This window comes from Nelumbo lutea, chromosome 5 (genome assembly GCF_056320005.1).
Source record: "Nelumbo lutea isolate HS-2025 chromosome 5, American lotus-T2T, whole genome shotgun sequence".
NCBI lineage: Eukaryota > Viridiplantae > Streptophyta > Magnoliopsida > Proteales > Nelumbonaceae > Nelumbo > Nelumbo lutea.
In genome coordinates this window covers 60,056,855-60,128,943 of record NC_142688.1, presented here as the reverse complement: position 1 = coordinate 60,128,943, position 72,089 = coordinate 60,056,855, and the positions used below count along the sequence as shown (strand labels likewise).

At 37.6% G+C, this 72,089-nt stretch overlaps 1 protein-coding gene and 1 long non-coding RNA gene across 12 annotated transcripts; one reads left to right on the top strand and one right to left on the bottom strand.

The window, feature by feature from the left end:
• Positions 1-15,278: 15,278 nt before the first annotated feature.
• Positions 15,279-17,811, top strand: LOC148852655 (uncharacterized). The gene is made up of 2 exons (XR_016098629.1): positions 15,279-17,360; positions 17,451-17,811. It is a non-coding gene; the product is annotated as an uncharacterized LOC148852655 (long non-coding RNA).
• Positions 17,812-23,714: 5,903 nt separating this feature from the next.
• LOC148852654 (uncharacterized) lies at positions 23,715-50,577 on the bottom strand. 11 transcript variants are annotated; one of them, XM_088942377.1, is made up of 6 exons: positions 50,161-50,295; positions 50,011-50,091; positions 42,219-42,324; positions 38,718-38,858; positions 31,889-32,151; positions 24,263-26,519 (listed from the first exon to the last, which is right to left on the bottom strand). In XM_088942377.1, the coding sequence occupies exons 4-6, from the start codon at positions 38,743-38,745 to the stop codon at positions 24,684-24,686; spliced, it is 2,127 nt and encodes a 708-aa protein (XP_088798503.1). In that variant the 5' UTR covers positions 38,746-38,858; positions 42,219-42,324; positions 50,011-50,091; positions 50,161-50,295; the 3' UTR covers positions 24,263-24,683. The 11 variants fall into 11 exon arrangements, 10 of the variants coding, with proteins under 10 accessions (XP_088798503.1, XP_088798505.1, XP_088798498.1 ...); XM_088942379.1 differs by having other exon boundaries at positions 50,011-50,047; positions 50,161-50,289; XR_016098604.1 differs by lacking the exon at positions 42,219-42,324 and adding an exon at positions 23,715-24,116 and having other exon boundaries at positions 24,566-26,519; positions 50,011-50,572.
• Between the last annotated feature and the right edge of the window lie 21,512 nt (positions 50,578-72,089).

Here is a 72,089-nt window from a genome sequence, read left to right as displayed (position 1 = left end):
AGTGCTCGCTTAGTCCTTCGGAGCACAAAAAACACTAAACGAATACCATATAGATGCTTGTGATTGGCCTGTAGTTCATCGATCACCTACGACGAACTTATAATATATCGCACACTCACAATGAACATACGGATCACCGCATGATTGCAATGAATTTGTGCTTGGTACGAGCCTAAAACAAGTTTTAGTTAAACCTGTGATGAATGTTATACATGTGTAATCATGCGATGAACCTTGGTTACGCGCGACCCTGCGATAAACCTCAGATACATGCAGTTCTGCGACAAACCCTAGAGAAACACGGTCTTACGATAAACCCTGAATAGTTGTGGAACCGCGGTTCACCAAAACTAGGCCCAAATACCAGTTGCACATGTAATTTCAAGTTACATTCGTGATCGGGTGCCACGTAGGTTTAGTAAAAGGCTACCCACTAAGTAATGACGTCACTAATGCCACATCGGTTAAATGAGATGCAAAAGGTGATAATACACATGGATTATGAGGATCCTCGGGTAAAAGGAAAGTCAACTTTCGAGAGATCCCATAAGAACACATGGCAAAACCCTAGCAATGCTCCTTAATGGTCGATAGAAAATCTAATATTCACTTTCCTAGTAGAAAACAAACACTTTTAGCTCCTTCCTTTCGAGATCTTAGGATCCTTCCCTATAAATAGGGATCCCCTCATAATGAAATTCATTCATTCAACCATTGATTAACCCCATCATCGGATTCTTTGCTCAAGCCATCTCATCACTCGCTCTACCCTAACCCTTCGGTTGATTCCCTCCCGGTCTTCCTCTGTCCTTCAAGGAAACCATCCCCCTAGCCTAACCACCTCCTACTTATAGCAACCAAACTACTTTACCCTATGCCCAAGGAAGAAATAGTAAGGAATTTTATCAAGACTTTGAAAGATCCATACCATACTTTTCTAATTGCATAATCACTTAAAGACTTCAATGAAGTAGTGTCACAATTGAAGAATCTATTAGACATGATTGGATTAACTTGTTGATGATTGGAGTAGAAACATCTACCCTTGGACTAAAGAAGTTTGTGCTTAAATACTAAGGAAAAGTGAAGTGCAATCCATTTCCAATCACCTAGCTAGTTTAATAACCACAACTTCATCTAATACATTTCCTAGGATACCTACTTCTATGCAACAATAGTCATACCAATAGTAGTAGACCTCTAATGTACAACAAATTTCCTAAAGGTAAAGAAAGAAATTTACCCCTCTACCTAGTTCATACTCCCTGTTGTTGCTTGCCTTGTTTAAAAATGGATATCTATATTTACCCAACATAAAAACCCTGTCGGAGTATAAACTAAAACACTATGATGAAAATGCCTATGCCTATTGTGGTTATCATCGGAACCTAGGACAAACCACTGACAATAGCCATCAACTCAAGATTGTTGTTTAGAAGTTGATTGATTAGGACCTTATTACATTCCAAGAGCCTCAAGAACCATCTTTTAAATAGGACAACAATTACGATTGTTAAGGAAACCCTTAGAGTGTGACATTAAGGAGTCATTAGATGGTCATGCATGGGGAACCAATGTAGTTGTCTCCTCCACAGCTATGAATGTCTATTTATCAATTTTTTATGCCAACTTCAATATCGAACCACCTACATGGATTTGAATGTAGTCCTTGAGTTAGGGATTAATGCTCTCTAATCTAACTCTTACCATTGAGAGTGCCTTTTTTGTAGTTTGCTATCCACTTTTTCATGTCATTCCAAGACATTTCAAACAACATATAAGCTTGATCCCTTTCAATTTGGTACATAGAGTAGTTTGTCTCATGCATGGGTCTAGCCCCTTCCATCAATAAAATATTATTTTTCTCCATTCCTTTCCCTCTTGATGAAGATGCTTACTTATAAAATAGCAATTAGCTTATTCAAGTCCAGCTACCCTTAAAAGAAAGCTGAATTTGTTGCCCTCTTAAAATAGCCACATTCAACTAAGAACTCAGTGAAAGTCCTAAGGGGATGCCTTTATAAAATGTTAGTTGTTGATCAAGGACTCTATAATCAAAAATCCTTTTCAAGAAGAGATGTTTCTTTTAACCACCCTAAATAAAGAATCCACCCTTAGGACTAAATAACCACCCTTGACCCCTAACCCTTAAAAAATTCACCCTTAGGGGTGTTTTATAGCGTAGATGAGAAATTGGGTAGAAAACACACCACACCCCAACAGGGTAGTTGTTCTGCAATGTGGACAAAAATGTGTGGACCAATCCAAACCACACATCTATGAGCGTTCTACAAGGTGTGGTGCATTTCAATCCACACATTGTGTTTGATTCCATGCATCTCAACAACAACATTTAAGATAACCTACGCCATTAATCATTGAAAAACAATATATTATTTTTTAGTAATATACACAATATAATAATAATAGTAAATTGCTAACAATTTAATAATTAATAAAATTAATATTAATAATAATCAATAATATTAAATAACACATAATAATATTAATATTAATAATAAATGAATAGTAACATTAATGATATTTGATAATATTAACAACAATGTTAATAACATTTAATAATAAGTAATAATATCAATAACAATTAATATTAATAAAAGTAATATCAAAACTTAATAATTATAAAATAATATTAACATTAATTAATAATATTTAATAATAATTAATATTTTTAATAATAATTAAAAACAATTATTATATTCAAAGATTAATAATTAATAAAATAATAACAATAATAATTAATAAAATAAAATAATATTTGAAACTTAATTATTAATAAAAATAAGGTGATTGAAGAAGCAACGGCAACTGGAGAAGCAATTTGGCGGTGCTCTGTGAGATACTGCAACGATAAAGAATAGGGTTAGATAGGATAAATATCATATGCAAAACACATGATCAATGCTCAAAAAATAATCAAGGGTTGCGTGGTTTAATCCATGAGAAAAACCCATGAACGAGATTTTGGCCCTTGGTGTGGACCAATCCATGAGATAGCATGGACTGATCCACACCACAGGCGAACCAAATATCTACTTAGATGTTGTGTGTTCCCAAACGGAATATCTCATAGACATTCCATGATGTCGAACACCACCTTAGTGTCCCAAACTAGGGCAACATTGAAACCATCAAAGCATTGCAAATTCCTTGTGAATGTAATTCTTGAGTTAGCAAAAAACAAATGCACCATTTTAATGCTATGAATTTTTGTTTGCTAAATAATGCTATGAATTTCAAAAAGTCACTAATTATCTAGTTGATCAAATGCACTAGAAATTTTTCCTTTGGCAAGCCTGCCACATCCATGGGATGCACCTTTAAGGGATATTAAAGGGTTAAAAAAGAGAATGAGAGAGAAAAGATAAAAAAAAATGAGAAAAAGAGAAAGAGAGGGAGATAGAGAATAATAAGAGTAACAAGGGAATTTACTTTTACCAAAAAGAACCCTAACTATAGTAAGAATGAGAAAATTTTCAACTAACCACATATTGTACTCAACATGTACTTATTCACTATGCACAATGCACTTGATAATGAAATGAAAGGAGGATATTCTTAGCCATTTGTTTTGAGTGTCAAAAAGTAGCTCACTTGGGCAGATTTGGAATCGCCACACATCAATTAAGTGAAATGAAGGTGATGATCCCTTCAAGAATTACATCGAAAATAATTTTTTGGTCTATTAGTGACTCCAAGACCCAAAGCACATGCTGAACCAATCTGGCTAAGACTCAGATGGGAGAGGGAAGGGATTAGACACCCCTCTCTTGAGTCCAATAAGTGGGTCCCACATGGAATATCAAAGAAATACTAATGTTAAGCAATGCCCCTCTCCTGAGTTCATTGTTTTTATTTATTTATTTTTTGCAAATTTTTCTTCTTTTATTTTATTATATATCTTCATCTATTTGTACATTTCTTTATTTTTGTTATTTTCATTATTGTTTTTATTTCCATTTTATTATTTTCGATTTTCAATTTTTATTTTTATTTTCATTTTTATTTTTTTTTATGTTTTTACTATTTATCTATTTTTCTACTTTTCCACATTTTCTACCACATCATTGCCATTTTAATACCATTTTTGTCAATTCATTCATTTTTGTTTTTCTCTTTGAATGCACATATAATTGTCCACTTTATTCTCTTACTTGTAAATACATGTCATCTTATTCTTATACTATTTTTATCATTATTATCATTTATTTTTATTATCACTACTATTGCATAAATGTATTGTGGTACTGCTTTTATCCATTTATTTCAAGAGAGATGAGGATTGAGATTAAGCCTCTACATGAAATAGGAACAACTACACATCGAATTAAACCTATTGACAATGAACTTGATTTGTTTAACCATGTTTTACTAAAATTTTTCTTCCTAACAAATTTTTCTCACATATATTTATACACATATGAATCCTTTCTATTCTCTCAAAACACAAATGGATCAGTTTCATTTCAACCTATAACACTACCATAATAAAAATACACCATATAACAATAAAATTGATAAAAACAAAAAAGAGAAACTAAAACAAAACCAGGTCTCGCCTGACTAGAGATTTATGTCATCCATTTTATATTGTTATTATCATTTAGATTATCCAGATCATAACTGAAAAGCTAAAACAAACTGAAAGAAAAACCAAAGAATTATAAAATATGAAGATCGGCTCATCGTGAATCAATATGCAAATACCAAACTCGAAAATCACTAGAAAGATACCAGCTGATACCAACAGTTGTATAAAATAGATCTCTAAACCAGTAAATCGGCTTTGAAAAACCTCAATCAATTGAAAATGATCCTCGAACTAAAATCTCTTGATACTAATATTGCTCATTGATGTAGCCTATTCAATCTATGGTGAGAAATGTAGTCTAATGTTACTATTTTTGCTCTTTATTCCAAACTAGATGATAGTCAATAGAGGGCTAGGAGAAATTAAATTAGAAGTAGTGGCTGGGTGGTATTCAATTCTAATTAGAATCAGATGAAGACAAGTCTAGTTAATAGATGTTTGTTGATAGTCCTATGCTATGGCAGACAAGGGAGTCAGGAGGTGAAGGAAGGAAATAAAGAGAGAGAGAGAGAGAGAGAGAGAGAGAAAATGAGAAGGAGAGAGAAAAAGATAGAGCTAGGTGAGGGAGAATAAGAAGACAAAAATAGGAGGAAGAATGCCACCATCATTCTCGGTGGTGTCTAGAAACAAGGGAAGTTAAGAAGAAAAGAAAGAGATGGGGAAAGGAAAGGAAGGAGAGAGAGAGAGAGAGAGAGAGAGAGAGAGAGAGAGAGAAAGAAAGATAGTGTGTTTGTAAGAAAGAGAGAGAGAGAAAAAAAAAAGAAAGAGATTGAGTAAGAGATGGAAAGAATAAGATTGAGTATTCAGAGAAGGGGAGATTTCAGTTCAGTCGTTGTAATGTCGAGAGAAAGAAGGTGTTGAATAGTAAATTTAGGCCATTAGTTCGAATGGAAAGAAAGGTTAAAATTTATATTAGGGTATAAGGGTGGTTAAGTAAATTTTGGATCTTTTGGGGGTCAAACTAAAATTCTGATCTAATGGAGAGGATTTTGTGTAAAAAAATGGAGGGTGGACATGGGTTTGAGTATACATACTGGTTTTATATGTACAGGCCAATGAGATTGGCTGAAATGGAATATTTTTAGTCAAAGGGGTAAAATAGGGTATTTTCTGTTGAAATTTTGTAGGGTGGACTTTTTGAGCACTCCAGATCAGTTCATGGGGTCAGATTGGCCCAACTAGGCGCGTATCAAGCAAATCTGGAGGGAGAGTGAAATCTAAAATTTCGAGATCGATCTTACACTAAACTGAATCAAATTTTAAACCAAATTAAAAACTGATCATCCCTAATACGTAGTCTACATTATGCAACTCCTAGAGTGGTAGTTCACACCCAATATCAATCCTAAAATTGGCCTCCAATTGAATATGGCATAGTGTGTATCTGAAGATGATTCAACAACACCATTTTAGCAAAAACTGGTCTCCAATTTGCTTATATCGAAGTGGGTAGGTGAACCTGATATCAATTTGATGTTTTTTCTTGCAAAAACATGGTAAATGACTAATGGAAATTATCCAATTTTCTATAATTGTTCATGTCCTAAGTTATTGCATGCCCACTTTGGACCTGAACATTGTATGGCGTAGAACCCACAAAGGTCTCTCACAAGTCCATAGGGGTTTAGGCCCACCTCTAGTAGAGGTTAAGCCAAATTCATTGCTTAGGGCAATGAACCCTTGACCCAAACAACTTGGGCTCAATTTGGATCCAACATTTACATATAAATGATGCTTAGATTCAGCCACCTTCTGAATACCCAAGAATAATGGATTTATGCAAAAGAAAGCTCATTAGGTAAGCAACCCTATAATGGTCTCTTACACCTAACCTCTTGGACCATAATCATCAAAACATTGCCCATAGGGAAGGACCTCTTCCCTAACTATGAAATACAATATCATAGTCTCTAATTAGATGGATCCTAGGATTAAGCTTTTTGCAAACTTTTTTTCATAAAATAATAATATAATATATAAATATACTTTGCAAATTAGATTTCAAATATAGTTGAAATCCACTACTAATATTTTAGGTTTTCATCAAAGAGAATGTAAGCCCTGATATTCACTTTTTCTGACAAAGGGGATGGTCCTATCACTATGATCACCCACTCTGGTGATTTTCCAAACTACCCAACATGCTTAGGTATTTGATCCTTGATGGATCTCATTGGTTGGCATATCAAAGCAATCCAGTCCAAAACTTAGTGTAATATCATAATCAAGTTTTGGGTTAAGGGAAACTTTCTAAACACTTATTGGTTGTGCTTGGGGTCTAACCCTAACAGTTGAGACAAACTACTTCACCAATTCAACAATTCACTAGTGTCACCCTTGTTAGGATAAACTCCCCAAATTTATTCAATGACTAAGAACATTCTAAACTAGCACAAGTCTTATAAGTGTCAAATTTATGAAATAATTCATATAAAAATACCCATATGAACATGAAACAATAATGTAATTTATTCACTTGTCGATAAATGTTTATATACATCAATCTGATTGGAACTAAGGGCATACACTATCTAATAGTTCCCACTAACACTTAGGTCCAATTGGGTATTAGCCTCAGTTGCATACTATCCACGTGTCCTTCAAACTCTTTCTATATTAATGGCTTAGTTAATGGGTCAGTCATATTTTTTGTTGATTGGGTTCTTGTTTCTTTAGCCTGAGCAATGGCTCCAATGTTGTCACACAACAATGGAATGGATGATGTGCTAAATGGTATGACTTCTAATTCCTAGATGAATTTTTCATCCATATTGCTTCCTTAGCATCCTCACTTGCAACAATGTACTCAACCTCAGTTGTAGAGTTTATTAAGAACCCCTGTTTGTCACTTCTCCAACTAACTATACAAGATCCCAACATAAAAATGTATCTAGGTGTAAACTTTCTGTCATCTAGGTCAAACTAAAAGTCGGCATCTATATAACTAATCATCTATAGTGAACTACCATTATTTTTCATAGGTATTTTAGAATGTTCTTCGCAATTGTCCAGTGCTCTTATCCTGTGAACTAATCATCTATATAACATTAATCTCCATAGGTATTTTAGAATGTTCTTCGCAATTGTCCAATGCTCTTGTCCTGTGTTGGATTGATATCTATTCACAACACTAACGGCCTGAACAATGTTAGGTCAAGTGAACAACATATCATGTTTGATTCTCCCTAAAGGCAAAGGGAACATTTCTCATGTCCTCTATTTCCTCAGGGATCTTAGGTGACATGCATTTGGAGAGAGTGACTCTATGTTTGAAAGGAATGAATCCTTTCTTGGAATCCTACATGTTGAATCTTTTAACAATATTGTCAATGCAAAATCCAATTAACCTCTTTGATCAATCTCTATAGAGTAAAAGTTCCCAAATATAAGAAGCTTTTCTAAGATATTTCAAGGAGAATTATTGCAAAAGCCATACCTTCACCAATGAACAATATGTCATCTACATATAGAATTAAGAATTCAAACCGTGTCTATCACTATCTTTCTGTAAACACAGGGTTCATATAGATTTTCTCAAAATCAAACTGTTTGACTATTGATCCAAAATGGATTTTACTACAACTAGAAGCTTGCTTTGATCCATATATGAATCTATTGAACTTAAAAACCATGTGTTTTTTACCCTTGGCAACAAAGTCTTCCAGTTGTTGCATATATCTTTAGTAAGATCTCCAATCAAGGATATAATTTTAACATCCATTAGCCAATAGTATCCTAATGGACTTGAGCATGGCCAAGAGCAAAAAGGTTTCCTCACAATCAATTCCTTTCTAAGTGTAACCTTTCATCACAAATCAAGCTTTGTAGATCCCAACATTTCCATCAGGGCTCTTCTTCCTCCTATAAATCCACTTGCAACTAATCACTTTCACCCCATGGGACAATTCTACCAAAGTCATGACTTTGTTCTTATTCGTTGAGTCCACCTGGGCTTCCATGTTATCTACCCACTTCAAGGAGTTTGTGTCTAACATAGCTTTTGTATAAGTCAAGAGTTGTTTCTCATCATCCATGATTTTCATCAAGTAACTTTCTTGATCATTATCAAAATGCACAGGAGATTTAGACACCCGAGGAAAGTTTCTTGTTTGGGTAATGATATTTAGAACATGCGGGTTATCTCCTCTTCTATGAAGTAGGCATTTCAACTAACAAAGACCTTTTATTCTCTTGGGTATAGAAGAGATACACAACGGAGTCCTTATGGTAGCTTACAAATTAGCAATGACTAGTTTTGGATTACATTTTGTCTACACTTGTCTTTTTGACATATGCTAGAAAACCCCATGCTTTATCTCCCCAACTATTTCTCAACTTCATGTCTAAATTCTTTGAACGTCTCAAAGGAATTAGACTTATGTATTATTACGTACACGTAGCTACACCAAAAATAGTCATTGGTAAATGTTATAAAATATGAATGTTGGTTACGTGTCCTAATAATCAAGGGACCACATACATCTATATGTATAAAATCAAGTGTGTTTGTACTTATTTCAAGCTTACCTATAAATGTCATCTTTATCATCTTTTCTTGAAGGCAAAGTTCACAAATTGGTAAAACTTTTATTGTGAGAAAATCTAGAGGACCATCATTCACTAATCTTGTGATTCATTCTATGTTTATGTGGCCAAGTCAGTAATGTCACAACCATATGGGACTAACAACTTCTCATGTTCTTTTCATGATGATGTATTTCGATGTTATTTCGGTCACATTTGTTTCTAGATAAGGGTGGAATACATAGACACCATTCTTAAGTTCTTCAAAAGTAAGAAATTTGTTATTCAACTTAATTGTAATATTATTACTAAATAAAATAGAATAATCATCCTTAAATAACTTAGAAACTAAAATCAAATTTCTCCTAAGTTGCAAAAAAAAGACAATCTTTTAGGGTAAGGTAATATTCCCTTCTCCAAAAACTAAATCTACTAATCCTATAGTAGCAATTGCAACAATTGCAGATGTACCCATGTAAAATACGATCTCATCATCACTCAACCTTCTACTTTCCTTAAACCCTTGCAAAGTGTTACATGCATGAGTAAAAACCTCGAACTCATTACACTAGGAGGTAGAAGTTGTCAACATATTGATCTCTATGACATGAGTTTCAAAAATACATTCTTTCTTCTTCTTAAAGGATTCTAGATATTTAGGATAGTTCATCTTCCAGTGCTCGGTCTGTTTGTAGAAGTGACACTCATCCATTGACTTATCTCTTTTCTGCTTTTTTTGTTTGTCATCATTCTTCAAAGATTTCTTCTTTCTCTTATGTTTCTTTTTACCAAATTTTTCTCCTTAAACAAGCATGGCTACTGGCTTGTCCTTTATGATTAGTTCATCGGTCCTTTGCAACATATTGTTGAGCTCTTGCAAAAATGCTTTTAACTTGTTCATATTATAGTGTTGTCAAATAAGGTGATAATGTGACAACAGACAAAAGAGTTCTTCTCTTCCCATTCCTGATATTCCTTTTTTCTTGCCTTAGAAGCTCTTTCACCAGGATGTTTTGGTGCCTTCTCCTTGGGAATTTTGTCCACTTTCTTAGACGCGAGCACTTGGTTAAAGTTGCAAATCCAATCTACATAGTTAGGTCCTTTAAGTTTGTTATCATCCAACAACTTAGAGAATGGTTTGTGTGCCATTTCTAACAAATTACATGAATAATTAGTTCATGACCTAGTTATTGTTTCATGTTATGCATCGTAGAATGGATTTTTATTTACATTCCATTTCTATTTGTTCATCTCTGTGATTTTCCTCTATCTCAAGGATGAAGACACTATTCATTTCTCTAGAAATGTGGGAACCATATAGGAGCATGGGGCCAACTGTTTTAGCTGCAGAACTCCACTTTCTGTAAAAGATCATGAATCTACCCATGTTTCATGAGCTTCCCCTTTGGCTTTCTTTATACAAGGTTCATAGCCATTTTAGATTAAACCTTTTCAATCGGTAAGTACCGACCCGTTATATCGGGAGCCCCAATTTAGTCCATTTTCATGGTGAATCTCTGTTCACCAATTCAGTCAATTTTCATGCTAATGACAGAAGGTCTTAAGAGATATCATCTTATTATGCTCCCTATCATCTAACACTTATATCATTGGTAAGGGAACAATTATATTAGTCCCTAAGTTGGTTTTAGATCCTATACAGTAGTGGTTCCCATTAACTTTCATAAAGTCATATTTAAGTGGGCCCTGAAAGAAAACAAGAGAATGGCCCATTAGGTGAGAAATTATTCAATGATCCATGGATATCATGGAAATGATGTGCATTCAGCCGTGAGGGATGCAAAGAGCCACATAATTGTTCAATAATCAACTTAAATATTGTAAAAACCCAGATCCATTTTGACTAATATACTATCAACCCATTATTGGACCCATTTATCCAATAAAATTTTACTTTGTATATGAGCCCATTCGCAAAAAGCAGTTTGACCCATATAGCAGTCCGTGCTAAAGTAAGCTTATCTTAATTTAATCTAAACCTAACTAGGTTTCACAAGTGTGGGCCAAATTGGTCCATGAAATGGCCCTTCGAACCCCTAATCTAGATCCAAAATTGATCACTTAATAAGTGATCTAAGGGGTTGTTAACGGTCCCCAAAGAACCTAGTTTCGGACCATGTAAGGTGAACCAAAACTAGGTTAAATCAACCTAGGGTTTAGTGCCCAAAGCAAGCATCAACTCATAAAGATTGTGATCTAAACATTCTCAGGTATGATTTACAATCAGAAATATAATAGAACGAAATAACAATGGTTGATGGTGTAATGTTTTGAATCTTATCTAGACAATCTACAAGAATCCATCGATCTGCTATCTCTACATCGATCCCATTCTCCATCATTCTCCATCTCTAGTGTGTTCTCCAATGTAAACAAACATAGAAAACCCTAATTTATAATTCTTACATCAGGAAAATCCCTAATACATCTTGTCTAAAAAAATAAAAATATTAATTAATTACACACCAATAATATCAATATGCATAGTGTGCATTAAACTTGCCACCAATAAAATATTCGATCTCCATCACACTTTCTGCCCAAGAATTCAAGAATTCACCATAGAACTATTCCAAATAATATAAAAAAATATAAAGATTAAATTTCAGATCATTGGCCCCAATGTATTAATGATGTCAAATCAGCTAGACTAGTTCATGTCGATTTGATGTTTGTTTCAAATCCGATTTAGTTTAGTTCAAGAATTGAACCTAGTGCTCTTACACCACTGTTCAATGGGTTAGAAATTAGATTAAACATGGCCAAACCAAATTTACTTGCTGGTCAAATTTTTAAAACTTTTCTAACTCCACTCGTGAACTGATTTCTTAGTAATTTTGAAATCTAAAATTTCATTATCGATCATACACTAAATCGGATCATATTTGAAAATAAATTAAAAATGATTATATCTAATATGGAGTCCACAATATGCATCTCCCAGAGTGCAGTTCATGCCCATTATCAATACTAAAATCAGCCTCCAACTGAAGATGGCATAGTATATACATGAAGTTGATTTAGCAACACTATTTCAGAAAAAACTAATCTCCAACTTGTTTGGATAAGTGGGTATGGGAACCTGATATCCTCTGATATTTTTCTTGCAAAAACGTAATAGAGGACTTTTGGAAATCAACCCCTATCATAAGTGGGTTGAATTTGAGATTTTGGAGGCAAAGGGAGAAGATGAAAGAGCAAGATAGTAGAGAGAATTGGTAAATTTCCCCTTCCCCTCTTAGTCCTTTATATAGAGCACTCTCCTAACCTAACTAAGCTTATCCAAATCAAATTTGGATTAGAACTTTATCTTTAATTAATAAGCATTATCTTCTTAAGAGAATGGGTGCTCAATACCTAAACTCATGCCCATTTTCAACCCAAATCACATGATAACTTAAGTTGTCATGTGATATCTTAACTAATCATATTAGTAATGAGCCTTAGGCCCATTTTCCTTAATAGCTCTTATCCCAAGGTGTTGCATGGCCACTTTGGGAAATGTGGTGAAAGGCTTACCTCTCGTATGTTGCCTTGTTACTGAGATCCCTGCAGCTGAACTGAACGAAGAGAAGGTTTGAATGAGCTTGGAAGAGCTTTTAGATAGTTGGAAGTTTGGATATATTGTGCAAGTTTTAGATCTAAAACGTGATAAGTGGATTCAAAATTTCAAGTTCAAATGCTTGGAGATTTTCTTACGAATGGGTTACCTGTAGGAGTTGGGCATGCTCCTTTGGCTCTTTCTTTTGTCTTTCTTCTCTCTAGATCCCCCTCTCCCAAGTCCTCTCGAAATCCCCCTTCAACTCCTCTTGAGCTCGAGTTGGGTTAGTATTTATAGAGAAAGGAAGTGGGAGAGTTCTGAAATTCGTTCAATTGAAGGGCTTGGGCTTCAAGAGAGCTTTTGCAAGAAAAAGGGCAAGGATTTTTCAAAGAAAAAGGTGTTCATTTAAGCTTTCCTCCTTGATGAAATATTTTCTTTGATTTTGGATGGTTTTTATAGGTTTTGTGCATCTAGTGGGAGATTGGGGCGTGCTTATCATGGAAGTCTCATATTTGGGGCTACCAGTGACAGAAAATATAAATTTGACCCACTTACAAAAGTTATTTTGTTTTTTCTTAGTTTTAAGTGGGGGTATCTTTGGGTCTATTAGGCTCAGTTTCATTGGTCCAGGTATTTGATCATGTCAAGAATGAGTTTGAGATCAGCCATGACCCTTTTGAGGTTTCAGCTTGAGACAAATAAGGTGGGGATTCGATCTGGCACATCAAAATGGCATCTTCCTAGTTTAATGGTTAAAGGGGATATTAGGTCATGAAATTTGACGTGCTAGGGTTTTTTGGGTCTCTGAACACAGTGGTGAGGTACGATTGGTCTAATGAAATTTGGTGGGTAGAACCCTTGCTTAATGAAATTTGGTGGGTAACCACTTTTGAATGTCCTGAATTTGATGGAGGTGATGGATCTTTAATGTAGATTGATTGATTTAGTTTGGGTCTAGGTTTTAGCCAATAGTTTATCAATTAACGAGAAGGTTTAAAATGGAACCACTTTCTTAATGGTCTAATGAAGGAGTTTAGTAATGAAATTTTATGCTAGGGTTTTTAGGGTTTTCAAATACAATGGTGAGTTTTGATTGGACAAATGAAGTTAGGGTGATAGATGATAAGATTTAATCAATGCAATTTGTTGAAATAGGATCTAGGCTTGATGGTGAGTCAAATGAGGGAATTTTGGGATGAAATTTGGTGAGTAGGAACGAATTAAGGTGAAGAGTCAATTGGATGGTTCTAATCTAAAAAGGAAATGGTTAATCTAGGTTCTCTAATTTTAGTTGTGCAGGGCCGTTAAAATGGGACATTGGTGTTTTTATGGTTAATTGTCATAGATTCACGGTGAGATTTGTTAGTTAATTGTATCCTAGTGATCTTAAGGCAATGGATGCATTGGATCAGGTTGTTAGAAAAAAAGGAGTTGGCATGATGAATGCTGGATGTGTAACTAATTTATAGTTTTCCAAACTATGGGTCATACCCAATTGGATGTCAATGTTGATCTCAAGGTTTTCATTTTCCTATGGATTATGTCAAAAGAGGGAATTTTAGCTTTGGAAAGTCTTAATTTGATCCTGTTTTGTTTCATAATTTCGGGTTCTAAAAAGAAGGTATGGAGAGTTGAAGTGAAGGGACCAAGCAAAAATTGGGTGCTGATGGTCTTATAGCTTGGTGTCAACACCCGATTTTTGCTCAATATGCCTCTTGAACCCCAAATTCCTAATCAGACCCTTTCAATCCTTCTAAAACACTAAAAAACCCAAGAAACCCGGATTTTACCCAAATAGCCCTCAAATCCATTGCTAAACCTACCTAATACCAATCCAATGGCCTCGATCAATCCCGTATACACTTTTTATCAAACACCACCATCAAACTTGAGACCTCTCAAAATACCTACCCATAAAATTTCATCTCAAGATTCCTTTGTTACCCCTTTATTAAGCAAAGGTTCCTTTCTGATGTCTGCCCAAATTCCCTTGATCTTAACACATTTGAAATGATCAAACCATACCATTAAACTCTGGATACATCAAAATACCTACCCATAATGTTTCAACCCCAAATTCCCCTATTTTCCCTTCCATCAAACCAAGATTTCATTATAGAACATCCTATTGACCCAAATTCCTATAATCTTGATCCTCCAAGACTAATCAGACATCACCATTTGATCCCGAACACTTTCAAATACCCACCTGTAAAATTTTAACCCAAAACACCTTTGTTTACCCCTTCGCCGCACCTAAATTCCGTTTCGAAACTTCAATTTGACCAGATTCCAAATCCTTCCGATCCTGGCTTAGCTGGCCCAATATGACCTTACTAATCACCTCAAACTATCCAAAAGCCCTACCCTATGAAAATTTACCCAAAACTACCTTTATTTCCTCTTCATCACACCAAGATTTCGTCTTAATGTTCTACATTGACGGAATCAAGCCCTTTCCAGATTTGCCTATCTAAACCCATTTGGCCCAATTTGAACCCCACCGGTCAATCTTGAACGTCCAAAAACCCCACCCTATCAAATGTCAGCCAAAAATACCCTAATTTACCTCTTCATCCGAAAAGATAACATTTCAATTAATCTCGTGGGTCCACGTATGCAAAACCATTCTCTTCTCCTTTCTTCTTCTTCGTCTTGGCTGCTCTATCACCACTGAACCAAAGATGAAGAGAGTGCCGGCGACGAACCTGTAGTAATCTCCTCCACTTCGGCCAATCCATCTCTCTCCCTCTCTTCTTTCCTTTCTTCCATTTCTCTCCTGATTCTCACCCCTTCATCCTCTCTTTCTCTCTCCTTTAGATTTAACACCACCACTGCAACGAGTTACAGTGGAAGATCTGAACCAAGCGGCGGCAACCTCCACGAAACCTTTCTTTCTCTCTGTTTCTCCACCTGTTTTAACCTCTCTCTAGGTTATCCCCGATTGCCACCGAAGGCCATTTTTATCTGAGACGGAGGGCTAGAATCCCTTGTTTTCATTTTCTCTGTCAATTAAATAGGAACGATGACTGATCTGTCCTCGTCAGTTTCAATCAAAACCCGCGCCTAGGTTGTCGAATCTCTTCTTCTAGTTTTCGGTTGAAGCCCCCAACTGCCATTGTCGATCGAAGAAAGGAACTCAGGGGTACATCTCGGACTCAGCCAATTCCCAATCCTTTGTTATTTCCGTTGTTAAATGAAAAGTTTACAAAGGCTGCTACTGTGACCGTGTTCATTCAAGCTTCCATCACCAACCAAATGCTAAAGCTCGCTGTCTACTAAGATCTCCCTTCATTCGAGTGCTCATTCTCAAATATCAATGGACTCAACTTCCCTATTTAGATCGTCCCTAGATCGAGCGTTTCTTCTCATCACCCTCCCGTTCACAGCATTCAATCTTGATATCAGGCCACATTCCAACTAGCGCCCATACTGCTTTCTCTGCATCTGATTTTATTTCTTTTCTTGTTTTGTTCGGCTTTCTCTATATCTATAGCTGGAAGGAGAGAGACATAGCTGATTCAGCTCTTATAAACTCTCGACACCAACCCAGATTAACTAGTCCTTTTTTTTTTGTAGGATTTAGATGGTTATGTATACTTTTTAGAAACTAAACCGGTTCTATTTTTTGAATGTTTCAGTTTTCTTTCCAGCTAAATGAGATGACGTTATTAATAATGTTAATTCTCCTCTTTATTTTCTCTAGGGATTGAAGCTTAGATTTCTCTGTGATAGGGTGTTCATTGAAAGCTTGAAATCATGATATATCGGTTTATTCTTCTCTCTTGCTCTAATAATTGGATTTGATTTGATTCTGAAATTGAAATTGTTTTATTGTGATATATGTTCATGCCTTCTATTGGATGTCTATATGATTCTGATGTCGTTTATGACCATGAGATAGAATAGTAGATGATTGAGTAGTGTGAGATTTTCAATTTCTGCAGCTTAGAGAAAACTAAAATAATAAATAATAAACATAAATAATGATAAGTAGTTAGGGAGGATTTATTTTTATGCTGATTTATTCTTGTATTTTGTTCTCATTTATGCTTGTTTGTTTGAGACACCATATGGGCCTCACCTCTCCCATCCGAGTTTTAGGTGTAGCCAATGCCTCGTACTTTGGAGTCATTATAAATGTAAAACAATTTTTATGCCATTCTTGAAAGTCTTATCATCTCCATTTGTGGCGATTCCAAATCCAGTCCAAGTGAGCCTTTCCCGATGCTCACACTTAGACAGCAGGAATTAGCTCGATCGATGAAAGTAATGTTGTTGGACGAAAAAAAAAGGTTAAGTCTTAAGTTGTGTTTCAATTCTGTGAAACTATAACTATCTTCATCCATGGCATATGGGTTGTACGTACTCTTCCAGGGGTTATATCTATTCGCATATACGATTGGCAGGAGTCTTAGTCATTAGTGTATTGCTTTAAATTCTAAGGCATCTATGAGAGAAACCCCAAGATCAAGAGATGCATGGCAGCTGTCAAATCGGAGTGAGATCTAGGTCGTTGGTGATAAGCTACTCTGAATCATTAAGGATCCCAAGGGACCAGGACTTTATCGGTTTCTTTTGGATATTGGGGAGATTAAAGCAAAGCTAGGTCATTCTCAGCTCGGTAAGTTCAACCCAATGTTCGATGTCATTCTCAGCTCGGTAAGTTCCTTTTGCTCTTTTTTATTATGTCCTTGTCTAGTAGTTCTAATTCAAACTCTAGTTATTCTAGTAATCGGCTGAGCTTTCCAGTTTGCAAGTAATCACCTTACATCAGTTGAGGAGAGCATTATGGTCGAGGTTAAGGAGACTAAGGCCTATGGACTTTGGGTCAAGAATGAGTCCATTCTTGGAATCGAGATCGAAGAGGAGGTAAGGTATGAGCTTCCCAAGGATAGTATTGGCAAGACATAAGGGTGATACCAAGATGACCATGGCCCCAATACTGAGGAGGCATAATATGTTTCTTTCCTTTCCTGTGTATATGTTCTGGGCCTTTGTTCCTTTGCATTTTTATTCCTTTTTCTCTTTTATTTGTATTGTAAACTTTGTGCGACTCAGGAAGCCAAGGCCTTTAAATGACACGTAATGAAATTTGGTTTTAAGAACAGAACTATTATTCCTTCAATTTTCCTTTTAAGTTTGTTTGCTAGTCCATACTCAAGTTAGCTTATCCAAGGCCTTTGTAAGAATTAGGGCAGGTCGATAAATGTTGTGATGTGACCGAAGCTTATGTCAAGTTAGGGCAAGTCAGTAGCCATGGTGGAATGGCCAAGGTTTGCATGGAGTTGGTGTGGGTATGTTTTTGTAATGAATTGACCAAGGCCTAAGTGTAGAATTTAGTCGTTCATTTCCTCAACAGAGCCATCCAGTATGTGGATGAACTACCCTTCTAGTGGTGGCCTAAGTTGTGGGAAGTTAGTGCAACAACTGGGTCGGCACAACCAAGGGAGAAAACCCAATTGTTTGGTTGTATGGCTTAAGTCTTTCAACCATTTAATTCCTCATGTGAACCTTCTAGCCTTCTTTACGAGCTAGACTTATACTAGTGATCAGGTTTTGGCCAATCAGCATGACCAGTGAATCGAAAAAAGTCCAGCTCAGTAGCTTAACTACTCAGTCATCGTTCCTTGTTGAGCCTATTTAAGCAGGCCACGCTTGATGCTACCTCGATCGATGTGATAGCTCAGTTGGCACGACCAAGAATGATATCCCTATTATTCCATCAAGTGGATTGTATGAGCCTTTTTATTCATTCAATTCCTCAACTAAACCTTCTATCTGGCTGAGTTGGGTTTGTACTGGTGACCGGGCCTTGGCTCATCGGTGCGACCAATGTATCAGCATAGTTCGGCTCGGTGGATCAACTACTTGGCCTGTTGGCCACCATTCCCTAGTGAGCCTATCTTGGTTATGTCCTTAAGTCAGCCACGCTTGGTGGTGGTTCAATTGGTGTACAACTAGGGGCAATAACCCTATTGTTCCATCAAGTGTCCGTATGAGGTTCAGTCATTTAATTCCGTGGCTAAACCTCCCAGCCCTTCTGGATAAGTTGGGCTCATACTAGTGACTGGGCCTTGACTTGTCAATATAGCTAATAATTCAATTGTTGGGTCATCATTCCCTACTAAGCCTAACTCAATTAGGTCTTTAGGGATTGGGGCCCCATTGCCTTTCTTTCCTGTAGAAGTAGATATGATATTTGGAACAAAAACCAAATTCTATTAGAACTCAAATTGTAAGGTACAAAAGGTTTTCTAGAACTGGTCAACATTTTGTTATAAGTACTATCGAGCCAAGGCTTCTTCAAGTTTTCGAGATGTAAACTCCAATGCTCATTGTTGGTCGGTCGTCTTGTTCATATTCTCACTTTCTAGACCTACCTTGTGTCGTTTACGGGAGATGCAACTTCTGAAGTACCCTCGCCAAAATGAGGTATTCAATTGTGTTCTTGAGTTTTCAATAGTCATCAATGTCATGCCCACAACCTCAGTGGAATCTGCAATATCTATTCTTATCTTCTCGATCGGATTTAAGCTTGTCACACCTGAGGAAGGGATTATCTCAAACTCGAAGAAAGATCTTCTTTCGCAAAATGTTCAAGGGAGTGTAATAGTTATAGTTTGGAACCTTCGAGATCTGGACAAGGTCATTGTCACGGGATCTTCTATGGCCACAGAATTTATTATTGATTGCGTTATGATTTTGAGTGATGGGCTCGGTTACTTGAGGCTTAAGGATTATGGTTATTCTAGGGAGATCGTCTTGGTTGGATTTTAAGGTAGGTAGTCTAAGAGGTCAAGTAGTTAGGGTCCCGACCCTATTGCTTGCTCTGCTAGTTCAGGTAGTGTGCCTGGTTTTCTTTGGACCAATGAGGGTTATTCTTGGAAGGTTGTTCGGTTCGACTATCAATATGATTGCATTAAATTTGTTCGGTTATCGACCCAATGTTGGAGATTCTTAATTTGTTCTAGTGTGGCAGGTTGGACCTCTCGAGCTGGTTGTTGAGGATTTGATGGGAGAAGTTGGTTTTCAAGTCAGTTCACTACGGCTATGGAGACCTATTAAGAGGGACTGATTCCCTAATGGTGTTGGTGCATGTTTTTAGAGGCATGGTTGTACAACTTCTTGGTCGGTTCCCATAAACGGCACCGATTTGTTGTAGTCTAAATCCAATAACAAATATAGAGGAAAGAGGACGGACCTAGGTGAGCCAATGAACCAAGTTACTTTCTAAGACCTGCAAAAGGGTAGAGAGTCCTAATGTGTGTCTCCGAGGTGAATTCTCCAATGCTTAAGTCAGTAAGTGAGCAAGAGATCTGAGACCAAGCAAAAAATGTTAGTCGGCAAGGAAAGCAAAAAAGGAAAGAGGTTGGAGGGTGTTGCATTTTGTATACCTTTTCCTAGAGATACCATACCTAGTCTTGCTAGGAGACAACTACTGGACCTAAAGTCATTAACAGCTGATCCTTTCTAAGCATGCCTTGTGCATTGTATGAAACTGACTAATCGAATCGACGCTTAACCAATTTGGATCATCGGAGGGCTCTTTAATTCGTTCTAGGACACATGGCGGCACGGATCCGGGCCACGCATATTGGCCTCATCAAGTAGAACATAAATCTAAACATAAAGTATATATAAGCATATACATTTAATTCTATTTTTTATTCACTTATAAATGAATTGAATTCCAATTTGGATAAACCAATACTATTTACAACCCTATAAGCAAAGCCTTTTGCAAGGACCATTAGGTGCTCATATAGGGAGGGTATGGGGAAAAACTTCAGCTATTTGGAAGAAAACAATCTCGTCGATTTTTCAGCTTGTAGCATGACATAAGACTTTTTGACTAAAAGCATATTGATGGTAAATATCTTTTTGCTGAAGCTCATGATAATGTATTGGGCTCCCAAAATAGTCTGGCTGTTTTCTCTGGACAGCAAAAGGTTTCCCGGGTATGAGTGTGGGGCTAAAAGGGCCCTTTGTCCATGTGTCCCGGGCACATGGTGTGAAGTTTCTTATACATGGAATGGCATCTTTCAGGCTCTAGCTGTAGGGCAACATAGGTCAAAGTGGAGACACATGCACATGACTTGGATTACATTTCTGCCCTTTTGTACTCTCAGGCTATGTAACCAAGAAAGAAACAAACACGAAAAGTTTTCAAGAAATTTTACAAATATTCTTAAGGCTGCACTTGAAAACAATGCAAATAAGTGTGAATGCAAATATGTAGTGTAAAACAGTTCATATAATTGCAAAGTTGGGTTAGTTTTGCACTAACAAATTTACTTTATACCAGACAGACTTCTAGCTGTAATGGATGTAAACATAGATTTCAATAAAGTATATGCTTTTTCTTTTATAAAAAATCTACTTGAATGTAAATTTACTTCTTTTTTATTGATGTACTTTTACATCTTATTATCAATGTCAATATGCATTGGCCTGTCATTTGTCAATGCATAAATGTAACGTTGCCAAATACATGTAAAAGTGAATCAAAGTGCAAATTTACCCTGAACCAGTTTACACTCCATTTGCATCGTTTCCAAACGCAACCTAATTTTTGAGTGGGTCATAGGTAGGTTGGGACCTCTTTGTTATTCATGGTTGCGTGAGAAATGCTAGGACAAATAGCTTACATCGTGCCCATTCCAATGGATGTCTGGTAGTTTGTAGGCTAATTGTGACTTGTCAGTTAGGGCACAATTCGGGTTAGTCCGAATTAACATTTTGGGGGTGTTCTTTTTTTGGATTTTGAGAGGAAAAGTTGGTAGGATTTTGGTTCCCATTGACCAAGAATCCCACGTTCTTTTTTCAGTTTTATGTGGGGACTAAGTAAAATTTATTTTCCTAGGTATCATTTACCCAGGAAAGTGATACCCATCTTCTAGGTGGGTAAGTAACTTCCCCACATAAGGGGAAAATTACCAACACTTGAATGGGACAAAAATATCCCTTTTAATAATGAATTTCTTTGGTTAAAATGGTCATTGCCTTATTTACTTGGGAAATAAATAACATGGGCAAATGCACTTACTCGAGTAAATGTTTCCCGGGAAAAACTTACTCAGATAATTTCATTTACCCGGATAATTAATTTACCAAAAAGCGAATAGGGCCTTTACGCTACTTTATGCTTAGACTTTTGGCCCAAGATCATTCAAATTTTAATAAAAGCTCAAATCGAACCTGCCCAAGTTGCACCCTTACTTCTGAGGCCTTCAATTGAGTTGTAACCTAAAACATTATTCTTTCTCAATTTAGGATCGCATGGTCCAAGTAAAAACATTTGTGGCACATCTTGGGTTAGCATTGATTTCGATACAAGCTAGGTGATGTCTTTTAAGTGTCCGGGTTCTGTATGTAGCTTTGGAATTCAGATTAGCTGAATGTGATGGCTATTCAATGGGTTGTGGAACAAATGATTATTGGAAGGGATTGGTTTGGGTTAGGGGTGTTAATGGACCTGTTTTTGGTAGGACCCCACCCAAATCAAAATCAATTTGGACGGATTGGATGGACCAATAAAACATATTGAATTGGACCAATCCAGACTTAATGGTCCAAAGTATTTATTGGATTGGAATGAACCCGGTCCATCCATAATGGATTTATAATGGATTGGGTCGGATTGAACCAATATCTGATCCATTGATAGAAGATAAGAATACAGGTATACAAATGGACCAGGTTTGGGTTTGAAACTTGGAACCAATTTGAATAGATTGGACGGTCCAGAAAATTGACCCAAAGTATACATTTGATTAGAGGACCTGGTCCATTGGATTCCTATTACACTGGATTGGATTGGACCAAATCTGGTCCAACTAAAACCCCTAGTTTGGACTATTCTGAACCAAACCAACCGGTTCTGTACATTTGCTCATTCGATCAGGACTGGGTCTACCCTGACCTGGACTAGACCCAACCAATCGATAACTACTGGACCCAGTTGCCGCCTGTATAGATTCAATAGGATAGTCATTCTTAACACCTATTTGCAAACATGTACCATCCACTAGGATGGGGATAACTTTGATTGTTAGGGGCTAACAGCCTATACTGTTGAGAGAGTTTCTGGGCTAGACATGTTAAACCCATTCATGTCCATCCTTTTTGTCATAAGAAAATAGGAGCAATTTCTATTTTACCCCATTCTCGTGGTAACGTGGCATTACCAAAAATGCTCTCAACAGCATAGGCCGCTGGCCCCCAACAACCAAAGTTATCCCCATGCGCAAAAACTTTGGCTGTAATAGGCCAATAACCTATGCTATTGAGAACATTAATGGAAATGTCATGTTACCATGAGAGTAGGGTAAACTACTAATTGCCCCTATTTTCTTTTGCCCAAAAAGATAAACATGGGCATGAATGGGTTAACCAAAAAACGGTGTTGGCCCCCAACAGCCAAAGTTTTTGCTCATGGACATCAGATTCAGAATCTGGCTTATGTTTGACTGGTAAGATGATAAAAGTGGATTTGTGGACATGAATATGGAACAGTACATGTTTATAAATACATTGAATACATGTACTTGATAAATCCATCCTTGTCATCTCAAGCCAAACTTTGTTTTAATTCATCTAATCAGCTCATGCTGGATTAGGCGCAGCAGTTCTTCCATTTAGCATTATGGTAATATTTGTATTAATTATTAAAAGGGTAAATTAGCGAAACCTCTCCTAAAGTTTTTGACCATTGTATTAATTATAATCACCTCCCATAAACTTTTTGATACAGTTGCAACTTGCAAGTAGACCCCCTGTTGGAATCCTATAACAAGAGGCAATGAAATCCAAAATACCTATGTAACAATTGACTATTGAGGCTAGTTTCCACCAAAAAAAAATAATAATAATAATTCAAACTTTATAGACAAAAGAATGAATGTTTAAGTAATAAAATATGAAGGGCAAATTTGGAATAAGCACTTCAAAGGAGATTGGAAAGGTTGAGATAGCGATTGATATGAAGAGAAAATTTAGAAAATAAACATTTCGGTCAAAAGTAACTGCATGAGTATTTTGAACATTTTTCATGCTTATTAAAAGTTTCTAACAAAGAGAATCCACTTGCAACTGTGTCAAAAAGTTCAGGGAATATGATTACAATTATTAAACTTTTGGGAATGTTTCAGCAACCATTAAAAACTTTAGGAGGTTTCAGCAATTTACCCTTATTATAAAACAAGTAATGGTCATCTCGTCGCCAACTTAACCAAGTATTCTTTTACCAGCTCCAGTTCTTTCAGAACTTTTTCATTGAACCAATTTTTATCACTTCTGGAATTCAATAATTTACCAATCCAGTAATCAATCACAGGATAAAAAAGGTTTCCCACAGTGACTGGCTGAGGACTGACGGGCTTTTTAGGAGTTAGGTTCCTACCTCCATGGCTCCACCTGCAATTACAAGCGAAGGATTATAAATGGAATTTATAGACTGGAAGACTTTACACTAGTATCCTGAGGGCCCACATTCATCAGTATATATGGTGCCCCCGTATCTTGACCAATACAAATTCAAATTCCAATTTTGAGTCCCAAAATTATACCCAAGGAAAAGCCTCAGTAGATGGGCGGCCAGTAGAAAAAGAGGATTAGATTTAACATTATTCATCAACAATATCATTGCACCTTAAAGACACATAGGACATGGGTTAGAGAGGTGTATGATTTGCAATTAAAGAAAAAAAAAAAACACTATCCACCACTAGGTCCACGCTGTGTTCAGTGGACTACTCCTTTTGGAATGAAAACATATGAAGATTCTGGATATAAATACTGCTTTACTGCACCCATTACTCCATTAGTAGTTTGAGGCTATCTGGAGAACCCCATGTGACACCAACCTTTTAAATGGATAATCTAATTATCTATGCCGTGGCCAAATCAGCCTTCTCTTCCAGTACAGTGAAAATTCCATCTCAGCTGATGTGCATCTGAATTGAGAGGACTGAACCGCTAATTCTACTCTTTGTGCTCACACTGGACTACTTTTGCTCCATTTGAAACTAAATGATCCTCCAAGGAAATTCTAACATCAGAATTTCCTTGCTCATTTTGGCACAAATTCAGATCCACTGTCTGACCCTCTTGAGAATTGCCAGTTGTATCTGCAACCACCATTTCTTTTTCTCCAGCATGGACTTCAGCTTCACCTTGCACAACAGAAATATCTTGTTCATTTTGATTAGAATACAAGTTCTTGCTCACTTCAGTATCTGCAACCGGCATTTTTGTTTCTCCAACTTGGACTTCACATTCACTTTGCACTACAGAAGCTTCTTGCTCATTGTGGTTAGAACAAATGTCCCCATGCACTGCATCTCGGAGATTTTTATTCACTTCAATTTTCAACATTTCAGGGTCAACTTGAAACCCAGGTGCATCATTTTGGTTGAATACTAATCCCAAATGTTGCATATTTTGATCATCATTGTTCACATCCAACTTTATCATGCCTACTTGGACTTCGGGCACATGCTCTTCATTTTGGTGAAAATACAAGTCCTCTTTCACCTCTGTATCAACTGCAACCGGAACTTTAATTTCCCCAACTTTGACTTCAGATTCACATTGCGGTACAGACACTTGCTCATCTTGGTTAGAATGCAAGTCCCCATGCCCTGCATCTTGATGAAAATACAAGTCCTCTTTCATCTCTGTATCAACTGCAACCGGCACTTTTATTTCTCCAACTTGGACTTCAGATACACATTGCAGTACAGACACTTGCTCATCCTGGTTAGAATGCAAGTCCCCATGCCCTGCATCTTGATGAAAATACAAGTCCTCTTTCATCTCTGTATCAACTGCAACCGGCACTTTTATTTCTCCAACTTGGACTTCAGATACACATTGCAGTACAGACACTTGCTCATCTTGGTTAGAATGCAAGTCCCCATGCCCTGCAACTTGGTTAGGTGCATCAATTTTGTTGAATGTTAATCCAGAATGTTGCAAATCTTGATCATCATTATTCACATCTGACATTATGTTACCTACTTTAACTTCAGGAACATACTCTTCATTTTGATTAGAATACAAGTCCTCAGCCAACTTTTCATGGTCTTCAACTAGAACCATAGGTGCATCATTTTGGTTTAGTGGTCCTCCCAAATGTTTCACATCATAACAATCTTTGTTCACATCTGACATTACAATATCTACTTGGACTTCAGTTATACCATCTACCTTGAGCTCATTTTTTTTATCTATCCCGTTTTGTAGCTTCTCACTGACTTTCACTGCCAATATTTTGAGATCTTCAACTTGAAGCCTGAATGCATTGTTTTGGTTTAGTGTTGATCCCGAATGTTGTAGATCTTGGCCATCCTTGTTGATATCTGACATTATGGTAGCTACTTGGACTTCAGCTGCATTCTCAACTGCCTGTTCAGTTTTCTGATCACTCTTGTTTCTCGAGAATCTCTTTTTCGGCCATTTCTTTTTGAAACGAACCTTCTTTGGTTTTAGAGCCTTTGCAGCTTCATCTTTTGCAGCATCCAACTCAGTCCCTTTCTTTTTGCATGGGACAACTGTGTACTGAGAGTTGCCATTGGATTGGACATCAGTTCCACCTGCAGCCTGGATTGCAAGAAGAGCGGTTCTTGCAGCTTTGATTTCTGCTTCCTTTTTGGTTTTAGCTGCTGCTCCAATGTATTGAATCCCTCCGATCTCAACAGTACAAGAGAATGGCATTTTGCCTGGTGTGTCATCCTTGTGACAGATATATGATGGGATTGCATAGTTCATCTTTTGTGCATATTCCTGGAGTAAATTTTTGCACAAACCTGTCTCATGCTAGAAAATGCACACACCCAAAAAAATAAAAATATAATCATTTAAGGTAACAAATGATGACAATCTATTAAACCTATTTTGTAAAACAATTCCAGTATGGCAGGTAACACTAGAAGAATGTGAAATTTATTGGAATTCTGTATAACATTAGAAGATCAGTACCACAAAATCATAACAGAGTTTGGTTCTATGTTATGTATTATGAAATTCATGAACAAGCAAGCAAGTTACACTAAATGATGGTAACAGAAAATCATAGAAAGAAAGCTTTAAGAAAACCAGGTTCAAGACAAATCAGCCTTAGTTCGTGTTAGATGACTAGTCCCTAAAGAATCATGGAACAGTAACTTAACTAGTAGAAGGCTCAAGACAATAAACTGAAAAGAGGCATGTAGAGCAACTCATACTAGAGAGCTCAGATTCCCTCCCCACTAAACTCCGCATGCATTCTGAAAGCACTGGCATCCACCCGCAAATTGGGAATATCTCCCGAACATGTGCATTAAATTCATGGGGAGATTTCCCAAGGTGCAGGTGGATGCGAGTGCTTTAAGGGTGCATGCAGATATTTTGTTGGGAGGAGATCCCATGCAGATAAGTACAAGACACATGATGGAAATATGAAAAAATCACGATAGAACATATCATGAACACACAAGTGGCTGTCATTTTTTCTTTGGCTGTTGACACTTAACAGAACTGAAAGAATTTTATTAAAGATAGAAAGGAGAAAGATACAATGGAAAAGAAAAGGAGAACACAAAATAGCAAAAAACACAACAACACAGAAGTGCAATAAGACAAGTCACATCCACCCATAGGCCATGGTACATTTGATCCGATGTACTTCTACTAGTATTATTATTTGCTTCTTACAAGGGGCATGCATTTTTTTTATTAGTAAATAGAGTCTTAGGTAAATCTTATGCATGCAATTCTCAGTCCTCTTTAACCAAGTAATTGGAGTTTGTTTGAAGGAACAATAAAGAAAAACAGTTTTTTTAAAATCCAAAACTTCTGGTCTGCAATTTCTTGGTAGGTACCTTTTTACTCTTGCTAGAGCAACGAGAATAGAAACTACTGTCTTGCTTTTCTTGGACAGAACCATAATTTCAATTGATGCAAAAAAAGGAAAAGTATAAAGCTCCTAAATCGAGCCAAGCCCCATTAAGAGATTAGGTTAGCCCAAAACAACTGTTCCATATGCACTCCTTGCTTTGCCAATGTACCTGCTATTATATTTGCTTACCTGTTGATCACTTGATCCATTTAAATTTAGTGTCAGCCTCACCTGCTAGCCTTCTTACTTCCTTTATTTGTTGTCTGTAGAGCCAAGGTCCGTCACTATTGTTAGCCATCCAACCTATCACCAGTGAGGAGTCACCTACTTATAAAAGTCTCGAGCTCAAAAGCTTTGCTATCTTTAATCTTTGCAGAAGGGCAGAGAGTTCTGCTAGTAGTGAATCTGAAACCCCAATTGGGCCAGAACAAAGTGCCACAACCATGCCCCTACAATCTCTGAGGACTCCTATAGCTGAAGGACCTGGGTTTCCAAAGAAGCTGCCATAAAAATTAAGTTTGATTATGTTTCCTAGGTGGAATAAACTCCTCTTGTACTGTTGCTTTCTAAATCAAATGCCACAACCTACCAGTGTATTTTTTTTGTCCACCTTCAAGCTTCCTATCAATGTTGCAAATCAAATTGAGATTTGAGAAGCTTATGAGAGATTTTCTTTGGGAACTGGGAGATTCAAAAGAAGGGCCATCTAGTGAAGTGGGAAGTTGGCAGCAAATGGATGGGATGTGTATTGACCCCAGGGCTTCTCACTATTCCCCTTGGAAAGCTATTGTTGGAGTCATACCTGCTTTTCAACCTTTCATCAGGTATGATGCTTGCTCAGGTAACAAAATTTTGTTTTGGGAGGATATTTGGATTGGAAACACTCCCCTTAAGGATAGGTTCCTGTTTATGTACTCTCTTTCTTTAAATAAATTCAAGGTTATTTCCTCCTTTCGAGTGTCTGAGGGTTCATGGGATTTGGGCCTAAGGAGAGGGTTGAGGGACTCACAAGTGGCTTTTGCAGATGAGTTGTTCTCAAGTCCTAAATCAGTCTAACCCGGATAATAGAATTTGGTTAGAGTCCTCTTCAAGTTTCTTCTCTTGTTTTTCATTTTTCAATGCTTTATTTCATTCCGCTATTGTGCCTATTTCTTTCCCTGCCAAAGAAGTGCAGTTTACTCCTATTCCACCAAAGGTTAGGGCATTCTGTTAGGAAGTGGTTCTCCAAAAGATCAATACTATGGACGTGCTTCAAAGAAAAAGGCCAAATTGGTTCTTTCCCAACATGTCTATAGCCTTTGCTTGAGTGGTGACACAGTGACTCATCTATTAACCCCATGTCCTTTTGTTTCTTATATTTGGGATTGGTTCTCCTCTCTCTTTGGTTGCAGGTGGATTCCTCCCTCGTGTGTAGATAACCTTTTTGACTCTAGCTTCTTCCAACAACCAAAGAAGAGAGGTAGGGTGATGTGGAAAACAACAAGAGCAGTTGTCTTTTGATCAATTTGGGAGGAGAGCAATAATAGGATTATCCAATGGCAAGAAAGATTTAAGGAAGCACTTGTTGAGGGCATTACCATCAGGGTTATACATTTGCTGAAAGCTTTCGAATTTTACAAGGACTATTCTCATGCTGACTTAATTAGAGGCTGGAGTGCTACAGCTGGTTCCTCTTCCTCTTCTCCTATAGTTTCAGGAAAGTTGGCCCCACTAGACCTGTTCATGAGCCGGGTAGCCCAACGGGCTTGGACAGGATTTCAGGCCTACGAGCTCGTGCTCAAGCCTAAAACACCAGGCCCGACCTTTTTTCAAGCCAATCTCAAGCTTTCTCAAAAAAGCCCGGCCTAAGCCCGAGCCCAACTTGATAATGTATTATACAATAAAAGTATATTTTATATAATAAAGAATATATATAATATATTTTCTTCTTTATTATTCATCTATTTTTTAAGTAATAGTGAGATGTTTCATTATTTTTTAGGTTTTGAGGTCTTTGAATATAAATAAAGCAGTTTTTATTGAATAAAAAAAGAAAAAAAATCTTTTTCCAATTTTCTAAACAGGCTTCGGGTTTTATATAAGGGGGGGCTCAGGCTCAAGACCTAGGCCCGATGGTTGGGTCGGGCTTAGTCTCGGAACTGATATATTCTGTTAACACAGACAAAGCCCAGCCCAAACCCGACCCGGCCCATGAAAAGGTCTAGTCCCCACTGCCACTTTTTAGAGTGAAATTGAACTTTGATGGCAGCTCTCTAGGTAACCTAGACCCCGCAAAAACTAAGAGTCCTTCAAAATGAGGAGAGGAGAGCTGGCCCTTCACTCAGGCCCAATAGGGGTGAGAGATTCTTTAATGGCAGAAGTAAATGCCTTACTCCAAGGTCTCAAACCAGCAAAACAATGAGAAATGCAGCAATTAGAAGTGGAAGGAGATTCCATGGTGCTAATACGTTGAATGCAAACAATAAGTTTGGGAATGTGGTTTTTCAGACAACCGCTAAGAAATTTTGAGTTTAGCAAGGGAGCTTGAGGTGCAGTTTAGATGGACAAGATGATCAACAAATGGAATGGCTGACGCTCTAGCTAAGCAAGGAGTCAATAAGGAGGCATTCTTTTGGGCTTGTTTGTAAGAATGACTTTGTGGGTTCTCCATCCAGTTCTTAGGTGGTGACAGTTGTACTCTAACTATTATTATCAATAAAAGTTATTGTTTCCTATCAAAAAAAAAAAAAAAGTGCCACAGCCTGATATGAAACTACACTTCATATCAGATAGCATTTTCTTCAAAACCTCATCTTCTACACCTCCCATATTCAGGCTTCATTAGTCATGACTTGCAAAAGTCGTGCGAATCAGGGCATTTCCAATTCCATCAACTATTTGCTACTATTAGGTTTAGAATTAGATTAAAAAGCTTGGCCAACAATAATTGTGCTGTACAAAACTGCTATGAAGCAGCACCCAATCGAGCAGATAAAATGGAAAAATTGTTATCAAATATATTACAAATATGACGACCTATCAGGTTGCTTCCGATGTTTTAAAAGCGCAAGGGTCAATTTGCGCCTGAGGGCAAGGCGAGGTGCACGCCTTTCTAAGTAAGGCGCAAAATTAAAAAAAAAAGCTAAAAAAAAAAGTCAGAAAATTAATCAAAATGCCAAACAAATTTAAAAATGCAAAAAATTCAAAAAATATTAAACATAATGTTAATAAAAATATAAACTTAAATTTTAAAATAAATGTTTAAAAATACCTATTATCTAAATTTAAAATACATAAACATAACATGTAAAGCGTATTCAAATGAAAATTTAAAAATAAAAGCATATAAAGCATTTTCAAGCATGTAAAACCCACAATCTCTTTTTTTCCATAATTGCATTGCTTCAAGTAGCTAATGTGATGGAAAACATATTGCATTCTTGATTCTATGAGTCGCCTTTGTACCACACCCCTTGAGGCAAGCCCAAACAAGTAGCTATGTTAGGGTCTGAAATTCGTATTTCTCACATAAAAAATAATGATTTTATAACTTTCATTGCCTTTTAAGAAGATATTTTATTGCAATGAATGAATGAACATTATCAAAAAGCGCAAAATTTTAAGAAGGTGAATGCTTGGGATAAGGCACAAGGCACATCAGGCGTGCGCCTTTCGCGTAGGACCTGGGCAAGGTGCATACCCCAAAATGCACCTCGCCTGTGTGCCTAGGCGCGCCTTTTAAAACACTGGTTGCTCCTAGAATTTGGTTGTGCAATCCTTGCAATGAGTTTTCTTCCCAGCCTTTTTCAAGAAAACTACAACCACATGTACGAGGAGAGTTTCCAACCACAGAGATACAGGATCCCCATGCATCCAAGATATTTTTTACAGTCTTGACAATCAACTCTATGGAAATAGGATGGGAGGGGGGGGGGGGGGGGATATGCCAAATGTGGGTGTTTTCCTATGTTGAGAAATAGAGGAAAATGCAAATAATGTTTACATTCAGGCAGGCTTAGGTTGGGCAACTCAAGGCTTGAGCAGGCTTAGGTTGGGCAACTCAAGGCCTCAACTCAAACCCAACCTGTTCAAAAGTTCAGGTCGGGCTTGGAATGGGTCCACCAAAGTTTATTAGAATTTTAACATAATAGAAACCGGAAAAGGAAAAATGTAAAGACTGTGACAGTTAATAACAAAACCATAACAATAAACATGAAATAACAATAACAGTATCATTCTCTGTACATAAAATAGTCATTCAAACAGTTTAATCATGACAGGATATCCATGCATTATTTGGCAATGTCCAACAATAGCTAAAATGGCATACCACTGGATGTGAGATGCATTCTTTCATGTGTCCTGACTTTGCCAACTCCATAAGAGCAATTTCAGCAGCTGACTGCTCAGCTGCCTTACGATTGAAAAATCCAGGTAAAGAATCATATCTGACATTGTCTACAATCACTGTAGACCTAAAACTGGGCTCATGAGAAGGACCTTCCTTTGTAGTCTCATATACAGGAGTAGGAATTCCTGCCTTCTGTGCATATTCTTGTAACCGGCTCTTAAATACATAGCAATTTGATACCCCTGTTAAAACCAATACAAAGAACAAAATACTTTATACAGAAAAACAAAAGGTAATACAAATAAAATTCTTTTAATTTACTGATAATACAAATTTAATTAAATGAGTTAATTATGTGTCAAGTGAGTCCTTTAATGAAAACCTCTAGAAATTAATCTCCATAAAACATGTTTCTAGCTGCTAATTGTGATAGATGAATGAATCAAAGTGAACTGCAGTCAAACTTAATTACCTAATTGTTGAAGGCATTTTTTTATAATCCAAATAATATTTAAATAAATTAGAACTCAAATAAGTGGGCTGGCTAGTCTTCTAGCCAAATCATTAAAACTATAAAAAAGTATCCCGTATGGGAGTTCCCTCTCTTTAACTGGGAGGGACAGGTATCCTTCACCTAGGAGGAGGAGGTAGTTACATAACTACCCCACTCCCTATTTAAACTCCTTAAGGGGAAGCTAGAAGCACAGACAGACAGAGAGACTCTTCGGAGAAAATTTTCACAAGAGATTCTTAAGAAAAGCAAAGATAAGGAGAGAAGAAAAGAGAAGTGCTCAAGGGAAGGCAAGGTTAAGGTCAGAAACTACACTAGGAGTCTCAGTAATAGGTTCACCGCAAGTATCAGAAACAAGAAGAGGTTCAAAATCCAGATTACCTGAGTCTGGGAAGTCAGATTGTAATGGAGATTCGATCTCTGAAGTCCTCTTTTTTCGTCTAACGAACCACTGGTGCCAAGACCAAGGAATAGGAGGAGGCACAGGAAGAGTATTACTACCACCACAAGGAGGAAGAGAAGAAGGAGAAGTATAGACAATACCAGTTACAGTTGGAGCAGGAATCGGCATACAAAAAGGAGTCCGATCTTCACTAGCATTCTCACCCTAAAGAGAAGGACGAGAAGAGGAAAAGAAGGGAGTAGATTCAAAGAATGTAACATCTTTGGGCACATACCTTTTTTCCAGAGCAAGGGTCATAACAACGGTACCCTTTTTGGACTGAAGAATATCCCAAAAAGACAGACTTAATAGACTTTGGATCAAATTTCAACCTAGAAGGACTCATATCACGGACAAAACAGATGCACCCAAAGACCTTAGGAGGAAGATGGAAGGTATCCTCATAAGGAAAAAGAGGTTGATGAGGAGACTGGAGATGGGTCCGCAAAGGAAGTCTATTAATAAGATATATATATATATATATCTGTACAACATCCCCCTAAAACCGAGTTGGGACATGTGTCTGGAATAACAATCTCCTTGCAACTTCAACCACATGTTTGTTTTTCCTCTCTGATACCCCATTTTGTTGGGGGGTATGAGGACATGAACTTTGGTGTATTGCTCCTTTCTCTTTAAGGAAAGTTTGTAGGTGCTTCTCAAAGAATTCCTTGGCATTGTCAAATCTAATAATTTTAATCTTCTTTTCAAATTGTGTCTCCACCATATTAAAAAATCCTTTTATAATTGAAGGAACTTCATCTCGGCTCTTCATCAAATACAGCCAGGTATATCGTGAGTGGTCATCAACAAAGAGAATAAAATATTTATAACCACCCATACATAGAATAGAATAAGGTCCCCAAACATCAACATGTATTAAATGGAAAGAAATATTACTTCTCTTGTTACTTGCAAAATATGTGGTTCTACATTGCTTTGATAGTTGACAGACTTCACATTGTAGACCAAAACTAGACAATGACTCAAATAGACTAGGAAACAAAAACTTCAATGAACCAAAAGACACATGCCCAAGACGGTGATGCCACAATTTCAATTGACTTAGTTTTTCATCATGACAGGACTCAGATTGACACATTAACCCAAACTTTGGAGACTGATCAAGAAGATAAACTCCATCGGCTTCATGTCCACTGCCAATCATCGCCCCCGTACTCAAATCCTGGAAGACACAATAAGATGGAAAGAATGTTACAGAACAATTATGAGACTTTGTAAGAAAGCTAACAGATAAGAAGTTTCTATGTAGTTGTGGGACATGGAGAATTGATTTCAGAGAAAGGTTGTTGGTAAGTTTAACATCACCCAAACCCAAGATTGGGGCCTGAGAGCCATCAGCAACAGTAATCTTACCTTTCCTTGAAAAAATTTTATACGTGGTAAAGTAGAAAGGCATACCAGTCATATGATCATTGGCTCTTATGTCAATTATCCAAGAGCCAGAGGATGAGGCATGGCACGCAAGTGCAGTACCTGATTTTGCAAAGGCACTGGAAGGTGTATGTGAACCAACAGATGTAGGCAACCCACTCTTTTCAAGATAGAGCAAGATGCCTCTCAGTTTTTCCATCACATCAAAGGTGTCATGAGTAGATGCCTGAGCAGAAGAACTTCCCTCAAGCATGTGAGTCTGAGAATCATGACTAGCTGTAGCAACATGAGCATTTACCTTCTTTCCGGTTTTAAACTTCTCAGGCTTTAGGTGGGGGCTTAGTTTCCAACACCTATCCTTGGTGTGCCTTGGCTTCTTTCAAAATTCACAAACTACATCTTCTAGTTTACCAGAACTCCATTTGCGTTTTGTAAACAAAAGAGCTATGTGCTCACTGACAGGAACTTGCATCATGGCAATCCTCCTACTCACTTCATTCTGCACCAAAGAATATGCCGTGGAGAGTGACAAAATATCAGCGCTAAAGATGTGTTGCTTGGTGAAATCATAATCGGCATTTAGTCCAGCAAGAAAATCAAAGACTCGATTTTTCTCAATGCACTTCGTGTATTGTTCAGCATCAATAGGATCCTTCCACTCCAAAGCTTCTAAATGGTCCATATCTTCCCAAACTGATTGTAAGAGAAATACATGGCCACCGATTTCTCCCCCTATCGCATATTACATGCTTCTCTTCACAACTAATAGATTCTAGCCGTGTTCTTCGCTTGAGAATAAGTTGAAGTTAGCCTATCCCAAATGTCCTTAGCTGTTGGAAGGAACATATAGTTGCAGGCAATGTGAGGCTGCATAGAGCATACCAGCCATGACATAACCAGCATGCTCCCATTTGGAATAATTTGGATCTTCAGGCTTCGGCTTAGCTTCCTTACTGGTAATAAACCCAAGCTTACCTTTTCCTTTGATTGTGAGCTTAACTGAATGAGACCATTCAAGAAAATTTGTTCCATTACGTTTTACAGTAATAATTTGCCCTCCAACACTGTCATTACTTCCCGGGAGGACATAGGTAGGTACGTAACATCCTTGTGTGAATCCATTGACCACCGCCCCTCTAAAAACACTTTTCTCACCAACACCACAATCTCCCAACGCTAGTTGAACACCCAAACACCTTTCCTTGAAGGTTAAACACGGGCTACAACAATAAACAAAAGAAAAGATGGTATTGGCAGCAAAATAGGGGAAGGAAAAAAAATCCCAAAAAAAATTTAGGGCTCCAAAAAATCTAAGACTGCTTCCTGTAATCTCAGAAAATTACCACACTTCAAACGCAAGTGGGTTTAACAACAACCAGACCACCATACAAGCATGCAAGCCCTAAACTCCAAATCTGTAATTTTCGTCAATTTTCATCTAAAAAATCCAAGAAAAATGTAAAAGAGCTTCAAACCTCCATGAAATGTATATCAAAATTCCTCTAAAAATGAGAAACGTCAAGGGGTGTCAAAACCGCAAATGAACGCCACCAATTGTACGGACTTCTGACGTTAACCGGTGGCATGCTGAAGTCAACAGGTTCGTCTATGAGTCACGACCAACGGCAGATGATCTCCTTGATCTTCCGATGCTCTGATACCAAGTTAAAGTACTTGAGATTCGAGAGGAAGAAGAAGAGTTTGTCAAAGAAATCAGATGTGTTACTGTTCACACCTGAAGAGTCTTTCTTAACATTTTAAGGAAATTACAAATGGGCCCTTGAATAGGCACCCAAATACAAAAAGGACAAAAGGACATAAACGCCCTTACATTCTCAACAGCTACGTTAATTGGGTCATTCACTTTGGTGATTTAATTATTTACTTTGTGCTTAATTGAGTAGTACCTTAAGAATCTTCTATGCATTTTGGATTTTTGTCTAGGTCATTTGGATATGAAGGAAGTCGGTCTTTAACTTGATAGAATTTATGTTATATCTGATTTTTTATTTCATCTGGTTGTATGGAATTAGATTATAAGTAGGTAACAAAAAGAGAAACGAACATTATGTCATTTCTTGTAGCAAGTAGGTGACAACATGATATGCTAACAAACAGATGACAAACAAGTCGAGTAGGTGATACACGCAAGGTATAACTGAAAGACAAAACAAGCAACTGATGGAAGCTATTTGCTTATGCAGGATTTTCTCAGTCCAAGGTATGACTAAAAGACAAAATCCTTGTTTGCAAGCGAAAACCAAAAAATTCTGAGAATTAGGTAAGAATTCTGGATTGAAAATTGTAAGGTAAATCATAATGGAGAATAATTAAAAACTAAATTTGAGGAAAAAAAATCCAGGAAAGGGACTGGGAAAAGTTAACCTAAAGTTAAGGTTGTTATTTCTGCTCTTACAGAATCCCCTACTCCAATCAGCCCAGAGAACAAGGTTACCACTTTTCCTGCATCATCCCTGAACACACCTCCAATTCCTGACAGTCCTGGATTTCCTACAGAGCTTCCATCAAAATTAAACTTTAATCTGTTAGGCTCAGGAGGCTTCCAATCCAATACCACTTTGTCTTTCACAGAAACTGAATTTGCTATTTCAAACCAAACTCTAATAATATCAACCACTGTCACCAAATGGAAAGCTTCCATGGTTTTTACCCAATTAGCCATTTTGATCTTAATGCCTTCTACAATGTCCTCTAAACTCCTGGACTTTTCTTCGAACAATCTTTCATTTCTTTCTTCCCATAGTGTCCAAATAGTTGCTGACCCGGCTGTCTTCCACAGTAATCTTCCTCTCTTTATGCTTGTCTAAAGAAACTTGGACTGAACAACATAGTGAAATCTTGTGGTGGGGGGTAGGGGTGATCATTCCAGCCCGGCCCGTACAAGCCCAACCCGGAAATTTCGGGCTTGGGCCAGGGTTTTGTGCTCAGGCCCACAAATTTTAGGGCCAGGCTTGGGCTTAATACTTCAAGCCCGGCCCGGCCTGCATATATTTAAACTTACACATTTTGTGTATAATGTATACATATGCATACATGTTATTTTACATTATATTATATATTTTATATGTAAATATTATAACATGACATGTATGATTTATATTACATGTAATATTTTATATTAGATAATGTATAAAATAAGTTCATATGGATGTTACGACATTTAATATATAGATATGTAATGTTTTATATATGAGTGACATTGGCCCGGAACCAGGCCCGGCCCAGGCCCATATAGACCTGGGCTATGGCTTATTTTCAGGCCCGGAACCCCAGGCCGGGCTTTCACTCAGGCCTACAACTTGGGTCCGAGTCCAGCCCGACTAAAAAGCCCGAAGCCCGGGCCTAGGCCCGAGCCCAAAATTTAGCCCATACTGTTACTATTACTACTGCTGAAGCGGCTGAATATATATATATATATATATATATATATATAGAGAGAGAGAGAGAGAGAAGTTATAAAGAAAAGAATAAAAAAATATATTAAATTATAAATATTATATTATTTATATATTTTATATAATATATAAAATACATATTATACATTTTATAAAATATATAATGCTCAGTCGAGCCAGACTTTTTTGACAAATCCCGAGCCTAGCCCGAAACACAATCGGGCTTACTGTGTTAGGCCCGAGGTCAGGCCCGCGGGCCTAATTACATGACCAAGCCCGACCAGGGTGCGGGCCGGGCCGGGCCATCGGGCTACCCGACCCATGAACAGGTCTAATGATAAGTGCAAAGCCCAGCCCAGGCCCGGCCCATGATCACCCTACTGGGGTGTGGGGTGGGGGGGGAGGGGGAATGAAGGTGATGAGGCAAGCATTAATTTCCAAATAATTTACAGGTCTCATGTATAAACACTTTGAATCCCACTACAAGTAGATCACCAGTGAAATTGATTTTGTGGTATGAGAAAGTATTTTGTAGAAAGGGATATATTTTGCATATAAACTGATAGTGCCAATCAATATACTAAAACATCTTATATTAGGTAGTTACACACATGAGGGAAACTCTCCCTTTTATTATATAATCAACACTTCATCTATCAAAAAATCGTCTGACATTATAGAGGACCCCCACTTGTCCAATTGCTTCTCCTATTGTCTTTTGTCTTGGGTTCTAGTGCACTTTCGAAATCTGCTGTTGACCTTTTCCCCACTTTCTTCAATAAATTCTTTACTTACAAAAAACCCATTGCATTATAAGAATAGTATATCAAATAGTTGGCTGAAAATATGTCGTTTCTATATGACTAACAGACTTAGTATTCTGGCTTCTAGGCTGCATAAGGCCTCACCAGAAGGGGGGCCAAGGCACTTGGATCACCTTGACAACCTAATATGTAACAACCTGTACTGGCATATAGTTTAACAAATCAACACCATTATCACTATCACTAACTAATAAAAACATTGTTGAAAACAGAATGCTACCTGAAAGAGATGATGGCATCCTGGCCATGGGAGAGCCACTACTAACAAAAGCTCAGAGATAATTTGGTGGTGCCTGCTTAATGTTGCCCCTCTTTTTTGTAACCAGAAAAAGGCTGAAATAGGATTTGTGTCAAAATCAAACTGCATCAGAAAAAGAAAAGAAAAAACAACATAAGTTAAATGGACAACATGTTAATGCAGTTATATACATCCCCGTATATGTCAATCAAAAAAAAAAAAAAAACTTTGATATCCCCATCATTATTATTTCCTTTCTAGCTCTTCACATGCACATCATTGTTTCAAAACGAAAAGAAACTTACATCCTTGATTCTGTTTCATAACATATTCTTGCATATAACTGAAGCTTTTTAACACAACAAATCTATTCTTTTATCTTATTTTATTTCTTTATTTCCTCAGCATGTGTTCATACATTTAATAATCAAAAACCTTTTCCCAGGAAGCATGAAAAGGTAAGTCTGCTTCTGTCTCAGACTGTGGAGGTGTAAAGTAAACAAGATTCCTCCATGTCATTAATTATGGATGTAGTACCTTGTCTGCCAGTGTTTGCAAGGGTGGCTTTGTTTTTAGGTAGCAAATACCTAATCATTCAAAAAGCCTCAAGGCAAAGATATGCCGCTAGCTTTATTGAAACAAGACAATAAATTATTAAAAGAAAAAGGGAATTTACAAAAATACATGACAAGTGTGTGGAATTTCATTTAAATGCCCAAAACCGCTCAACTAAAGTGAGCTAATATGATGAACATCAATCATGAGAAAAAGAGATGCTACATAATTTAAACATCATTTTATAACCAAGCACCATTTTGGTACAGATTCAACACAACCGTTAGGCTCAGTTTGGAAAGAGTACAAATACAAATATGTACAGATTATGAACTGAGCCTTTAAGAATGAACAACTGAAAGCATTTTCCAACCTGAAATAGCTAACAATCAACATTAGCATTATCAACAAGTACCAAAATCCAAATAACCACAACAAGTAAAACTCTAGAAACATCTAACAACAATGTCAAGTCCATATTCTACACAAATCTATACTATATATAAAAGTGTTGATGCATAGTGAAAGTTTATTTTTTTAATTAAAATTACCCTCTATTTCTTTGTCTAAGAAAGGGTATAAAAGTCATTTTATTATAATTATAATGCCAACTTTTATGGATACTAAAGTGCCCATATTTGAGTATTTAATCCATCTCTAATTGGAAGGGTTGAATATATAACTTCAATCATTACTTTCTACCTCATTTAATCCCCTCTCATTAACTCTTATACTTGAGTAATTAACTCCCATTTTCTCTTATTAAATCTCATATTTAAGTTATTTTTTGCTAATAAATGCTACTAATTAGATCTATGACAATATTTTTAACAATATAAACCTATATATTTTAAACTAACTCAAAAACAAAACCATTCTTGGCGTTAAAAAAAAAAAGCATTCTTTATCCAAGTGGTGGCTAAGCAATTCAACCATCCAAATCAAATTTGATCAACCTATGAAGTCATAGTTAGGTAATAAAAAATTTAAAATAGAAATAATAAAAATTAAAATTAAAAAATGTCAAAAAATTAGACATGTTTAAGATATCTTTATTCATCAAATTCAAAAAAAAATAAGTGCAGTAAACAAGAATTATTTTTATTTATGATGAAAATGATATACATAATTTATAACTGACCAAAAATTAAATTATTTTACTATTTGGCAAAGATCACTAATTCAACTTTTGGGTCAAATGTGTTAAACTTTAATGTTATAAATAAATAATAAAATGTAAAAATACAAAAATGAAAAAATACATAAATTTTGTAGAAAAAAAAAACATTAGGCACATGTATAATATCAAATATTTATCATATTAAACAAAAAGAAAGTGTGGCATATCAGAATTATATCTAAACAAAAATACAAAAAAAAAAAGATATTGAATTAAATTGTGGAACTTTCTTTTTACTACAATACTCATTTTGGAATTTAGTCTCTATTTAATTGTGACGTTTAAATTGTAAATTGAACAACTACTTTTCACCTCATTCAATTCCCTCTATTTAAATCTTACATTTTCTTGATAAATGAACAAAGAAAGATACACTAAAAAAATAAAACATTACAAAAGGAAGAGTTTAGCCAAACAGGCAGGCCTTTCAATGATACTTGAAATTCATAACTCGATCCGATTATCACATATTTGGATAAGGTGTTTATGTAATCAAATTTGGATTTAGCAATCTTCATTCAATTAATAATTAAAAAATAAATAAATAAATACATTAAATTTATAGACAATTTTGGATACATTATTACATTATTATTATCATCTAGAATTGCCACGTGCAAAGCACGTGCACACTTACTAGTATATAACAAGAGAGACAAACCATCGATTATATAATATTACAAATAAACTAGGAGGTGGGGTTACAAGTCCCTTTATTTTTAAGTGAAACATTGAATATTCTCTATTCTATCAACAATAAACAGAGGTTACTCAACAGACAAATGAATTCCCCATCAAAAAAAGGAAAGATCCAAGTTTCCCATTTTACTACTATATACACTTTATATCAATAAGGACTAAAAGAAAGAAAAAATAGGGACAAGGCCCTTGTTTCATTCAAGAATAAGGAGAAAACCGGAGTACCTTACCCTAGAGACATCATCAAATTGCAGAAGGACAACTTCACAACATTTACTTCTTGCAACCAGCAGATGGCTAGGGTTTATTTCTTGAAGCAAAGTTGGAATGGCAATGGGGCAGGTACGGGGGCGGAGCACCCCTTCCCCATGGCTAAAATCCCCTAACCCATCCCCAGTATCTAGGTAAAGATTCAACCCCCATCCCCGACCCCACCGGGTATAGGGAATCCCCGACATATCCCCACCTCGCAACCATTGAACTTGGGGACGAGTAATCCCCGACCGCCCTGTTGACTAGAACTTGTAATTCAGGATGGAAATTGGAATTAACTGGAATAGGATTTCATTCCCAAATCAAGGAGAGTGAATAGCACCTCAAATGAGGAAATGCCATTCCATAATTCTAATTCTAGACCTCTATTAATTACCACAAACTAAATGGGAAGTGAACTATTTTTTTATTCTTTGATGAAATTAATAACTTTATCTTAGAATCGATAATAAAGCCAAGATTTAAAAATTCTAATCATTGTTCCTTTGTGTCAATTACTAGTCATATTCTCATATGTAGAAGCAAAATAGAACCATCTTTTCTCATTCCTTTTAAGAAAACGGAGAGTGGAAATTCTAATGTTTAATATTTGGGTCTACTCAATAATCTCTAACCTCTCAAATGAGAAACACAATTACAGAGAATCAAATGAGAAACACGATTACAGAGAATACATACCACAAAGAACGATTCAAGAGTAAAAGGAGAAACACAGTTATAGAGAATCAAATGAGAAGGAAAAACAAAGAACACCGGAATGGAGTCACCGGTCTCACTACTGCTACAGCATCCAGCAATCGGTGGGTGAACTAAGAGAGGGAGAACGGAGCCAAAAGCGCAAACTACAAAACCGTCCCTAGTGGTCTGTGGGCGAACTGTGATCTGTAAAGACCGAAGAAGAGGCAAAGATGAACCAAAAATCTGAAACTGCCGAACTAGAAGTATCGAAGTGAGAAGAGAAACCAAAAGTTCCAAATGCCAAAACCTAAATCATATTATATCAAAAAGGGAATTATTGTAATTTACAACCGGGTTCGGGGCAAGTGCAGGCATTTATATGCAGACCCTATCCCTGCCCTGTTCGGTCTGAAGCAAAAGAAAAATCCCCAAACCCAACCTATTCCCATTTATGATCAGGAAAATTCGCCCGTTCGAAGCGGGTCGGATCAAGGACCATATTTTGTGGGGAAAATACACCCCTAAAGAAAAGATGGGTGGAGTTGATTGTTTGTTCACTTTTCACTCTCACTCGATCCCTCTCACTTACTCTCGGAATCTACATCTATGTATATGAGAAGAAGTGCACGAAAACAAGGGGCCTCCCACCATAGCATTCACAATGAGCATGCTCCCTCTCATTTCCTTGAACGTGAGCCTAGAAAGGCAATTATGCCTATAATCGAATTGGACTCGGATCGAATATACATGAATCCAAGTTCGAATTGAGAATATAAACTTTATCCAAATTTGACCTGAACCCCAATCAGATGCATGAGAGATTAATCTGACTTTAAGTTCTATCGGATATAGTAGAGTAGTGGCTCATCCAAAACTGACATGCAAACAAATAAAAGAATGAGAAGAAAAACGAAAGTACCAAAACCAAGCCCATGAAATGCAAAGTATCTAACAAAACCAAATCCGGTAAATCCTTATCTAAGATTTGGATGTTAAATTTTCATCCTAATAAATAGATAAGATGCGGGTTTAACACTATCTGATCCAATTATTATATGTAATTATATAAAGTTTATAGTAGATTAATTTAATATTTATATGCACATATATTTATTATATATAACTTAAAAGTAATTAAGTTTTTTAATTTTTGTGAATAATTTGATTAACCCTAGTTCAGTTCTAGGTCTGAAATAAGTAAGAAGAGAAGAAGAAGAAGAAGAAGAGAGAGAGAGAGAGAGAGAGAGAGAAGAGAAAAGAAGGAAAAAGGGTTAGGCCTGAGAAGAAGAAAAGTCACCTCTCTTAGTCGACACACTTTGTATTTATACTCTTTGTATTAGATTACAAAAGATAGAGTTGTCCCTCTTAAGTATGGGGCACACAACTTAAACTTAGACAAAATAAACAACTTAACCTTAATTAGATAAACAAAAAACTTAACTACCCTTGTACTGTCAATTCTAACACTCCCCCTCAAGCTAGAGAGTATATATCATATAGTCCCAGCTTGTCACATATGTAATCCACTCTTCCCCGACTCAACCCTTTTATAAACAGATCTGCCCACTTGTTTCCCGAACTCACATGAGTTGAATTTATCACTCCATTGATCACCTTTTCTCTTACAAAATGGCAATCAACTTCAATATGCTTTGTTCCCTCATGAAAGACTGGATTAGAAGAAATGTGGACAGCAACTTGATTATTGCAATACAACCTCATGGGTCTGTCAATTGAGAACCCCACTGTGTATGAGCCATAGCCCTGTACTCAGCTTCCGCACTGCTTCTTGCCACCACTGTTTGTTTCTTATTCTTCTAAGTTACCAGATTGCCACCAAGGAAGGTACAATACCCTATAGTGGATCTCTGGTCAGCATTTGTATACCCCTCTATTTCAAGAGTTCATCCACTCTTGTATAACAACCCACAACCTGGAGCTCCCTTTAAGCACCTAACTATTCTTAGAACTGCTTCCCAATGCAGAACTCGAGGATCTTGCATAAACTGACTCACCATGCTTACAGCAAATGATATATCTGACCAATTAATAGTCTAAGTAGTTCAATTTACCCACCAACCTCTTGTACCTTCCAGGATCATCAATACTCAACATTCGGTTCCATGGGTGTTTCAGCTGGTTTGGCACCCAGCAACCTTGTTTCTTCAAGTAAATTAAGGACATACTTCCTTTGGCACAAGTTAATTCCATGGCTTGACCTTGCAACTTCTATTCCCAGGAAATATTTCAGCTTACCCAGATCTTTTGTGCAAAAGTGATCCTGTAGAAAGTTTTCCAAGTTGTCAATCCCATTGTTGTCACTACCAGTTATGACAATATCATCCACATACACCATTAACAAAATTTTCTCACCTTCTGATTCACGACTGAACACAAAATGATCTATTTGACATTGTTTCATGCCAAAGTTCTTCACTACTTCACTGAATCTGCCAAAGTTTTTCCTACGCCCGGGCCCATAACAGAAGAGAAGAAGAAGAGAGAGAGAGAAGAGAAAAGAAGGAGAAAGGGTTAGGTCTGAGAAGAAGAAAAGTCACCTCTCAGCCGACCCACTTTGTATTTATACTCTTTGTATTAGATTACAAAAAACAGAGTTGTCCCTCATTAAGTATGGGACACACAACTTAAACCCAAACAAAATAAACAACTTAACATTAGTTAGACAAAAGACTTAACTACCCTTGTACTGTCGATTCTAACAATTTTTTTATGTTTTGATTATTTTAAACACAATAAGATGGCTGCAGATTAAACCCAAATCTGATCCAAAATTGGACACAGATGCAGATCTAAAGGTTTATAATTGGATACGAATGGGGATGCAGCTAGATTCGATCCATTTACAACCCTAATAGGGAGGGAGAGGGGCATACCTTCATTGTCAAAAGAAAATGAAAAAAAAATAAATAACAATATAGAAGAGAGCAATGCAAACAAAATAAGCTTGACATGGAGGGATTGTTAAGAAATCAGAAAACAAAAACAAATAACCATTGTCAAATAAAAAGGAAGCTAAGAGTTGCAAAAGAAGTTTATGTCAAAGGAGAGAACGAGATTGTGGAGACATCTATTAGATGAAATTCTCCGTATGTGAACCCAAGCAAAGAAATGTTTGCCTTTGAATTTTAGAACATTGAGAGATTGCAAGTGATGATGGCCTCTAGATTAAATTGAGACCTGAGAGATTGTGAAGTGGCAATCTATGGTCTCTTAGACCCTAGAGTTAGGTTGTTTACTTGTCTGGTTGAATGAAGGGAATGGAGCAAGATATCATGAAATTACCCCCATTTACCCTTAGTTATAGGTAATTATCGTATATTAAATACAAATGGCATAGGACATTAATAATAATTGTTATATAAAATTGACAATATATATGCACAGAATTTTTTTTTTATCAGTAATATATATGCACAGAATTGGGATCGGACTTTTACCAAATTGGATTGAGCAACATCTGAGTTTGATCTGAATTTTAATTGGATTATACTTTGCACATCTGACTTCAATCCATTTACATTACTACATCCAAGTCAAATATTTTTGGATCAAATGTCAAATCGGGTATTTAATTTTCAAAGCCTGTTGACTGCCCTAAAGACAATTTGTTGATATACAAGCACTTATTTTTTTGATAAATTTTCTCTTTTAAACATTTAATATTTATCAACATTACCTATTTAACCTTATTTAGGAATAAATGAGTGATTCTATATTATTTTTGAGGAGGGGCATTATTGGTAGGGGTGGCAAATGTGTGGGTTGGGTTGGGTAAGAGTTGAATGCCAATCCTTGTTGATGGATAAAAACCACTCTGGCCCAGCCATATTGACCCACTTGCCCATCCATACTAACCCTTGCCCACCCTCACCCATACTGACCCACTAAACCTCACCTATAAATGCAGAAACGAGTCAAGTCAACCTGCATGCCCAAAAAAAAACATTTTTAAGAAAGTGATCTCTCAAGAGTGTCGTGTGACAGACAGGTCGGGCCAACCCGTATAGCCGAAAAGGCATTTTAAGAAAATCATCTCTCGAGACTATAATGTGATCAATATGGGTCGGTTCGACCCATATATCCGGGAAAAAAAAACAATTTTAAGAGAATCGGCTCAACCCTTATACCTAAAAGTCAATTTATGGAGAACCATCTTGCTCTCATGACTGTCATGTGACAGATATGGGCCGGGACAACCTGTATGCCCAAAAATTGTAAAGAAGCAAAACATTTATAGAAAATTACAAAAATGTAGAAATTTTGCAAAAAAAAATGCAGAAATTTTGCAGCAAAAATTACAAAATTTGCAGAAAATACCAGAAAATTTGTAGAAAATGAAGCAATTTTGCAAAAAAAAAAATTGCAGATATCGCAAAATTTACAGAAAATGCATGAAAAGCAGAAATTTGCAAAAAGTGCATGAAAATACCAGAAAATTTGCAGAAATTACAGAAAAATACCAGAAAATTTGCAGCAAAAGCAAAAATTTTGCAGAAATTACAGAAAAAAAGCAAATGCAAAATTACAAAAGTTTTGCATAAAATTTTAAAAAATGCGGAAAATTACCAGAAAATGCATGAAAATGCAGAAATTTTGTAGAAGATTCAGAAAAAGTTGTAGAGAAGTACCAGAAAATTGCAGCAAATGCACGAAAATACCAGAAAATTTGTAGAAAATGCAGAAAAATGTAGAAATTACAGTAGTTTTGCAGAAAATGCAGAAATATTGCAAAAATGAAGAAAAAATCAGATATTTGCAGAAAATACATGAAAAAACCAAAAAAATGCAAAAATTGCAGAAAATACCAGAAAATACCAGAAACTTTGCAGAAAATGCAGAAATCCTGCAAAATAATTGCAGAAAGGTACTAGAAAATTACAGAAAATGCATGACAATACCAGGAAAATTGCAGAAAATGAAGAAATTTTGTAGAAAATGCAGATATTTTGCAGAAAAAAAAACAGAAATTAGAGAAATGTTGCAGAAAATGCATGAAAATACCAGAAAATGCAAACAAAATGCAGAAATTTTGTAGAAAAATGACGGAAATTGCAGAAATTTTATAGAAATTTCAGAAGAAAAAAATGCAGAAAATACCAGGAAATGCAGAAATTTGCAGAATATAATGTTTTAAGACAACTCTCAATAGTGTCATTTTAGCATGGTAAAGATGGCTAAATCATAGTTGATAAACTAATTAAGCAAGGAGATAAGTAATGTTTGAAGAAAAACCGGTTTTGGGTGAACAATAGTGTCATTTATTGTATATCTTTGGCAAAAGGTATTTGTTTCAGTCCTTAAATCCTTATCCTATCAATACAGTTCAGCTTTTGTCCATATCAATGCCTTTGAATAATAAGAAAGTAGGTTTTGCAGGTCTTTTGAATAAAAAGCATGTCAATCCAGTTTTTAGATTATGATTGATTAGAATCACATATTGATGCTCAAGAAGGGCCAGAGTAAACTTCAAGGAGATGCAATGGCAATCTTTTCACATGCATCACTACCAGCACGCTGCGTGGTGTAGGAATATGAAAAGAGGCTGAAACTAGAGATTAGTCTGAATGCAATTATGCGATGTAGGAAAAGAGAGGGGAATGGAAGTCATAGAAAAGCATCAATTTAACTCCTAGAAGATCCTTAGAACTATATATAAAACAGGTTAGAAGAAATAAGTCATTCATTTTCTATCTCTTGATCAGTAACAGTAAAAATTACATATTAATTTTCTATCTCTTGATCAGTAACTGTAAAAATTACGTATTAATAACACCATAAAGAGCACCAAAAGAACTAAAACAAACATGAAGGTCCTAGATCATTGGCCTCCAAAATGAAAACCTGATCCAAATGCATTAGAGGATAAGGTTCTTCATGAGTAGCTAGGTTCTTCAGACTTCAGAGAATACTCAGGTAATGTACTTCAGCTTTTCAAGTCGAGCAGTGGAAGGAAACTCTCTGGGAACTAAATCTCTTGCACTTTTTCAAGTCCAGTAGCTGAAGGTAATAGTAGTTCAATACTTTCGAGTGGAAAATATCTGGATATCTTCTAAAGAAGATAGCCTTAACCTTAGGACCCTTAGCCGCTAGTCAATGAAGAAGCTAAGGCTTTGTCGAGTGGCCTGAATAGCCCATTCAGAATGACTCCCAAATTGGCACAGGGATGGTAAGATCAAAGTTAAAGATGGGGCCATGGGGGTCCTTGCATCCTGACACAGGGTGTGTGGTCTTGGTAATCGAGGCCCTTCAGAGGTGAGTGGTCTCACTAAAGATTAATTGAGAACTATATGTTTGAGTTACTCAGGCCCAATTGGACAAGGAAGCTCTCTAAGAAGTAAGATATTATCACTGTATCAAGAATTGAAGATTACCTCCACACAAAGAAGCTCTCTAAGAGGTAAGATATTATCATCTCTAAGAGGAAGGAAGCTCTCTAAGAGGCAAGGTATTATTAGTCAAAAGTGTTTGCTACAATTCGATTCCGTGGTTCTTGACTAACCAGAAGGTCCATGCTCCCTAGGCATCATATTAGGAGGCCACAGCCTTGCTTTCTCGACTAAAATAGCTCTTTCCAATGTGCACCCAGATCTGTGGCTGAAAGCTTTCAGATGGGTGCCCAAATCTGCCAATGCATCTCCAATCACTTGCAAGGGAGTGTGATAGGACGAAGTGGTTTTAAACAAGAGGCCCAACTGCTCATGCCCAGGATAAAAGGAAAATAAACCTTGAAAAGAGAAAGTAAAGTTATCCCAAATCCTCTAATGACAAGTGTTTTTTTCAATTTCTTTTTGTTATTGTTTTCTAGCTTATGTTACTTTTTGGGGAGTCGATTTCCAATTGAACTGGGCTTAAGTCAATTAATTAAAAGGAGGCAAGATAGGATTTATAATCTGATTAGGATTAGCTGAAGGATAAGATAAGTCTTATCCATTCAAGAGTCCAGATCCAAATATCAGATTTGGATTAAGGGACTCTTTCCTAATTGGATTAGGAGGCTAGTCCTGAGAAGACTATAAATAAAGGGGCGATTTCCTCAGTTAAACAACCCAGCAATCTGCAGAGTTCTTCCCTGTTCTTGTCGCCCCTACCCAGTTCGATCTCCACTTGTGAAAGTGATCAAGAATTGTTCTTGATAAGAAGCAATCTGAAGTCGTGATTAAACCAGAATTAGGAGAGTGCAATATGAAGGCATTATATGGTGTAACCATAGGGGCAACACAAATGTATTTTATTACTTATCAAAAGAAAAACATGAATGTATTTTAGCTACCATATTCTCTAGCACACCCATCCAAATAATAGAGACAAATTGTTGTAGAGTGTCATTACTAGCACAACGGTTGTTGACAGGCTGAGTCTGAGAAATGTTCTGGACTCTAGGAAAGGAATCTTTGAAAAGGGGAAATGGGGTGGTACTGGTAGTCACAACTATCACCAATCTTCATATTCAGTTCCAACTCTTTGTAGCTCTTACAAAGATAACATACTTTTTTTCATAGTAGCATTCTAAAATTTGTCAGTGTTACCATTCATCAAAAAAAATTTGTCAGTGTTACATAATCTTTGAACACCATGATATTTTTTCCTTCCTCTTTATAAACAAAAGCACCATATTTGAGTTGATATGTAACAGAACGGGATGATTACAGATCAATACTCAGTCACAATGTCTAAGTTAAGTGAATATAAATAGAGATTTTATGTTCTCAATCTGAAATCAAATGCCAGGTAGAAAGTAGAAACCGTACGCTAAGAAACAGCTGTTTGAGATTAAAGAAGATTACTCCATTTTGACTTTCTACTTCAGTATGCCGATCACTATATAACAACTATGAGATTAAAGAGGATGAACAATGTCAAAAGAATTACCTATCCAAAGCTCCGATCTATACCCGACTTGAGAACTCTGAGAAACAGCGACGATGAAAACAGTGGCACGGCGAGAAACAGCTGCATTAAAGTTAAGAGAATAAACTTGTTTCAATGGCGGAACAGAGAGAACTAAGAAAAAACTTCGACCTTAACAACTTCAATGGCGAAACAGCGGCGTTGAAACCCTAACAGCCTTCGATTTGGTGACCGGTGGAACAGAGAACTGAGAGAAGAGATTTATGACTTAATCTTCAACGGTGGAACAGATTCCAAGCCCTAATAGCTTTCGACCCTAACAGCTTCAATGGTGGAACAGAGAACTGAGAAAAAAAAGAGAGATCTCTGTTCGACTGTTCTGGCTTGCGGTGTTCTCTCTCGAGCCTGGAGTCTGGACCGACCCTCTAGGCTCTGGCCTCTCCTCGACCCAACTGACCCGCACCCTTTACGACCCGATGATACCCTCAGACAATCCACCCTGACGCTAATGGGTCATTTGACCCATATGAGCCACCGGAAATTCCGGATCTCTTGCCCACGAGAATTCTGCCCACAATATACTACCCCGTGAATTGGAACCATCTCCCCTTACATAATACCTATGGAGAGGATGAAATGTTCTCGATAACATGAGCCGAGTTCTTGAGGACAGGAGATCCGAACTCCTATTAGAATGGGTGAGTATTAGGGGTGTACAATCATTTGGTTTGGTTTGGTTCAGTTACCGATTATTCAATTTTACCATTTCCCTTAACCAAATCAAACCGAATTATATTTTAGAACTCAACTGACCCTAATTGAATTCAATTTGGTTTTTTGTTTGGTTGGTTGGACGTAAGTTCCACATAAAAGGCAAGCATTTAATAAGTGTTATTAATGAAAAGTTAAAATAGCCCAAAACCCAATAGTTTTAATTTAACTAATTATTAACTATTATTAATTAAAAGTTAGAATGACCCCAAACCCAATGGTTTTAATTAATTAGCTATTATTAATTAAAAGCTAAAATAGGTCGGAATTAATGAATTGGCTATTTTCAAAAGTAATTAATGATTAATGAAAAATTAATGACTAATAAACAATTAATAATGAGTCTAGGTTTTAATTAATTATTATTAATTATTCATTGGAAAATATAATAATTAATTAGCATAAAGTATTAAATAAAAACATTAATGTTTAATATAATTAACTAAATAACAATATTAATTTGGTTTTCAGTTCGCTCGATTGAAAATTCCAATCAAATCGAACCGAAATCGAAACCAATTTTTTTAAAAAATAAAAACTAAATCGAACCAAACCGATAGTCGAATTAATTGAACTGAATTAGCTTATTTGGTTTAGTACAATTTGGTTTTTGGTTTATCAACCAAGTTTGAACACCCCTAATGAGTATAGGTGGGTTAGTTTCAGGTTAAAATTGCCAGCCCTAGATATTGGTTTTTCATATGTCAATAGAATCATGTTAAATTAGCTTTTCATAAGCAAAATTGAAAGGGAGTGAGCTTAGAGTTAAGGGAAAGAGAGTGCTTGAGTTTTGGAACTTAAGACTTTTCCTGGTGTTTAACAATAGGCCTTTCTAAAAGGCTAAAGTTATGGAAATGAGAGGGGAGGATAACACATGGGCAACAATGAAGATTTTAACGTGAAGCTCTAATGGAAAAGCTAGCCTCTAAGCGAAGGTTTTATCTTATAAGCCTCTAAATGTCACTAGAGTGATGGACCAAATCAAAAATATGTGGTTGTGGATAAAGGGTAATATGAAGATCGAAAGATCGAGCAATGACCTACTTTGGATATCTTTTTCGAGGGAGAAGGACATAGGAATGTTATAAGGGAGGAGCCCTAGACGATTAAAGATTAGCCCCTTCTTCTCAAAGCACATACTGACGAGGCACTGATTTTGGAGGTTCAAATGAACACAATGGATATTTGGCTTAGAATACTAAATGTTCCAATAGCTTATATAGCCAAGGAGTCTGGTGTTCTACTAGCTCGGGGACTGTTTTAGTCCATATAGAGCTTTGTTCAACCGATAAACATTTCCTGTCTTCGTACCATAAAATCCTAGAGGCAACTACATGTAAACTTCTTCCTATAAGTCTCCATTGAGAAAGGCATTTTTAACATCCATCCGATACAACGGCCAAGAGTAACTAACTGCAAGAGATAATAGTACTCTGATAGTGATCATCTTTGCTACTGGTGCAAAAGTTTCTAAGTAGTCAATACTATATGTCTGAGTAAATCCTTTTGCAACTAATCGGGGCTTATACCTTTCAACAGAACCATCAACATTATGTTTCACAATGAATATCCATCTACATCCAACCGGTTTCTTTCCTTTAGGTTGATCAACTATCTCCCCAGTATTGCTTCTGATGAGGGCATCTATTTTTGCTTTTATTACATCTTTCCATTATAGTACTTCCAATGCTTTCTGTATTGTTTTGGGAATGGGAATATCAGCAATGGATGCGAGAAAAGACTTGTAGGAGGGAGACAAATGATCATAGGATAGGAACTGAGAAATGCAATGAGCTATGGTGCAACAGCGTTTGCCTTTACGGACTGCTATGGGGAGATCAAGGTCACTGAATGAAGGCTAAGGCTTCATGGTTGAATGTCTCTCATCTGTAGTATCTGTGGTACCTAGATCTAGATCTGTAGAAGGAACTGTGGCTACTGTGGTACCGGGATCTTGATCTGTAGTGGGGACTGGGACTAGCCTGCATTGTAGATGTCCAAAATTAACCTATCTCCATTGTCTGTGATAGACTCTCACATCCTTGCACCTTTGACATCCTTCCCCATTACATCCTTCTTCACTTAATGGGATTAGAAAAGAACTTTTGATGAGCTACTCCCGGCTTCACTATTCTCTCCCTGAAGAGAAACCCTTGGGTAATAGGGTTTATCCCCAAAGAAGGTGATATCCATTGAGACAAATCTTTTTCCAGAAGTCAGTTCATAACAGCAATATCCCATTTGAGTTTGGGCATAACCAAGGAAAATACATTTAGAGGCCTTGGGATCAAATTTGGAATGATGAGGGCCTAGGATTTGAATGAAACAAATGCACCCAAAGGTTTTGAAGGGAATGGTAATTAATTATTTATCAGGGTATAAAAGGGTAAATGGAGTTTTTGTGTCAAGAACCCGTAAGGGAATTCGACTGATGAGATAAACAGTTGTAAGAACAACATCCCCCTAGAAACGTATAGGCACATTTGAGGTAAACATAATGCATCTAGCTACCTCTAATATGTGTCTATTCTTTTTTTCTGCAACCTCATTCTGTTGTGGTGTATGAGGGTAGGTACTCTGATAGATAATCCCATGATCAAGCATGTAGGAGGCTAATGGGTTTGCAAAATATTCTTTTGCATTATCTGATATAAAAATTTTAATTTTCACCCCATATTGCATTAAAATCATTTAATGAAAGATCTGAATTAATGTTGGAACCTCATCTCGAGAACGCATAAGGTAAACCCAAGAAAATCGAGTGTAATCATCAACAAATAATAATAAATATATGTACCCCCTATGGCAGCGGTATGATAGGGTCCTTAAACATTAGTATGCACAATTTCAAAAAGAATATTGCTTCTGTTATTACTTAATGAATTGGTAGTCCTACAATGTCTTGCAAATCACAACTTTCACATTTCAAACTAGTCATTTGGACATATTCAAATATACTTGGAAACAAACTTTTCAAAACCTGAAAGGATAAATGGCCCAATCTATTATGCCAAAGCATCCCCTAATCAACAAACTGAGAAACAAAGGATTTCTTAGTTTCACTATCTTCTGATGAGCAATTCCTCTAAGTAGGTAGATTTCATTTGTCTCACGGTCAGTCCCAATCATCTTCATTGTTTCCAGATCCTGAAAAACACATCAATCAGGAGAAAAAGGTTATTGAACAATTCTGTCATTTTGTAATACTACTAACTGAGAGCAAGTTAGTATTAAGTTTGGGAACATGCAGGACAGAGGATAGGGAAATTGCATCAGACAATTTGATGTCTCCTTTGCCAGAAATAGGAACAAGATATCCATCAGCAATGGACACTTTGTCTTTACTAAAAGATAAATGATAGGTAGAGAATAGTGAAGGCAAGCTAGTCATATGATCAGATGCTCCTGAATCTATTATCCAATAATGTTTTATATTACTTGGAGCTGAAGAATGATAAACTGAGGCCCAATTACCTGATTGAGCAAAAGATGAGATTGAAGGAGCTAACGATGGCTGAGGAGATGATACTGAATTATTGACTTCACTTTCTAATTGTGTCAGAGCAGCTCAAACTGCAGCTAGGGTATCAAGAGTGGTACCTCTTGAAGCCATTGAGGCTGCACTATCAGTGTTGATAGTCATATTGGCATTATCCGTTTTGTTTTTGAGTTTTGCTAGAACTAGATGTGGATGCAACTTCCAACAGGTGTCTTTGGTGTGTTTAATTTTCTTGCAATGTTCACAAACTAGGTCCTTTTTAGCCTCTTTCTTTATATTCCTTTCCTTATCTCCCCCTAACTTGGGTTTAACTACTGCTAGGGCAGATTCGAAAGGTTGTTGCTGTAACATGACCTTTCACCTAGTCTCTTCACTATGCACTAGGGAATAGGCTTAAGATGGAGTCACACTTTCTCTTGTCAATAGTTGTTGTCTTACAATATCATTTTTAGAATTTAGACCAGCCAAAAACTCAAATACTCTATTAGTTTCAATCTGTTTTCTATAAGTCTATGCATCCTTCTAACTGTCCCATTCAATTGTCTCAAGGTAGTCAATCTCATGCCACAAGGATTTTAGGGTTGAGAAATAAACAGAGACTTGTTTTCTCCCCTTGTCTGAGATTTTTTACTTCACATTTCAGTTTATAAGCCCTATCAACACTAAGGGGCTAAGAGTAGGTTTCTTTCACTACATCTCAAATTTCTTTAGTTGTTTGTGCCTATAAGTAATTTTGGCTAATGTGTGGCTGTATAGAGTTGCACAACCATGTCATCACCAAATAATTTTCCTGAATCCACTTAGTATAAGTGGGATCCTTCTTGGTTGGTTCCTTCACATCGCCCAACAAATAATTTAGCTTTCCTCTTCCTCCAATGGCCATCATGGCTGATTGGGCCCACTCTAAGTAGTTTGAACCATCAAACTTTACAGTAGTAATCTGAAAGTTGTTTTCAACCATGCTGCTTGAACCAGCCCTAAAAACACCCACCCCTTGGCTTTCAAATTGCATTAGAATGCTTCCTAATTACTGTACCATTCGGCCTACTGGGTCTGTAGCAGATAACAGGAGGGTTTTGATTCAGAAACCCTAATTTTGTGATAGTTGGCCTATTGAGACTGAACCATATCAGTCCTATTAAAAGGAACTACTAGATCTTCCAAAGAACAAAGAAAAATAAAGGGAGAGGAGTCAAATCTAATTACCTCCCTGAAGCAATAACAACCCTAAAACTTGAAGGTTTTTTCTTAAACCCTAAAAAATGCAGAAAGGAAGGGTTTTTTTCTTAACTATACCTTTTATATCAAGAGACCCTTGCTGCCGATTTCTGGTAAGGCTTGAAAACTTACCGAAAAATTATGAGAAACTCTGATCTTGATAATCAGCTTCAGTCTTGAATAGCGGAAACGATCTTGAACCAGAATTCTTCTGAAACTTTGATCACCACCTTTAGTCTTGATCAAGAACTGGGTTGATCCTCTTCTCTTCCTCTGATTCTTCCTGGTTATCAAAGATCTGATCCAATATTTGGACTACTGCTGTAGATAACCTCCAAGAATCAGCCGAAGGGAGCTTTCTCTATTCTTCCAGCTCTAGGTGGTTCTCATGTGGTCGGCTGGATCAAACTCACCTGAGAAGCCCTAAATTTGAATCTGATACCAAGTAGTCGTACAAGACTACAGAGACTCTTTAGGTTTTGAACAAAAAATAAAAGAGAAGGAGAAAAGGAGAAGAAGAGAAGAGAGATAGAGAAGAAGCACTCATGGGAGAAGCTTTGAAAGAAGAGAATGGTTGGAGTGCTTAAAACAGCCGCCCCACTCCTTAATTTTTATACATGGTTTCATAATTGTAAAAGAAGTTTAATACTTACATGGCAATAAAAATATAAGATTAAAATAAAACTAATCCTAGATAAGATATAATAACTAATCCTAGATAATATAGAATAACTAGTCCTAGATAAGATATAATAAAACTTATCCTACTAGGAAAGTTGATCCTAATCAATTAAATCTAAATACATCTCAGGGTGTCACACAAATACTCTCAACGTGGGGTCCACAGTTTCCTATATGAAGAAATGTGGTTGATCCATGAAAAATGTAAGAAAGTTATAAAGGAGGCATGGATAGATAAATAACTAAATCAAGCCAACAACTCAATTACCAAGAAGTGTGCTAAACTATGTACAACCCTGAATAAATGGAACAAACATGATTCTAGGAATGTTTAGGAGGGGAATGAAAAAAACAAGAGGGCAACTAACTACAAAACAAGCAAAAACAAGTTCAAATTATAGCAATCAGAAGGTGCTGAATTTGGAAAAGAAGATGGATATGTGGCTTAAGTTAGAGGAAATTCTATAGGCCCAAATATTTAGGGTGAATTGGTTGAAGTACAGGGACATAAATACAAGATTTTTTCATAAGTAAATCAAAGAATATGATCCTAAAGCTTAAGGGTGAGAAAGGGGAATGGAAGGAAGGTCTGGTTCTAGAAGATTTTTGTCTCTTCCCTACCCCCAGATATTGATTTTGACTTTTTGACTTTACAAGGTCTTAAGCTAGTTATTAATGAGGAGAAAAATGAAGAGTTGTAAAAATGTATCACTGAAGAAGAGATAAAGGAAGCCCTCTTCCAAATGGCTCCCAAGTAAGCCCCAGGTTCAAATGGCTTCCCTAATTTCTTTTCCAAACTTTCTGGAATGTGATTAAGGAGGATTTGTGAAAGAGGAAATGAATTTCTTTAATACATGTAATCTCAATAAAAACTTAAATTCTACCTTTATAGCCTCAATTCCAAAAATGCTTCCCATTTGAGACCTATTAGCTTGTGTCATACAACTTATAAAGTAATAGCAAAAATTTTAGCCAATGTGTTGAATGAAGTCAATTTAGAAAATAAAAGTGCTTTTATTCCAGGAAGGGTCATATCAGATAATATCCTCATAGCCCATGAAGGCATGCATTACATGATTCACACTAAGGCAAGAAGTGGTTTCATAGTAGTTGATGTAGCACTCACGTGGCTCCTGGAAGGTACCTGAGATGAAGAAGAAGAAGAATCCCGAGGGGTTTGCCCAGCGGGAATACTCCGGTGCTTAATTTAGTACTCTGTAGGAGAAACAAAGAGAAGACAAAGGCTAAGAGTGCAGATAGCGCATTCTCACTATGTAGCGAGCTACTCTATGGGCCCGTTACTTGGTCGCACTAGGCTATAATGTTGAGTTGTCGCTCGTGGTGAGTCAGTGTCCATGTGTCACCGTTTCATAGGTCGAGTCAAATCATCCTCCATCAATTGCCCCCCACTCCTTGAGGTAAGAGCATTGCCTTAGCACGAAGAGTTCATGAAGCGTGATGGACTGATTTAACCGAAATTCAAACTTGATTGACTACTCACATTAAATGCATTCACAAGAATCAAGAGATTTTTTGACTTTCCTGACTTTTCGAATTCTGAAAATGTGCTGAAGTGGCTCTTAACTCCGAATGTCGTGCCGCTGCGATTACCTTAATCGTGGAAGAGGTGCCGCCAATCACCTTCAGTTTTCAGAAGGCGTGTGGTCAGTGCGCCTGCGAGCCGTTGGATCTGCTTTGATTTGGGCCATCAGTTTGAGGGAGTGGAGACTATAAATAGGAGGGCCTTTTGGGCCTCATTTTCTCTCACGCCATCTTGCTATCTTCAGATTATGAGGTCACGCATTCATCTAGTCTACTCGAGTTCCTCAGTTTACTTCGTTTCATCTCTTCTGGTGAGTCCCAATCGCTGTCAACCGTGTCTGGGTACCCATACCACACCTACCACCGGGGCGACAACCAGGATGACGATGCTTCCTCAAGCTCGGAGGGAGCTTGGGAGCAGGTCCCAGAGGCTCGAGAGGCCTCCAGTGATGTAGCATCTACCTCTCAGGGGAGGGAGCCTGACACCTTTGGCCCTTCCTCCTTGACGGTAGAGAGACTCAAGTCTCTGATCCACTACTTTCGCCTCCCTGGGGACCTGGCCTATAGCCTCCCCACTGGCAACTTCCCTTAGGAGCATAGTCCCAATGACATAGTTATCTTCCAAGAACAGCTCGAGGCTGGCTTGTGTCTCCCCTTGCACCCCTAGATAGTGGAGGTGCTAAACCATTTTAACGTCACCATCGATTAGCTCCATCCCAACACCATTCGAAACATGGTTAGGACTATATCTTTGTATCATGAGTATTGTCTTCCCTTGAACCTTGATATTTTTGTCTCTATTCTTTGTATAAAAAATGTTGCTCCTGGGGTTCCACTGGAGAGGCACTTCTACTACCTCTACCCCTGCTGCAGCTATAAGCTCTTGTACGAGCTATCGAATAAGATTCCCGCCTGGAAGCGGGATTACTTTGTGGTCTATAACCCCGAGGGATGGCCCTTCCCAACTTCTTGGAGGGGTGCCATCTAGGACCCCGGGGCCGAGCTGGACCCCGAAACTCAAAAAATGATGCTGTCCTGGGCATCAGTAGGCTTCCTCTATTCGGACTACTTGGCCGAGGAGAAGCTCACGCAGGCCGGCCTGATCCCGGGTAGGTTGTCCTTTTAGGTTGCATGGTTTTTGTCACAACATTGTGTTCACATGTATATATATATTTCATTCTTACCGGACTAACACTAATTTCTTTTTAGCAGCCATCATGTCTGGTATCGACTCGCACCGCCCTCCGCTTGAGACCCCGACACCTCCATCCGAGGGAACTAGTGGGGCTGGTCACGGGGGGACGAGCTCCCTCAGCAGGGGCGGCTCCCTGTAACCCCCTCCAGCCACGCCCTTACCCTCCATTCCCAGTGGGGAATTGGGAAGGGGTGAACGACTACCTCGTGGCTCACCAGAGGAGCCAGAAAGCAATTAGTAATGATAAGGTCGCTCACTGGGGGAATATGGACCCGGGGACCTCGCCGCGTTCGCCTCTGCCCACTGCATGGTGGTAAGTGATTCCTTCCCTTTTTCTTCTCTCATTTTGCTTCCTTTCACTGTCCTCTGATCTTCTCTTCTGTTGGCAGGTGAATTCCACCATCCATGCCATGTCTCTCCAGACGCACATCCACCGCGGCGACGCCCACGACCAGTGGGCTAATAATAAGAAGCTCCAGGGCGAGCTCCATCATACTCGTAAGGGGAGTGAGTCTCAAGAGCTGCTCGTCCGGCAACAGGTGCAGGAACTGGAGTCCACTCTTCTGGATCGGACTCGAAACTTTGACCAGATGGTGGAGGCTGAACGAGAGAAAGCAGTCTGTGATTTCGAAGACTCCCAGAAATACCACGACCTCTATGGCTCGAGTTTGTACTGCTTTGGGTTTAAACTCTACCGGTGGTTGGTTCGGAAAAAGTTCTCCAGGCTCAACCTCGATGGCATCACTATGAAGGGCCTGTCTCCTGAGACGACGAATAAAGCGGAGGAAGAGGAGCCTAACTCCCTAGAGGATGAGGACGAGGAGGCGGATCCCTGAGGCGGTGTTTCTCTAGACTTTTGGTGGCTTCCAGGTGCCAAAGACCCAGTCTTTCAAAGGTCTTTGGTTGGGTGATTGTGCCCTGTGATAGTCAAAACTTTTCTGAGATGTTTAGCTCGGTTATTGCACTGTCATCATTTCTCTTTTTTTTTGAAGTGGTGTGCACTCTTTATCTTTGCTAAGGCAATCTCAACACCGAAGCTATTAGAGCTATGTAACCACAGTAGGACTGCTTGGCTGTCGCGGTCTTGTACTACATTCCGATACTTAGTAGGGGTATCCTTATGTACACCGAGGCGAGTGACATAGTAGGGTACATGCCCGACCTGTCTATACTCGGGTTAAGTTGACATCAATTGTCATTAACGGGTTCAACTTGTTGCCTGTCTGGGCGGGCTATTCATTACAAGGTTTGCGCCCAAACCGCCTGCACCTTGGGCGTTGCAAGTACTTAGTTCATTCTGATGAGGCAACTAAGTCTTGTATGCTGCCGAGGTCTCGTCATTGGCTCGGCGTTCTAGCCCTAAGGCTGGAGGAGTGGCTCGTGGCCCACTCTCGGAGTCTACTCATGCCATAGAGGCAACTGGGTCTTGTTGTGCCAAGGTCACATTAGCCCAATATTCTGGCCCTTAGGCTTTGGGAGTGGCTCGTGGCCTACTTGGTTCTTATAGATAGTATTGTCTTAAGTTGACAATATTCCATGCCCAAGGCACTTGTTTCCCTTCGAGGGTCTCGAGATCGTACGTTCCTTCCCTGAGTACTAAGTATTCTGACAATTGACATGGTCATTAAGTACTAATGGAAAAAATAAAATGTCGAATTTCCCTCCACTATTCCTCAAATTTTCAAAACAAAACCCAACTAATGAAAATTTTGAACTCTTGTATCTCCACATCTGATTGTTTCAGAGGTCTTGCATCCTCCTTTTTTCTTTCAATCAACTCATCTCTCAATTGTTATGTAAGAAGATAAAAAGCCAAGCCTCCTAAACCCTTTCAACCTTCCTCTCTCAATCGTTACTTTCAACACATAAATCCTATTTTTTCTTTCTCTTTTGCTTCAGATTATTGTTCGGCTCTAGAGGGAAATGCATCCTACAGCTGGGTTTTAGAAGTGAGTTTTCCTTGTCATGGGTATAAAAGGAGCAAAACCTAAAGGGATTATTTGGTATGTTCCAGTTGATGGCATAACAGAAAGGAGAGGACAAACTTTCCTCTAGGCCCTCCACAGCAAGAACATACTGTGCATATCTAGAAACTCCCTAACCGCCATTGGGTCTTATTCAACATGACACCATTTCAACCAAACACTTTTGATTTACAGTCACAAATCAAGTAAAAAAACAGGTTTGCCTTTTTTTTTTTGGATGTGCACTGATTTACACCATGAATTTTCCGGATGACCGGTTCTTATGGGTTACACCCAAGTGAATCCCAAAGCCCTCCCAACTGTCCATAAGATCAATTTCATGGAAATGGTCACTGAAAACGTGACCATGGTTGCAAAGTTGGAGGGAAATACTTAGGACCCATTTATAAGCATATGCATTTCAAATCATATGATTGGGTTGTGAGTCTGCAAAACAAAAGAAATAGAAAAAGGGAGTACAGAGATGGATAAGGAGAGACCTTCAGTAAAGATGGCATTCAGCTAATATTCCTCATCTGTCACGATAAAAATCTGGCAAAAGTTGTTGGAATTCTTATGGTCCATCAAGCCTCATAAAGTAACTCTCTTCTCTAGATTGAAGAACCAAGAGAAACCCCTATTGTATATGCCCTTCTTGGATGAACTTGTCTAAAGTCCAAACTAAAGGACGTTGGGAGATAGAGTCCTACACTAGAGTTCCTTTCAAGTCGGATACTTGGGGTATTCGGTGAATACTCCACTGCAGTAGTTCTTTCCAAGTCACAAATTTAAGGGAAAGCTCATCTTTAAGAGTAATTTAGGGTCCCCTCAATAAGGCGACAGTAACCTTTTTCTAGAGTAATTAAGTGGGGTTGGTAACCATCTGCTTCTAAAAGAACTTCTTGACATTTTGCAGAGACAAGTGTCTATCAAATGGAAGCTTTCGCAAAGCAGTAGGGAGCTGGCTATCAAAAAATCCATATATTTGATCACCGCCCGGTTGCCTAAAATTAAGAAAATGCAATTCATAGAACCAATCTTCACAGTATTTTATTTGAATGCATAAAATCAATCTCCACAAGAATTCCTCTTTGCAAGTCATGGCAGTATACAAATCCAGTGAAACATGTGACCACAAGGCACATCTCTCCCTCCTCCCATCACTTTACATATCGCACACTCTGTCCCCACCCCACATAACCCCATTAATGGCAACGCCACCACCGCTATCATCTGCTGCGACCTCTTCCATCTCATCGCCACATCATGGCATCCTGTTCCTGCATGGGCTGAGCAAAAACAAGATGGAGAATTTTTAAATGGATAATTTAAGAATTTTTAAAAATATATCAATCACGTGATGTAACATGTGAACCAAACATGACAGAAAGTTAATAGTAAAGGAGGTTTTAGATAATTCTCAAGAAACTTAAGGGTAGTTTAAGACAAGTAAACAATAAGAGTAGAGTTATTCAATTACTCAATTTCCTAAACGATAGGGGTACTTTAAGAAATTTGCCTCTATATTTTTTATATTCCAACATCTATAAAAATTATTCTTATTTTGTCACATTAATTTTTGTTCAATATGATGAATATACAATATTATAAATGTTCTTAAATGTAGTGACAGAACTACTCGCTAGTTCTCAGCACTTACTAAGAATAGTCTTGGTTTACCTTTTCTCCAAAGTCATCAATTTGAGGTGCATTGATGCTTATTTAGTCCTTGTATAAATTCTTGCTATAAGTCGATGGCCTCTTCTATAGTTTCTTTGAAGGGTAAGGTTTTTACGTCCCCCTTCCTAGGTTTTTCCTTGTTTAGTTATTAATAAAATTTCAAAAAAGTTTGGGGCTAAAAAAATGTTTTTTATAATTTTTTTTGTATTTTGATATTTTTTTGTGGTTTTATCTTTTTAAAATTTTTATTATTATTTAATTATGACATCAAGGATTGACACATTTTACCTAAAAGGCTGAATTGTTGACTCACTACCAAGAATAAAACAAATATTCTTTGTTACAATATTTTGTTAATATGGTTGTAGGTACATAGTGGTCAGTCAAACCATCCGAATATAGAGGGTGTCAAACCAACACTACACGAATGTCTACGATAAGTCCATAACTCATCACATGTCTGCGACGAGTTCATAACTCATCGCACATCTACGATGAACTCATAACCTGAAACATGTTGCGATGAACTTTAGAACCGCACGAACTTGCGATGAATATAAATCCAGCTCATGACTGTGATGAGTGCAAGCCCATAAAGGGATAGAAGTAAAGGAAAGAAGCATGCATGTTATTAAAAATGTGCGTGGCAAGATGCCTCGTAGGCTTAAACAAGGACATGTGAGACAATCAATGACATCACCTGCGCCACGTCAGTTTAGGAGGGCCACAAAATGAAGTAGCAAACATGTATTATGAGAATCCCTAGATGAAAGGAAGGTTCATCCTTGAGATATCTCATAAGACACGTGGTGAAACCCTTACAGAGCTCCCTGACTACTAACAATGAATTCGAGATTCCCTTTCCTAATGGGAATCAAACACTTTTGGCACCTTTCTTTCAAAACCTCGGGATCTCTCCCTATAAATAGGGGTCCATCTGAGAATGAAATCATCCATCACCTCATTTTCCCTAGCCTTTAGCCTACCTTCTGCACTCGGTCTTCCTTTGTCCTTCAAGGAGACCCCCGTACGTAGCCTAGCCGCCACACTCACATTAGAATCTCTAGTTATTCCTTGATCATAGAGGATGGTTTCATGCAGGATCAACCTTTCTCCCATTCCTAAAGAACACAACAACAACCAAGGGGATGTTAACCCAAAGATTGGAGATCAGTTTGGAATGGAGTCGACCGAGCAGGTTGACATCAAAATACTCTTGAACAACATTTTCAAGTTCGAGTCTCATTTCAACTGCTTGTAACAGATGTAACAGGTGATGAGAACCACTCTGTAGCTTCTCCTCTAATAGTCAACTAGGACCAAATAGTCCCCTTTCACCCCAGCCGCTCCTCCTGCATCTATCCCCACCAGTTACTAGTTTGCCAATCAAAACCCTACTATGCTTGAGCAACCTGCCAAGACCAGCCATACACCTATACAAACCAACCAACCCACCGTTGAACAGCCTCAAGTTACTTCTTAGACCAACCCGATGACAGAGGCACTGCTCAACTGTGATGAACTAAAAGAATACGTTCAAGGGCTGATGGTGGAGAATTAGAATAGGGCCCAGGCTTCCCTCATTTTACAAAAGCCCTACTGTGACTAAATCCTTTACAAACCTTACCCACCTGCTACGTTCTTCCCCAACAGTATCCACAATATGATGAGTAGAAGGGAAGCCCACAAGAGCATGAAAACAAGTTTGAGGATGTTTTGGGGTCCTTTTCTCTCGATGGGGATATGAAAGTCAGAGAATTCTCCAAATCTTTGACCGGGCTGACATATACTGGTTCATCAACCTAACCCGGGTAGCATTAACTTGTGGGTAGAACTAGCATAGAGGTTCCTGTCAAAGTGGTTTACCCGGGAGTGGAGAAGATCTTTTGGCTTATGGGATGAGATTTCAGAAGTTGACCCACTTAGTTTTCAATGAGCATGTCACTGAGAAGAACTTTGTCGTATAGTGCATGCAAGGCATGCAGCCTGCCTAAAGGATAGACATAGAAAATGTAGAAACTAAGACTTTTAGCCAGTTGTGAAAGAGAACAGAGAGAACGGTGCACACTATTAAAAGCACTTTGTTCATGTCCAAATCAGCCTTAGGACATATGAAAGAACAAGGTCTATGTTGTTGATTGAAAGCCTCACAATGATGGAGGGCCTAGGCAGGGGCCCTATTATTGCAATAATGTCCAAGGCAAAAGAAATAATGCACCGACCCCTCCTCCTTTTGTCAACACCAAAGAGGAGGTGATCGTGATCATGAAAAAGCTCATGGAAGATTGTGTCATCAACCTACCTCCACCATCGGTGGGGATCGATTGAGAGAAGGAAAGGCACAGAGGAAGGTGGTGTACTTTTCACTAGTTGTCGCACCATAACCTCATGGACTGTTCTTCACTAAAGCGATTGTTTGTATAAAAGGTAAAACTTGATGATTTCATGAAGAGGAAGTTAGTGCAAGTAGAGACGAACCCCCTCCCCATACACACCCAAGGAGGAAGTGCCTTAACAAGGAGCCAGTGCCTCAACAAGATGACTCACAATCAAGGCATTGGAAGAGATGTTCAAAAGGTCGTTAGAGCCCCACTGGTCCGATAAGACAAATGTGGAGTTCACCCAAGATGACATGTTGGCCACCGACCCCCACCACAACCGACCCTTATATATCATAGCAAAGATAGGGGCTTTGAGATGAGGCAATCCATGGTTGATTCGGGAAGCTCCATGAACCTAATATCTGTCCACACCTTGAAGTTAATGAGCATCCAAAAGGAGACAATCAAGGGGTTACCCATGGAAGTGATGGACTTCAACGATAACACATCTATCACAGAAGGATCCATTGAGCTACCAATTGTGGTAGGGCCATTCACCATTGCCCAAGAATTCTAGGTGATCTCAGAGAGGATTGTATACCATGCCCTACTAGGACGTCTGATGATACATGGGTTGGCCTTAGTCCCTTCAACATACCTGTAATGCATTAAGGCAAAGCACAAGGAACTTGTAGTGAGGATCTCGGTGACTCATGTCCCTTTTGATAAATTAGAAGCTTATCTATAGAATGAGATCTACTACACCAAATTCTCCGAACCACGCGAATGAACTCCCTACTGCACCAAAAAGGAAGAAGAGGATGAGGTGCGACCGACGATGACTGGAAGAGCTACTACACCATTGTAGAGGAGTACGAGGATGGCAAGGCACCAACTACTAAGAAATCCATCCCATAGGTATGACTTTACAATTAATGTTTGATCACATATCATGAAACAATCACTATAGGCTATATTGTCATTGCTCAACTTGAAATAACCAATATGATTGATATTTTCCATACATACATTATCAAAAAAAATTGTTGTACTACGATCATCAAATTCAAGTCAACCACTGTACATGCATCTTTTATTGAGATCAAAATTGCCATGTACTTATCACTCAAACTATGCATACAATACTCATATATCTCCATCATTGCACGCATACACTCCGGATGGAAATGGTTATTGCACTCTCTAATATGTATATATCCATGTGCTCATTTTGAGTGACTTTCAACCAGAACCATTTCATTGTACCATCTTTGCAAAAGAAAATTTTGATGATCTCATCGTAGAAGGACACTGAACGATCTAAACAAAGTTTACTAGAATCAAAGGTACGACACACTAAAAATATACATGATAACTTTGTATTTTGATGCTTTAAGGGCATCATTTTAGGGGTATTTTAGACCTTAGACAGACTAATCTATACCATTTTTTCAATTAAATTCAATGTTGTGACCTCCAAGGGTCCCTATACAAATTCTGGGTAAAAACTGGGAAATTTATAGAGTTTTTTATAGATTTTGGGAAGCTAATGAGAATTCCAGCTAAGGGAAGGGGTGTTTCTGTGAAAAACTTAGCACAGGAGGGTGCCTCCTATTTGCTAAACCCAAAAAGGCACCCCTCCTACTGTATTAGCATACTCCCCTCTCCTTATAAAATACTAGGGCACCTCCCTACTCATTCTTTTCACCTCTAACAAACCCTATCCGCCCCTAACTTCTAAATCTTCACCTTCCACTCCTCCCTAACATCTAATCTCAACCATCCAAGCCTTAGAGAAGGGGTTGGTCAATTCACCCGGTTCACAAGGATAAGGTTTCTTGAGGAGTTCAAGGGTTGTAGAAAGGAAGGACGCCTAGATCTTGTCATAAGGGATTCCTACAACTAGTCCAGCCAATCTGCAACTACCGCCACTAGATTTGATCAACCATCCCTTTCATTTTCTTTATTTTCTTTTATGTTATTTTTGTTCAAGCAATCTTTTAGATTTAATTTCTATTTGTTTATGTGTTTTGCATATCTGAATTCGTCCGGTTCAAGGCTAAGGTGTCTCAAGGGGTTTGAGGGCTAAATGGAGGGAGAAAGTGTGTATTTCATCTTCCCAGACAGCTACTTCCACTAGATCTAAATTCTGGATCATTTTTTGTTGATTTCAGTATTCTTTAATTCCTCAATTTTAATTATTGCCTTGTTCAATTCAGAACATTTAATTTCAGCATTAATAAATTTTATGTTCTTATTTTCTACAAATCCCAAGTATATTTTCCTTTTATTTGTCTGGAATGAAAATGCTAATTTTTATTCTTACTTACCTGTGGGTTTAACCTCTTCGTCACAACGTACTACATTGTTTAAGGTTACATAAGGATTGGAAAAATTTACAAATCTCTAAACTAGTGCCACGGGAGTTTGACGACGCATCTCGGGCACACCAATACACACAATTAATAACGGAGCCAAGAATACTAAAATCTACCCAAAATAGCAGGGACAAAAAGAGGAGACAATATAGTATTATGATGAAATCCACACGCCTCCCAAACATATGCAAGATTCCATTAATGTGGTGGAAGAACCATTAGAAGAAATAAACATGGCCATAGAAGGAGCAGAAAAAAGGCCATTATACATCTAGTTGAATAGGACAGCTAGACGAAGCCAATGAGTAGAGAGAAGTAGGACAACTACCGAGTCATCCGGTTGTGAAGCCTAGAAATCAGCCACTAGGTTTTCCTCCACAACAGGTTCAACCACCTCCTAAGAACCCACAATTTGAAAATGCCAAGGCTATTACGACCTTAAGGAGTGGGAGGATTTTAGAGGACATGTACGAGAAAAAGAAATTTGAAAACATCATTGAAGAAGAAAAGGAGCAAGAAGACCATAAGTTGGGGGGAGAAAAAGGAAAGGAAATTTTAGAAGAAAAACCTATAGTGAGTCGACCTGTAGTTCCCTTTCCAACCGCACTTACAAATAGGCCATTGTGAAAGACAAAAGAGACTCGCAACGAGGAGATCAAAGAGTTAATCAAGCAAGTCCATATTAACATCCCTCTCCTCGACACTATCCAACATGTTCCAGCCTATGCCAATTTCTTGAAAGAGCTATGTGCTCAAAAGAGGGAGCCATGATCGGCCCTGCAAAAAGTGATGCTGTCGGCAGCTGTTAGTGCGGTTCTCCTAAACCAACTCCCCCAGAAAATGAAAGACCCTAGTGTTCCTCTAATAAGTTGTGTTATCTTTGGAATCATTTTTGATAGAGTCCTATTAGATCTTGGGGCCAATGTAAATCTGCTACCCTCTATTATTTATGAAAGGTTCAGGATCGGCGAGTTAAAACCTACCCCGACAATTCTGAAACTCATTGATCCGTCAGTCAAGACTCCTCGAGGTGTTATTGAGGATGTTATTGTTAGAGTAGAGGATTGTTACTTCCCAGTGGATTTTATCGTCCAAGACATAACCCCAACCGAGGAACTGAGGAACTGAACCATAATCCGATAATCTTAGGGCATCTAGCAACTACCAATGCAAACATCAACTGTAAATCGGGAGAAATGGACATTTCATTTGATGAATAGAAAGTCCAAACTAAGTATCCAAACCTAGGGGAAGATGAGTTCAAGGTAGAGGTAGTGGACGACCTTGTAGATGTCGTGTCTACCCTTTGGTTAGACCAATCTGAGCCTTGTCTATGTAAAAAGAAAGTGAGTCTAGAAGTGTCGATGTGAGAAGTAAATAAACTTAGCGCTAGTTGGAAAGAAACCCAATGTAGTTTTCAGTTGCTTTTGCTTTTAGGATTAGAGTTTTTGTTTTCTTTATTCGAGACCAGTTGGCAGACCTTGAACCTCTTGGGAAAAACCCTCTTGATTGTTCCCTTTGGACCAAGTCCTTTGTAACATTCTAGTCATGCCATTAGGGACAATGGCATTTAAGTTGGGGGGTAAGGAAAGTAAAAAAAAAACAATAATAATAAGAGCTAAGCCATTAGAATTGCAGAACAAAAATTTTCACTAAAAAATTTAAAATTTTTTCCATTAAAAGAGATCCCCGAACAAAAAAAGTTGAGGAAATTGATAAAGAATATTAAAATTTGTAGAGATTGGTAGCAAGTAACATGAGTTAAATTGGTCTTATTTGAATGTTGTCGAAACTGTTTAGAAATTGAAAATACTCCCAAGTTTGCCCCTATGAAGATAAGAAGAGAAAGATTGAGAAATAGAAATCAGACAAAAAATTCTTCAAATTAAGAGAGATAGTGGACTACCCCAAATAGTGTTGAATTTTACACACACATACACATACAAAAGAGAGAGAATAAAAAGTCAATGGACACAACTCTGAGGGTCCCTGTGCAAATTTTGGGTAAAAACTGGGAAATTTACAGAGTTGTTTGCAAAGTTTTGGAAGCTAGTGAGAATTCCAACTAAGAGAGAGGGTGATTCTGTGAAAAATTGAGCACAAGAGGGTGCCTCCTATCGGCTAAACCCAGAAAGGTGCCCCTCCTACTGTATTAGCATACTCCCCTCTCCTTAGCAAGCCCTAGGGCGCCTCCCCACTCATTCTTTTCACCTCTAACAAACCCTAGCCACCTCTAACAGCTAAATCTTCACCTTCCACTCCTCACTAACATCTAATCTCAACCATCCAAGCCTTAGCAACCTCTCATACCCTTAGATCTTCACCTTACAATATCCACCCTCCATTCTAGGGCGCCACCTAACTCCTAATATCCACCTTTCAGTCCTAGGCACCCAAATCTCCACCATTCAATCCTAGGAGCTTGAATACCAGCCCTCCATATTTACAGGCACTCTCTCCTTTTCACTCTAGCCATAGGATCCCTTTGTTTAATCCTAACCCTCCATTCCTAAACCCTAGGGCACCCTTTTTTGCATAAACCCACTAGTTGTCCCTCTCTTTCTCTCTAATCCCAATTTTGTCCACCCTTCTCTATAAAAAGGACCCCAAGGCAATTCACCCAATTCACAAGGCTAAGGTTTCTTGAGGAGTTCAAGGGTTGTAGAAAGGAAGGACGCCCAGATCTTGTCAGGAGAGGTTCTTGCAAGAAGTCCAGCCAATCTGCAACTACCACCACAAGATTTGATCAACCATTCCTTTCATTTTCTTTATTTTCTTTTATGTTATTTTTGTTTGGACAATCTTTTAAATTTAATTTCTGTTTGTTTGTGTGTTTTGCATATCTAAATTCATTCAGTTCAAGGCTAAGGTGTCTCGAGGGGTTTGAGGGTTGAAGGGAGGGAGAAAGCATGTATTTCGTCTTCTCGAATAACTACCACCACTAGATCCAAATTCTGGATCATTTTTATCTTTTCTTTTTTTGTTGATTTCAATATTCTTTAATTTATGAATTCTAATTATTGCCTTGTTCAATCCAAAACATTTAATTTCAGCATTAATAAATCTTATGTTTTTATTTTCTGCAAATCCCAGGTCTATTTTCCTTTTATTTGTTCTGGACAAAAATAATAATTTTTATTCTTGCTTCCCTGTGGGTTTGAGCCCTTCCTCACCATGTACTAGGTTGTTTAAGGTTATGTGAGGATTGGAAAAATTTATAAATCTCTAAATTGGTGTCATAGGTGTTTAACGACGCATCCCGGTTGCACCAATACACACAATTAATAACAGAGCCAAGAATACTAAAATCTACCCAAAATAGCAAGGACAAAAAGAGGAGACAGTAGAGTATTATGATGAGATCCACACACCTCCCAAACATATGCAAGATTCCATTGATGTGGTGGAAGAACCATTAGAAGAAATAAACATGGCCATAGAAGGAGCAGATAAAATGCCATTATGCATCTCAGACAAGCCAGGATCGGAGGAGAAATAGAAGTTACTTGACCTACTGAAAGGTAAAAGAAACCTTTCCTCATCGTAAACATTAGACTTTTGTTAGAAGTAAAACTTATCTATGTTTTCTCTCACAGAGTTCCAGGATGCCTTGCTTGGTCGTACGACCATATGCCGAGCTTGGACATTCAAACCAGTGAAACAACCATAGAGGATCTTCAAGCCAAAAATAGCTCTGAAAATCAAGGAAAAGATCGAACGACTTCTAAAATTAGGATTCATTAAGCCCATTGCACACCCACAGTGGTTAGCTAATATGGTTCCAGTTAAAAGGAAGAATGGACAACTCAGGTTTGTATTTGAAATCTAAGAACACAATTAGCTTTTAGTTATCATGACAAAATTAGTACACTAACTTCTCCCACCCCTACCTTTGGTGTTGTGTCGATTTTAAAGATTTGAACAAAGATTGCCCCAAAGATGATTTCCCTCTACCACACATGGATATCCTCATAGACTCAATGGCGGGAAATCAACTATTCTCCTTCTTAGAAGCTTACAACGGATACAATTAGATTTTCATGGATCTTGTAGATGCACCACACATAGCCTTTCGGACACCAATAGGGAATTTCTAATACAAGATGATGCCCTTAGGTCTGAAGAATGCTGGAGCCACATATCAGAGGGTGATGACGAGCATTTTTCATGACAATATGCACAAGGAGATAGAGTGCTATGTAGATGACATAGTGGTTAAGGAAAATAAAAGGAAAGACCATTCTAAAGGTTTAGGAAAGTATTTGATAGATGTAGAACATTCAAGCTAAGACTCAACCCTCTGAAGTGCGCATTCATAGTATAGCTCAGGAAGTTCCTAGGGTACAAAGTAGATCAAACTAGGATTCAACCAGACATGATTAAGTTGAAAGCAGTCCTAGACCTCCCAACTCCCAATAGTGAGTCTCAACTAAAGACCTTCCTAGGAAAAGTTTCCTACTTTAGAAGGTTTATCCCCGGCCTAGCACATGCAACGATATTGCTACTAAAATTGACTAAGAAGTCTACTGAGTATAAGTGCTCAATGGAGCCTCAAGATGCCTTCAACCAATTGAAGAAGACTCTATACAAAGCCCCAACTATGCCACCACCTAACTGTTAGACAGTCTTTGTATGCCCTTAACTTCAATTAGAATGATGTACTTTTGACGTTTATTAAATAAATAAAGTGCATATTTGATTCATATTCTTGTGGTGTGTTTCTGTGTTATACCCTTAAGCTGTACACTTATGAGACTCATGTTAGTTTAGACTATTCACAACCGGTGGGTCGGTCTGGGGAGACCTATCCTGATAAGGCTAACATTGATGTGCCACCAAGTCAGTTGGGGT

What these genes read in the sequence shown, in the direction of transcription:
- LOC148852654 (XM_088942371.1), bottom strand. Translation starts at nt 38,745, where the DNA reads ATGGCCAGGATGCCATCATCTCTTTCAG. An exon ending in GATGCCATCATCTCTTTCAG is followed by an intron (nt 32,152 to 38,717) that starts GTAGCATTCTGT and finishes TGGTTTTAACAG; the next exon opens with GGGTATCAAATTGCTATGTA. An exon ending in AATGCATCTCACATCCAGTG is followed by an intron (nt 26,520 to 31,888) that starts GTATGCCATTTT and finishes TGCATTTTCTAG; the next exon opens with CATGAGACAGGTTTGTGCAA.